This window comes from Citrus clementina, unplaced genomic scaffold (genome assembly GCF_000493195.1).
Source record: "Citrus clementina cultivar Clemenules unplaced genomic scaffold, Citrus_clementina_v1.0 scaffold_7, whole genome shotgun sequence".
Taxonomy (NCBI): Eukaryota; Viridiplantae; Streptophyta; class Magnoliopsida; order Sapindales; family Rutaceae; genus Citrus; species Citrus x clementina.
The window spans coordinates 9,928,133-9,989,080 of record NW_006262075.1 but is presented as its reverse complement, the minus strand read 5'-3'; the positions used below and the strand labels follow the sequence as shown (position 1 = coordinate 9,989,080).

Genomic DNA, 60,948 nt, shown 5'->3' with positions numbered 1-60,948 from the left:
GGCCACAACGGATGAAGGGGAGCAGAGTGATGGAATCTTGAGACGCGAGCCGCCCGCAGCGAGGGTGATAGCTGGGGGCCCAACGTTGGCCGGAGATTCGAACAGATCGAGAAAAAATTATGCCAGATACTCCATGACCAGTAAAGAGATACTCTTCAACACCCCAACAGCCAAACGAGCAAGGGTCAGGCAAGTGCCAATCATGTGGACGGATGAGGATGAGGAAGGGATTCTATACCCCCACGAGGACGCTTTAGTCATCAAGGCTACGATCGCTAGCAAGAAGTTTGACCGGATACTGGTTGATACGGGGAGCTCAGTTGATGTGCTATTTAAATCAACTTTGGAAGAAATGGGAATAGCCGACCGGAAGTTGGAATACACCAACACCTCCTTGAAGGGGTTCGGAGGAGGGAAGCTGGTCCCTCTGGGCGTGGTCGAACTGCCTATCACAATCGGGAGCCCCCCGACAGAAAGAACAATGATACTGGACTTCGTCGTAGTGGACGAGGAAGGTCCTTACTAGATGATCCTAGGTCGGCCATTTTTAAGGATGAGCAAAGCGGTGCTGTCCAACCATTATCTGGCTCTGAAGTACCGGGTGAATGGGGTAGTCGGAGTGGTACGAGGAGACCAGAGGATCGCAAGAAGCTGCTACTCCTCGGCAGCAAGGGAGGCGATGCAGATAACATCCCTCGATACCCGAGTGGAAAACAAGACTGGCAGACAAGAACCCGTAGAGGATCTGGAAACAGTAAGCATGGGACCAGAGAACCCGGGAAAGACGATCAGAATCGGGTCGAGACTTGAGGGAGAGCAAAAGCAGGAGTTGGTGAAATGCTTACAGGCTCATGCCGACGTGTTTGCCTGGACACATGAGGACATGCCAGGGATTGACCCAGAGGTAGCATGTCATAGGCTGGCAATAAAGAAAGGTGCTCGGGCAGTAAGGCAGAAGAGGAGGTGCTTCAACCAGGAGAGGTATGAGGCTGTAAATGATGAGGTGGAGAAGCTTCTGAGAGCAGGGTTCATTCGGGAAGTCAATTACCCAGAGTGGATATCAAATGTGGTGTTGGTAAAGAAGGCAAACGGCAAGTGGAGGTTGTGTGTGGATTTCACAGACCTCAATAAGGCGTGCCCAAAAGACAGCTTCCCTTTACCAAAGATCGATCAGCTAGTAGATTCAACGGCTGGACATGGTCTGCTTAGCTTCATGGACGCATTCTCGGGATACAACCAGATCCCCATGTACGAGCCGGATGAGGAGAGCACGGCTTTCATCACTAACCAAGGTCTGTTCTGTTACAGGGTGATGCCATTCGGTCTCAAGAATGCTGGGGCCACCTATCAAAGGCTGGTGAATAAAGTCTTTAAGCCCTTGATCGGGAAAACCATGGAGGTGTACGTGGACGACATGATCACCAAGTCCAAAATCCCGAAGGAACATGTCAGACATCTCGAGGAGACGTTCGAGCTTTTGAGGAAGTATAAGATGAAGCTCAACCCGGAGAAGTGTGCTTTTGGGGTCGAGTCAGGGAAATTCCTGGGATTCATGGTGAGCCATAGGGGGATTGAAGCAAATCCCGAGAAGATCCAGGCGATTGTGCAAATGACGTCTCCTCGAAACCTGAAGGAGATGCAGAGCCTCACGGGGAGGTTGGCGGCGTTGAGCAGATTCATATCCAAGGCTACAGATAAGTGTCAGCCATTCTTTCAAGTGATAAGGAGGGGAAAGAAAACGGAATGGACCCCAGAATGCGAGGAAGCCTTCCGGAACTTGAAGCATTACTTGCAGCAAGCTCCGCTACTGTCCACACCGAGGGATGGGGACAAGTTGAATCTGTATTTGGCGGTATCTGATCGGGCCGCCAGTTCCGTTATAGTGAGAGAGGAAGAAGGAATTCAGTATCCGATATACTACACCAGCAAGGCCCTGCTCGACGCTGAGACCAGATACCCAACGATGGAGAAATGGGCACTGGCCCTTGTGGTTGCTGCTCGGAAGTTGAGGCCGTACTTTCAAGCATTCCCGGTCTCGGTAATAACCAACCAGCCATTGCGTCAAATTCTGCACAAGCCAGATGCCTCTGGTCGGCTCGTCAAATGGACTGTAGAGCTGAGCGAATTCGACATAGACTATAAACCCCGCGCGGCGATAAAGGCCCAGGCAATGGCCGATTTCGTAGCTGAGTTCGCGGAGCCCGAAGTATGCTTGGATCAGCAAGATGCAGATATAGGCAACGACGAAACTCAAGTATGGCAGATATCTGTGGATGGGTCATCAGGAGAGCGGGGTTCAGGAGCAGGGATTGTCCTGGAAGGCCCAGAGGGGGAGGAGATCTCTTATGCTGTAAAGTTGGAATTTGCAGCCACAAATAACCAGGCAGAATATGAAGCCTTGATAGCAGGGCTGGAATTGGCTAGGGCCGTGAAAGCGGATAGAGTTAAGATCAGAACCGATTCCCAGCTGGTTGCGAATCATGTCAGTGAAAGATTCCAACCAAGAGAGGAGAAGATGGAACAGTACCTAAGGATAGTCAGGCAGATGATGGGGAAGTTCGAAGCAGTGGAGGTGATACAAATCCCCAGGGAGCAGAATAGTCGAGCAGACATTTTGGCTAGGATGGCAGCCGTAGCCGACCCAAAAATGCCAAAGTCGGTCCCCCTAGAAGTGAAGTCTCGCCCGAGTATCGAGCAAAATTTGGGGGTGTTGCGGATAGAACAAAAAAGCTCGTGGAGGGACCCGATAGTTTCATACCTTAGAGACGGGGTCTTACCGCCAGATAAGCTACGGGCTCGGAAGATTAGAGCTCAGGCCTCGAGATACACGATGATCGATGGGGTACTGTATCGGCGAGGATATACATTACCGTTCCTTCGGTGTTTGGACGATGACGACGCGGATTACGTGCTGAGGGAAGTACATGAAGGAATTTGCGGAAATCATTCTGGCGGGAGGTCCCTGGCCCACAAGGTTCTAAGGCAGGGATATTTCTGGCCGACGATGCACCAGGATGCGCAAAGGAAGACCAGGAGCTGTGCAAGCTGCCAGAGTTTTGCAAATTTCTCCAACCAACCACCAGAGAAGCTCACCTCCATGGCCTCCCTTTGGCCATTCGCTCAATGGGGAATTGATCTGATCGGCCCATTGCCAAAGGGACGAGGAGCAGCAACACATGCAATAGTCGCTATAGATTACTTCACGAAGTGGATAGAGGTAGAAGCCCTTAGCAGGATCACAGAGAAGAAAACAACAGACTTCGTGTGGAGAAACCTGGTCTGTCGATACGGGATCCCATATGCCTTGGTAACGAATAATGGCAGGCAGTTCGATAATCACAGCTTCAGGGATTTCTGCCAGAACCTCGGGATAGAGCTGAAGTATTGCTCGCCTGCTCACCCTCAATCGAATGGACAAGTAGAAGCAGCCAACAAGACAGTCAAGAGGCTTCTGAAAACCAGGCTCGGAGCAAAAAAGGGTGCGTGGGTTAACGAGCTGTCAGGTGTGCTATGGGCATACAGAACAACCCACAAAACCGCAACGGGGGAGACACCGTTCGCTTTGGCTTTCGGACATGAAGCGGTCGTGCCGGCTGAGGTAGGAACGACCACACACCGGACAGATCATTTCAATGAACAGGAGAACGACGAGCAGATATGTTTGAATCTTGATCTGCTAATGGAGATGAGGGAACAAGCAGCCGAGCGATCAGTCACTTACCAACAGAGGGTTGCTCGGTATTATAACCAGAAGGTGAACATACGGCAATTCAGGGTCGGAGACTGGGTACTGAGAAGAGTGAATCAGAGCACCAAAGATTCGACTCAAGGAGTGCTGGGACCGAATTGGGAAGGGCCGTATAGAGTCAAGCAGATAGCGGGGCCCGGAGCTTACAAGCTGGTTCGCGCGGACGGCCACGAAGTGAAACGCCCATGGAACGCAGCACACCTCCGAAAATACTTCCAGTAAGACTTGCTCACATTTTAAAGCAATTTCTGCTCATGCTGTTTATCTTTTATTTTTATGTTTTATGTCCGAACAATTTCATATAAGTCAAATCCTGCCATTAATGTAACGTCGACGAATTTTATTCGCTTGAAACCGAAAAAAATCCTAAGGCATGCAAAGGCTCGTCAAGTCTCAGAGCCTGTCTTATGGCGAGACAGAAGCCAAGCATGCCAGGATCTGCTCGGCCACGAGAAGGCAGCAGAATCCAAATCGTTTGAAGAAGATTCCCAAGGCATGCAAAGGCTCGACAAAGTCTCAGAGCCTGTCTTATGGCGAGACAGAAGCCAAGCATGCCAGGATCTGCTCGGCCACGAGAAGGCAGCAGAATCCGAATCGTTTGAAGAAAATCCTAAGGCATGCAAAGGCTCGCCAAGTCTCAGAGCCTGTCTTATGGCGAGACAGAAGCCAAGCATGCCAGGATCTGCTCGGCCACGAGAAGGCAGCAGAATCCAAATCGTTTGAAGAAAATCCTAAGGCATGCAAAGGCTCGCCAAGTCTCAGAGCCTGTCTTATGGCGAGACAGAAGCCAAGCATGCCAGGATCTGCTCGGCCACGAGAAGGCAGCAGAATCCGAATCGTTTGAAGAAAATCCTAAGGCATGCAAAGGCTCGCCAAGTCTCAGAGCCTGTCTTATGGCGAGACAGAAGCCAAGCATGCCAGGATCTGCTCGGCCACGAGGAGGCAGCAGAATCCAAATCGTTCGGAAAGTTTTCTACGGCACGCAAAGGCCTCACCAAGTCTCAAAGCCTGTCTTACGGCGAGACAGAAGCGATCAGCGTTTCAGACGAAAATTAATTCATAAGTACGACACGAGATAGTAATCAACAACATTTTTATTAATGGCTAACAGAGGGGATAAATTTCATAAACGTTGTTCATTACAATACAAGAAGAAATATATCAAAAAGATGGTGGATCAGTGAGCCGAGCAGCATCGGTTGGCTGGACCTCCTCGGGTGCAGGGGGGGTATCACCAGTTGCGTCCGGGGGGGTGCTCGCCTCGCCAACATCAGCAGGGACTGCACGAGGAGGAGAGTTACCCTCCTCAATCACGATCGGCTCTAACCCCTCGGCATCTTCCTTGGCCGCCTCCTCGTCCATATGCTGAGCAACACCAGCTGCAAGGTCATCCATCTTCAGATCAGGGTGTCGCTTCCCGAGGACAGCCATGATGCAACGGTAGGAATGCCGAAGTCCCTGGTCGTACTGGTTGTCGACTCCTCTCTCTAAGTTCTCGACTTCCCTCTCCAAGTTCTCGACCTGGGCTCGGTGGGAGTCGCGGAGAGATTCGAGCTGAGCCGCGTACATAGCCATCTGCCTTTGCAGATCCTCCTTGACCTTGGTAAGCTCCTCCTCGAGGGTAATGGCTTTTACTTGAGCAAGTGATTCTTGCTCTATCAGCTTCAGGTTCTCGAGGTTCAGCTCCCCTGCTTTCTTCTCGGCAACGTCAGCTCTGGTCGTCGCCGATTGAATATCTTCCTTCATCTTCCGGTCGTAGCGGCCCACCTTAGCCTTGTAATAGGTGGTCATGCAGCTGAGGTGGAAGGCGCTATGCTGCATGGCCCCCACCAGCTCACCCAAGGTGCGGCCGTCAAAATCCTCCAGCTCCTTCTTGCTCACGAGTTTGGTTAACTCATTGAGGTAAGGGACCAGATGTTCTGCTCGGCTGTCGGGTAAGCGAGATCGAGGCCCGACAGGAAGAGAAGAGGTAGCAGGACCTGTGGCTGCTCCACTGGCTTCCCCAACTTTTTCAGGGGCTGGAGGTAAAATCTTCAAGGGTGGGGCCTGCTGCACGACGTTGGCCCGCTTTGCAGTAGGGGCATCCTTACTCTGGTCCCCCTTCGTGGTTGGAGGTCGAGAACGTTTTCGGGTCAGGGCCCCAATCACAGCGTCCTCCATCCTATGGCCAGGAAGTATCAAGCGAGACTCGAGCAAGTTGTATGTGCTTAACAGTTCTCGGCTCGAGCAAGAATTGGCCCGTACCGCCTCGACCCGTTTAAGCTGGTCAGGTTTGAGCGGGAAGTGGACACCCCAAGAAACTACAACACAAACAGACACTTGGTTAGAGACAAGCCAATAAAACAAGGACAATTATGGATACAAGACATCTGAAGCGAGCAGGCAACCTGGGACCGTGAAACGGGGCGGGACCCGGTAATCCTTCCCGTCCATTTGTGCGACCTGACCCCAAGGACCCCCAGCAAAAAAGAACTTTCTCTTCCAATTCCCACCACCACCAGTAGGGAGGTCGGTTATGGGTTTCCTGGTCTTGGTGCTAGATTGGAAGTAGTACCAACCGGCATCTTTGGGGCTGCTCTTTAGCTGGTACAGGTGCTTCACCTCATTAATTGTGGGCTCGCTTTGACAACATCTGTCCCACAATATGAACAGACCAGAGAGCACTCTCCAACCATTTGGGTTCAGCTGACCAGGAGATAGATTTAGCCCGCTAAGTACCCGGGCAAAGTAAGGTTGCAAGGGACATCTCAGCCCGTACTTAAAGCTATCCAGGTACAGGGTAACATATCCCCTAGGAGGCCGGCTAGGAGCATCCTTCTTTCCTGGGACCTTGAGAAGTATTTCACCAGGAATGCTATACCTCAGCCGGAGGTCCTCGAGCTCATCAAACGTGGTCGTGCACGTCATGTAATCAATAGCGTAGTCCCGCGATAGGGCTCTACCTCCTATTCTACTCCTCCCTTCTGGTCGCGGCGCTCCTGATGGGGACGCCTCACCAGAATCATCCCCTTGACCCTCACTCAAGGTGTTCTCCGATCCAGAAGATCCTTCTTCATCGCTACTGTCGCTCGAGGAGGTTGTTTGGGGAGACATCCTCCTAGCGCTAGTACCAACACTAGACCTAATGGGCTCTAAGGGGATCCCGGGATCAAAAGCGGGATCAGCGAGCAGACTAGGTGGGAAGTCCAACTCGTCGTCGTCAACCTCAATGACCTTCTCTTTGCCCTTCGACATTCCCTAAACTCTACCACAACGCCACCAACTACTACCCAAACGAAAGAAAAAAGAAGTTATCTATAAACTATCCGAGACCGAGGAGAGAGAAGTAATACCTGAAGTACTGCTCCAATCGGAGAAAGGCAAGGATGGGGGCTTCGTGCCGGAACTTCTTTGCCGGAGAAACAGAGACGTAGACGGAGACAGAGTGAATGGTGAATATGCCGTTCGAGAGGATTTGGCTTTCCAAATGAGGACGGACTCTTGGGTTGCCAGCATATAACTGCGCCGAATCCCGAGGATCTCGTAACCGTCGGTTTGAAATTCAAATGGAGGGGGGGATTTCTGCCACGTCACCTCGTCCGCAATTAAATGCGACATGACTCCTGGCAGCCTTTTCCAAACCCACGCGAGCGAGTACTATCGAGTTTCTACTGCTGGTCCACTACATTACCCAACACCAGAAACTGGGGGACCGGTGTTTGGGAGGGATACTGTTTGGGACAAATGCGTCGAAGGGACCAGGAATGACGAGCAGATATCTGATGGCGGAGTTCTGCGAACCGGTGTGTTCCGTTAAAGCCTGGCGCGTGGAAGAACAGGAGCAGAAACATCCTGCTCGTCCACGATGTTGTCGTCCGCGAGGCCAATTCCTATAAAAGGCATAAGGCCATTCCGGCTAGAGATCGAGAGGCGAGGAGACCCGGTCGACGGCAGTTGGCAAGACGTGCTCTCCAGCACGAGAATCTAGGCACAACAGCCACGCTTTCCCCAGAACCGCGACGTAACACGCAAGATCTCACAGAGCCATGACAGCCACACTTTCCCCAGAACCGTGGCGTAACACGCAAGGTCTCACAGAGCCATGGCAGCCACGCTTTCCCCTGAACCGTGGCGTAACACGCCAGATCCTATGTTTTGCCCATAACGCAGCAGTTGGAGTCCCATACCGTCTCGAAAAGAGCGGAAGACTGAGATTCAGAGGAAGCCTATAAAAAGGTAGCCAACGAAGGTAAAAGGGTTGGCATTCTTGAGAAAAGGGGAGAAAACCACAAGAAACGCCATAAGACCTGTGGCAAGCTTTTCCCGAACCTTCATATCTGACTTGAGCGTCGGAGGGTTTGCGCCGGGAAAACAACCGGCGTACTCTGACTTATCTGTGTACGCAGGGACCTCTGGAGAAGAAGCCTGGCGAGGAGACCTCCTGGTCGTGACGAAGTTGATCGAGCAGAGATCCTGATCGTAGAACGAGGAGAACCGGAATCTCGCATCAACATTTTATATACTAATTGTGTAAAATAAATTAAAAAGGTTGTTTGATTCTAAACTAAAATAACGAATGCTCTCGCCAAGATTTAACTTAAGAATCACATCTCCAATGGATAACGATTGAGCTACGCATAATTATGTCAGAGTTCATCAATTAATTAATTAATTAATTAAGAGATGATTAATTTAATGCTAAATTTGTCAGTCGGTACTTGGAATATCCCTTGTAAGTTAGAATTCAGATTAGATTCTGTACCAGAAACTAAAACAAGTTATTGAGTTCAGTGTTGTCCCACTAATCATGTGCGTTCTTTTTAATTTGTTCTTTTTAAAGAAATTATTAAAAAAAAATCCGGGTTTAAGAATATGGGAACATGGGTTTTGTTCAATGAGTTCTCCACCGTTAATTTGAACTTAAATTTTTAATTAGGTTAAATTATTTATTTTTGTGTCTTGAATTAAGTTGAAAAGTTTTCTAGATTTCATTACAAATGGGCTATCTTGATCCTCCAGAGTAATCTCAAATTTTAAAGGTCTCTTCTAATGTTATAGGGAACAATTAATTATTAATTTGTTAGTATGAAAAAAAATTGAATGTCATTGAAGAAAATTCATCAGATAATTAAATTTGAAAAACAATACATAATTATTGGGAAAAAAAAGTGGTTAAACTAAGCAGAAATATATAAGATCAGGATTCTCTCAAAATCATTCACGATGATCGAAAATATATAACAAACAATTTAATTTTCCTATATATCAAGAGTTTCTATCCCAATTTATATAGTTATCGCTAGAGGTACAATTATAATTTCAGCAAGAATTGTCTGCTTAATTATGATGCAATAAATAATAAACATCATCAAACAGAAACTGTGTAATTGAAATTCTCTCAAATTTCTCCATTTGATCAAATTGAATTTTCAATTCTGATCTTCGTTTGATCACTCGCTAATTCTTTGAGCACCTCTTGGATGGAGTCCAAATCCCTTCGCTTCTGATCTCTTCATGATCCTTAGCCTCTTGCATGTTTCAGCAAACATCCTGTAACCATAACCAGCAATTTTTTTAATCAATCAACACAATTCATAACCTTTCACACAAACTATGAAGTTACTTATACATATTGACGTAGTATCTGTTTAACTTCTATCATTATCTTGTGGTCATATTTGAAATGTAATTAAAACTCTATACTGTTAGCCTTAGCAAAACTTTCTAATCTGATGATGAGGAATTCTAATCATGCTTTATTTTATGGAGCACAGATGATAATTGAATGTGCATGTGATAATTTTATTTATTTGATCTCTCTTACTGAATTTTTTTTCTTCTAAAGTTTGGGTCATAATAATGTTTCAAGATTAATTATTTAGCTAAGTAGGATTAGTCAAGTAAACGGGTCAAGATAAAGTTAAAAGTTAATGCGGAGATGTTTCCGAATGTTTTTTAATTGGAGGGCATGTGGAAATTTAGTCAAAAGTTTAAAAATGCGGGCGAGATTCTTTATTATCATTCACACTAGCTATAATTTCTAGCTTGACCAGGACATGGTCTTTGAGTTGAGGGCAATATGGTCATCTGACTGACACTCATGATTAGGGAATTTGCTTGTGTCGGCAGCAAGAGCCAAGAGGTCCACCGTAAATAAGTAAATAATCAATGCGAAATTGCGAATGAGGTGTAAATTACTATAGAAAGAAGAATTGCGGTGTGAAAAATGAGTGATGATACAATTATAAATTTTTATATAAATTTATTTTGTATAAATTAGTATTAATTTATTGGTTGACTGAAAATATTAAATAATATAAATAAATCATGTAGGTCATGTGATATTTAATTCAACTAATTTTATCATGTCATATCAGTTTGTACAAAATAAGTTTATGTGTTTGTGGCTATATAATTATTGGCATTTTCACAATATTGCGGTGTGAAAAATTGTATAGTTTTATGACACTTATATTTTGAAAAAAAAAAGTAGAAGAACAATTTCAATTCTTTTCTCCCCTCAAAATTTTGAAATTATTAAGACTAATTTTTAGAAATTAAATTTTTTATCTTTTAGATCTCATTTCCCAAAATATAGAAAAATATTTTTTTAAAAAAATTGAGGCTTAATTTTTTTCCCCATCTCTGAAAAGTCGATTTCAAAAAAGCAAATATCTTTCATTAAAGTTGCAAATATTATTTACAGTAGTTGGATCCTACGCATATCAACTCACTATACATAGATACAGTTTGTTGTTCATAAATAAACAAGAGATTTAATTTATTTCAGATCTTTCATCAGTTTAGTTGACAATTTTGATTTTTTATTTTTATAAGAAGATGGGTGGATGAAGCCTAAATTATCTCAGAATTTAAATTCAGGGAACCAATAAAAAAAAAAAAGAATCTAAAAACCACTGGCTAAGTCTTAAGAACAATTTAGTTGACAATTCAACTATGAACTAAATTGTCTAGCTAATTAATCTTTCTGTAATACTTATCATCATAATCATATATAATTAATTAAATGGCTGAAGAAACTTACTCCCATGGAACATCTCCGGCTAACATCCAGTCTCCATCTTTGTCTTCGTAAATGGGAACAAATTCAGAGCTGTCTGCATCCTTCAATGCCTCACCTGCCAGCATATGTCACAAACAATTATTTCCATAATTGTTGCTGTCTATGTTTTCGATTCATGCATTAATTAATCTTGTTTATACATGTCCACTCTCCTTGTTCATTAATTAATTACCAATCTTGACCGCAAATTCCATGACAAGCAAGGGCATCCATACATATAGTTATCCAATCATATATTCAATTTTAATTAATTAATATTCTTTTCAAAGAAAATTCCATAACTAAATCAACTTTAAACTTCTTTCCATATTTGTATTTCCTTTGTGAACTAACACCGAAAAAGCTGTTATTTGTGTAACGCACGTATGTCAAAGAATATGATTATTCCTTTACCTTTTAAAGCACGCAATAAGCTTAAAGCATAAGTTGATCTCCAACTATTCCCTCACAAAAGTTTCTGTATAAGTTTCAAACATACACGACAGAGAGAAATTTCTAATATAATCTTGCATATTAAATATAGTTTTTGCATGGCTAAAGATGTTGAACAACTCCCAAAGTTGAATATATAATCCTAGATATTAAAAAAGAAAAAAGATGAATATCGAGAGTACTTACTTAATCCAAAACAACCAAAGAGCTTCTCCAAAGACATGGCAAGATCAGGGTACCCTTGGTGCATGCCCAAATCAATTTTACGAAGAAAAGGAGCTCCATCCATGCTAACTTTCACGTACATTTTCGATGATTCACCGCCATCTTTCTCGTTAAAACTGTTCTTCCTCCGATAAGAACACACTGGCGGCCACCCCACAACTTGGCTCTTCGTTGGGTTAATTTTCCGCTCGCCATTAGTCTCGTAATTGGCCTCATCACATATATCAGAGAAAGCCCTTTTCTTCTCATTCTTATTGTTGTTCGATGAACTATTTAGACCGCTGTCGCAGCCGTCGCGACCCGGGAGCCCCAGTCTCAGCTCCGTTATCTCAAGTTCCATTGCTATAGCCAGCTGTTGATGAACTAGGGTTAGAACTTTCTTCTTTTTTTTTCTTGCAATTTGATTCAATGTATATAGCTTGTTAGCTAAGGTAATATAAAAAAAGTTGAACACAAAAGTGAGTCTAAAAGAAGTTAAAGAGAAGAGAAAACATAGTGGGGGCAATGACAGGTCAACAAAGGATTGGTGGTCGGTCACATGAGAGGCAAAACGTGGGGACTATTTTTGCTCCCTCTAAACACCGGTTAAAGGCCGGCACTATAAGTTGGAAATATGGGACAGATCGTAGGGCTGTTGGTTTACTTGATGATTTGGTGGGATTTGATCCTGGCCGTTTGTTTTGGTGATCTTTGGGAGCAGGCCATGTGATTTGCCTTATTGAAGGGGTCTTTGCTATTAACTATTTTGTGGATATATATAGATAAATGACTAGCAATGCAAGTAGCACCATCATATCGGGCTAGCATGTTTTGTAAACTTGCATTTTATTGTTGCTCATGATCCTTTATCCAAGCATTCATATATATGTCGAGCATTATGGTTGCACTACTATGCTCCTTATGCTCATTCACTGTAACAATATGTCCATGCCTGATTTTACGAATGTGACATCCATTCATGCGGAATATGATTTCTTGTTTACGTACTCCATTGATTTTTCTTAAACAATAATAATCCTAAAAGATCTTGTGTAAGGTATATTAGAGTATTGTGCTTATGTATGGTTGAGTTGTAATTTGCTAATTGTGTCAATTATATGCTTATGCAAATGTATTTTCACTCGAGAGAAGTTTAGATCATGAAAAATTCTGCTCCTATAATCCAACACAACCACACGCATTTCTATCAATTAGTATATATGTTCATCGAATAAATTCTTATTTAGTTCCTATATTTTACAAGTGTCTATTTAGTTCCTATGTTAAAAAAAATAATCTCAAAACACTTTTATTATTAATTATGTTACAATTTTACCCAGTGATGAAGATAGCATCATTTTTTTGGGTGGGCTAGATTTTAAAAAAAATGAAATTTATTTCTAAAAAAATTTATTTTATACAAATGAAATTAAGCACACTACATAAGTAAAAAATCTAACCATAAAACTATAAAAATACAATGTAAACAAGAAAAATATTATCAAATAATAGATTTATTTTTTATTTTTAATAAATATTAATAAAGTAAATTTGTAAATTATAATTAATTATTTTTTTTCAAAAAGCTAACCCCGACTGAAGCCTGGGTAGCCGACCTTTATCTTCGCCTTTGATTCTACCCTTACTTTTTCTTTCCTTTCACTAAAATACCCTTACAACAGTGTTCTTGCCTTCTTGAGGATATTAATGAAAAAAATGATAATTTATCAAAATAGCCTTAAAAGTAACAGAAATATTTTTCACAATTTTTTCTTATTATTTTTCTTTTAAAATTAATTTGGTAAATTAATTATTTTATAAAATAACTATTATTAAAATTATTGTAAGGATATTAAATATTTCTTTAAGTTGACTGATATTAAGTTTTATTTATAAATAAAGTATTGGCAAGATTGTTGCACAAGTACAAAAAATGCTAGTTTTTTTTATACTAATATTTATTGGTTAATTAGCTAATAAATAATTATTGATTAATTTTCTAATTAAATTCTCATAGATAAATTAATTAGTGTCAATGGTAGTATTGCAAGGGTATTATTGTAAAAGCAAAGCAAAAACAAGAGTGAGAATATAATACATTTACATACAATGATATTTTGAGATATTTTTTAAATTATAAGCGACTGAATAGGTACCTAAGTCAAAATATAAAGATTAAACGAGCATTTACCCTATGTTCATCATGAACATTAGCAACAGATAATGCATGCTTGGATGTCTATGTTATCATGCATGTGTGCCCTTGGTTCTAGCTAAATGAAAAAGGGTAAAACAAATAATGAGAAGTAAACTTTATGGGTGCATCGTGAAGAGTTATAAAAAGCAAATGGGTATTTTGTAATGCTCGCATATGTTCTGTTCATGTATGAGTAGGATCATGTATAGAAGTCGATGCATGGGAACGTACTATGGTACTTACAATATATATAGCAAACAAGAACGGAAGAAATGGTCCTGCGGAAAGTTCCTGCAGCCTAGTCAAGAATTGCAATGTCTCTGTTGGGGGCCCTGTGACTTCGGAACCGCGTTTTTAGTGCTGCTGTCCAAATTACCTCTTTTGAATCAGCATCGCTACCCCAGCTGGGAAAAGTATTTATCGCAGGAGCACTCTCGAGACTGTAACCCTAGCTCTAGCTCTAATTTGATTTTATACAAACGCTTATACAGTAAGAGATTAATTACAAAAATAATATATAATGTTGTTTCCTAATGAAATATAACTTATGGTAGCTAATGTGAGATCATCATGTGAATGATGCGATAAAAAGTGGACATATTGTTACTTCAGTTCTGCCAAAAGCTAATAGAATAGGACTATTAGGAACAATATTAGGATATAAGAGAGTCTTTTATATCGAAATTAATTAATTAGGAGTTGCTAATTAATGAAACAATTTGGTGATGGCATGAGCATGTGTGTTGGTTCTAACTTAAATGCCCCAAAGTAGGATGAATTACTTAAGTGAGAAAAAGTACGGCAAGGACACTAGAAGCACTAATTGCATATTTGCATGTGCTAGCTAGACATGGCCTGAGCAGAAATGAATCGGGGTTTTCAGATGTTTGGTACCTCGACAGCTCAGAATTAATTTTGCAAGCTGTTAGGTTCCAAATAAATTCTTGTGTCGAGCTCATGTGATGTACTGAATCTTGATTAGCATATATAAAAAGCTAACTCTAAAAGGTTCCCATAAAATTCCCAAATATATCACCTTAATGAGAAATTTTAGAATACTTCTGATGTATTACAATCAATTGATGCATGCATGACATATATGATTGAATTTAATATAATCACTACTTGCATGATGATTTTTCAAAATAAATGTATACATGTCATAACATTATTTTCTTGTTGTATGGCTAATATAGTAACTCTGATGTATTCTAGAATTTTTCCACCTTAATTTAAGTGTTTTTGTCAATGTCAAATCTATATGAATAATTAATGCAAGTCATTTAAATGATGTGATATTCATCATGCAAATGGTGAGATGATGTAATCAATTCTCTTAGAATTTAAAAAAAGTTATTAACTACTTGATGAATACCTCAACATTTAGAATAAAATTTTAGAACTTTTATTATGTATTAAAAAAAACCATATCAATAATGATCAAAAAAAAAAAAAAAACCATATCAACTATGATTTTAAAACTTATTTATCTTTTCTTTGGGAATTTCACGTAAACACAAAAACGAAAGTTAATGTAAAAACTATTATTGGGGGCTGTCAACTTATAAGCTACCAAAATGTCATTTCTCCGTTGATAATTTTCTCTAAGCATATGCGCGCACGCCAAAAAAGAAAAAAAAAAAAACCAACCAAATTAGTTCCAATCCAAGGCCATGAACATCGTTCCTGTCTATTCTAATTTAAATTTGGATTCAATGTTGATCTCACATTTTTACGATATTTTAATTTTCAGTTTTGGAATAAATATGTAGTTAAACTATGATAAAACATATTTTACGTAGAGAATATAATATTTTGCTGGAGCCAGCGACTAATACCAATCCAATGGATGGCTGGCTATTAGCTAGTAAAGAAGGTGTTTCTTCTCAACCGAGCATATGTTTCCTTCGGTTTAGACTTTAGACCAGGCAAAGAGATTCAGGTTAGGGTCCTACGTTAGGGCACACGCGTTGGATTTATCACCATCACCAACACCAACAAAACAATTCTGGATCACGTTGTCTTGACCTTGATCTTCATCACCATACACAGAAACCCTCGTCAATTAATCACCAGGGGATTTTGATGATCACACGATCACATGATCGATAACGTTCAAGTGGCCCTTCTCCCCCGCTATTCTCGTTGATCTTGGGCCGTCGATTGAGATATGAAACGGGTGGTTTTAAAGTGTGACACATTGGATGTGTTAATGTTACATGACCTACATGCATGTGATTTACTCGTGAAATCAATCCATTAAGATCAAAATTTCCGTTCAATGTCATGAGGTTTTAAATCATACATCTAAATGATTTGGTGTGATCTTTAAATTTTAATTCTATACATTGAGATTTTGAGAGAGATCCAGAGAGGTCTTCAAGTCATCATCGGCTTCTTATAATGTTGGCAGAAAATTCGTGGATTTGATGGACAAAACTTATAGCTGTTTTGAAATAAAGATCAATGGTGCAACGTTCAAGGTCACTATAATAATTTGATAGCTATATCATATGTAGCTCAATAGTGATTTTTCAATTTTTCTCCAATTTGGCTTATAATTGATGCATGCCCTCACAGTACTAGCTGGTAGCCCAATTATTATTCTCTAGAAATTAAGTTGCAATGCCAGAAAATAGAATTTTTTTTTTTTTGTCGGGGATACATATAGATTCATATTAGGGAAAATTAAGTAAACTTATTGCACTATGTTCTTTTTCATTATGTCCTAACAATGTGAAGAAAAATCGTGATACACAAGGGAAGTTCATACTCCTAGAGAGTTATTAACCAAAGTAAAAATAATAATAGCAATACATTTTCCTTTCTCTTCATTGAAATCTTTAATTACCCGGGCTCTCTCTTAACTGTAAATTCTTTAGAACATGCATACATACTCTCGAAAATGTAATTGAAATGGACAAGAGACATAGTGGTGCCCATTACAGAATATGACCGAGTCGTAGCTTGTGAAAGCTCTTGCATCCACACATCTATAAGGGCTTTGTGTTCCCTTTTGGTGGACAAGATACCCATTAACCCCCCCACGCCCGGGACTGCCATGAATATGGTTCAGATTTTGATGTTGACAAAGATATTTTTCTTGTGGTTGTGGACATAAGTTTTGCAATGTGTTTCAAAAAGTTCCATTGATTTAGAGAGTAAAAATTCATTTAGTCCATGTATTTTAAGATTAGTATTCATTTAGTTTCCGTATTTTTAAAAATACCTCGAAACATTTCTGCCGTTAAAGTTTTGATACCCCTACCGTTACTTTTTATTTCTTTTGGTTTACTTTTACAATATTACCCTTTTATAATAATTTTTTTGTTTGGACATTAATTAAAAGTCTATTTAGTCTATGTATTTTAAAATTAATGTCCATTTAGTTCCCGTATTTTTAAAAATACCTCGAAACATTCCTGCCGTTAAAGTATCGATACCCCTACCGTTACTTTTTATTTCTTTTGGTTTATTTTTACAATATTACCTTTTTATAATAATTTTTTTGGACATTAATAAAAATAAAATAATTAAATTACCAATTTAACCCTAAAAATTAAAAAAAATTATATTAATTTTTTTGCAATCACCATTTGCACACTTGATAGTTTGCATACAATTTTTGACAATTTAATTTTTGACAATTAAAAATTAATATAATTTTTAAGGTTAAATTGGTAATTTAATTATTTTCTTTTAATTAATGTTCAAACAAAAAATTATTATAAAAGGGTAATATTATAAAAGTAAACTAAAAGAAATAAAAAGTAACGGTAGGGGTATCAATACTTTAACGGCATGAATGTTTCGAGGTATTTTAAAAAATACGGAGACTAAATAGACACTAATATTAAAATATAGGGTCTAAATAGGCTTTTACCTTTGATTTAGAAATAACATGAATGAATGACACGTCTAAGTAATCCTTTCAATGGGTTAAAAAAAAAAAAGACGACGACTTAATTATTGTTGTGTACCTCTCCATTTGGAAAATAAAGTTATGTTCGCTAAACTCTTGAATTATGCTATAATATATATGATTTAGAAATTTGATAAATCTTGATTGTAAATAATATCGACGCACGGTGATATAATAGATCCTAACCTTACAAACTTGTCGTTTATTGATCATTTGATTGGTGTTTTTATAATTATCGACTTATTGACGATGGCATAAAAAAATAATTTTTACCTGACACCCGGGCATGACGGTTAATAATTTGTCATTATTAAATTTTTGTAATGGACTCGCAATTTTGGGTAATTTTCTCTGAGCCAAACCAAAATCAAAATTGGGTCACATGACAGCCCACCAAAAGAAACCCCATAATGAGCTCGTTAACAAGGCCCAAATTATAAAGCCCATGACCGCCTTTTCCTTTTTCTGTCCGGACTTAGGTTTAAAGATTGAATTTTTTATTTAAGCAAGAAGCCTGCGTTAGCCGACTGTGTTAGTGCCCGATCGGCTCAACTTTCGCAATTTCGGCTCCGATCTCACATCAAGGTACGTAGTTTTCATCTATCTTCATGCTTGAATTGAATCAGTTACCGAATTCGATTATCTTAAGCCCGCGTTTGGTTTTGCTTATTTGTAATTTTCGCACTCTTGTGATTGTGTTTCACTAGCTTTGCGAATTCGATTTGATTTATAATTCCGTTGGTCCCAATTATTTGAAACTAAATAGAAGCATACAAAACAGAAAGGTTCGCAATTAGGTGTATGAATTCGGTTTTTAAGTTAATTTGTTTCATTAGGCCAGCGTTGAATAGTACGTGTGATATAATCCCTGTAGTTTGACTATTGTTCTGTTTGTGCATTATGGGTCTTAATTTTTTGGCATGCAAAAATTCTGTTTGATGTTCTCGGATATTGGTCTATTTGGAAAGAAGCTGGAAACTTGTTAATTTTGTCTCTCTTTTTTAGTGTGTCAATTAATCTTTTCCAGGTGTAGGTAATGCTAATGCACTCGTTATGAAAATGGTGTTTTGTTTGTCTTTCTGGTAGTTATGACTTGATTCTTAAATGTGCTTTCTTTGCGGTTCTTTGAAAGGTCTCGTGTGACAGTGTTGTGACTAATTTTTGTTGGTTTTGACCCATTGAATCTTTCTGAAGTATAAAAATCATCTGATTTTCTTGTGTATGAGTTTAATGCACTATCTTTATGTTATTTATTGAAATTGATGGCCTGGAATAAGTCGTATCTCTACGCTAATGATATGGTCTTTTTGTTGTCTTTGTGCTGGTTAATCTCTTCACATTATGAACTTATATGTAGAATTAAAGTTAATTGTTTTCGGTTTCAATTACCAACAGAATAGTTCTAATGGGAAAGAAAAAATCGGAGGAGGCTGGTGTAGCCGCAAAGTCTAAAGAAGTTTCAAAAGATGGGAAAAAAGAGAAGCTTTCAGTCTCAGCCATGCTTGCCAGCATGGACCCGAAAGCTGATAAACCTAAGAAGGGGTCAACCTCGAGCAGTACTTCTGGTAAATCCAAGTCAAAGGCAGTAGCAAAACCATCTTATACCGATGGCATTGACCTCCCGCCTTCAGATGACGAGGATGATTATGCACTAGATGAAGAGATTGATGCCAAAAAACAACTCCATAGACAACAGAAAGACGAATCAAAGCAACTAGAAATCTCCGTAACTGACAAGGAATTGAAGAAACGAGAAAAGAAAGACATGCTTGCTGCACATCATGCAGAGCAGGCTAAGAAGGAGGCCCTAAGGGATGATCATGATGCTTTTACTGTTGTTATTGGTAGCAGGACATCAGTACTTGAGGGTCAAGACGATGCAGATGCTAATGTCAAAGACATAACAATTGATAATTTCTCAGTGGCAGCCCGTGGAAAAGAACTCTTGAAGAGCACGTCAGTGAGGATATCGCATGGGAAGAGGTATGGTTTGGTTGGACCCAATGGAATGGGCAAGTCTACACTGTTAAAGCTTCTTGCTTGGAGGAAGATTCCAGTTCCTAAAAATATTGATGTGCTTTTGGTTGAGCAAGAAGTGGTTGGTGATGATAGAAGTGCGATTCAAGCAGTTGTTTCAGCTAATGAGGAGCTGGTTAAACTCCGAGAAGAAGTTGCATCCTTGCAAAATTCAACTTCTGTTGATGGGGAGGAGGATGGTGATGATGCTAATGATGCAGGAGAGAAGCTTGCTGAATTGTATGAAAAATTACAGATCTTGGGTTCAGATGCTGCCGAGGCTCAGGCATCAAAGATTCTTGCTGGATTGGGGTTCACCAAAGAAATGCAGGGCCGTCCTACCAGGTCATTTAGTGGTGGCTGGAGAATGAGAATATCCTTGGCCAGGGCACTTTTTGTACAGCCAACTCTTTTGTTGCTGGATGAACCCACCAATCATCTTGACCTTAGGGCTGTCCTCTGGTTGGAGGAGTACTTGTGCAGGTGGAAGAAAACTTTGGTGGTGGTTTCACATGATCGAGATTTTCTCAACACTGTCTGCACTGAGATCATTCATCTCCATGATCAAAAGCTCCATTTTTACCGTGGGAATTTTGATGATTTTGAGAGTGGGTATGAACAGCGCCGCAAAGAAATGAACAAGAAGTTTGAGATTTATGAGAAGCAAGTGAAAGCTGCCAAGAGGTCAGGGAACCGAGTGCAGCAGGAGAAGGTGAAAGATCGAGCTAAGTCTGCTGCAGCCAAGGAAGCATCAAAGAACAAGGCAAAGGGAAAGGTTGATGAGGATGAACCCCTTCCAGAGGCCCCAAAGAAGTGGCGAGATTATAGTGTGGAATTCCACTTCCCTGAACCTACAGAGTTGACACCACCACTGTTGCAGCTAATAGAAGTCAGCTTCAGTTATCCTAACCGCGAGGATTTCAAGCTGTCTGATGTTGATGTGGGTATTGATATGGGGACTCGTGTTGCTATTGTTGGACCCAACGGTGCTGGAAAATCAACTCTGCTGAATCTTCTTGCTGGTGATTTGTCTCCAACAGAGGGTGAAGTGCGAAGGAGCCAGAAATTGAGAATTGGGAGATATTCACAACACTTTGTGGACTTATTGACAATGGAAGAAACACCAGTCTCGTATCTTCTTCGACTCCATCCTGATCAGGAGGGACTGAGCAAACAAGAGGCTGTTCGCGCAAAACTTGGGAAATTTGGACTCCCTAGCCATAATCATCTTACTCCAATTGCAAAATTATCTGGAGGGCAGAAAGCTAGGGTCGTCTTTACTTCAATCTCCATGTCAAAGCCTCATATATTACTATTAGATGAGCCCACAAATCATTTGGACATGCAGAGTATCGATGCCCTGGCTGATGCACTAGATGAGTTTACCGGTGGAGTTGTTCTGGTCAGTCATGATTCCAGGCTTATATCACGTGTTTGTGATGACGAAGAAAGGAGCGAAATCTGGGTTGTAGAAAATGGAACTGTGTCGAGATTCCCAGGAACATTTGAAGAGTACAAGGAGGATTTACAAAGAGAGATCAAAGCGGAGGTTGATGATTGAGGTGACATTTACGGCATACGTATTATTGGTACTACTAGTCTCAAGCTACAATTTTGCGGCTCCTGTTGCCATTGTATCCTGTCATATCTTAATCAAGACAGATTTTCTTTTTATAAACGTGAGTGTAATCATTTATGTTGCGGATCATTCATTAATTTTGCCCTTGCCTGTATACATGTATTGTTAAATTAATAAATTATGCTTTCAATATGTTGCCGGTTTCATTCTGTTAGATTAATACAGACACACTTTCCATCACAACCAAATAGGGGAAAATGTCCTTTTATTTAACCCAGATTGTTGTTTGCACATTGCCACTTCAATTTTAATGTTTCTTTCCAATTTCTTTTCATGTTTTTAATGCTGCATAGAGCTGGTAAAATTTGACGCAATTATTAAATGAGTCGGGTCAAGATTGACATGATTTGGTTAAAAGATTTTGACTTATTTATTCAATTAATGATATAATTATATTTTTTATTTTAAATAATTTTTTGTTATCAAAACTTAAATAGTGGACATGATATTTTTCTTTTTTTTTAAAAAAAAAGAATGAACATATATATAGTGTTTCATTTGTAAAATTCTATACAGATTTAGAACTTCAGTGTTATACGTGTGTAAAATATTGATAGATATTTATATTTTATAATATCAATGTATAACTTTAATAGTGTTAATGTGTAATATCTTTTTTTTTTTTATTTGGTTGCTTTGGGGGGAGGGGGATGAACACGCACACACACACACACACACATAGTTTCATTTATAAAATTCTATATAAATTTAAAACTTTAATAGTGTATATATGTAAACTATTGGTACATTTGTATATTTTAAGATGTGTGTGTGTGTGTGTGTTTGATGTAAATCAAATATATAAATATTTAGTGGATTACCTATTTATTTCATGTGCTTGGTTAGAGTTTATATATTTTAACATGATTATTAAATGAGTTATATTTAAATCAACCTAAAATTGATATGAAATGAAACTGACACGTCCGGTGACCTATTTTGCCAGCGTTAATATTGTTGCAGCAAGTGAGAATTTTTTTAAGTTTTTCTTTTTTTTTCTTTTTAATGCTCTGCCGTTTGGTAGGGTTTTCTTTTTTTTTTTTTCTTTTCTTTTTAAGTCGCTAAAAGAGTTTTTTTTTTTAAAAAAAATGTCAAATGCTCTTATTCAGAACTAAACAGTTATAAGCTCGATTTGAAACAGTTGCATTCGATAAAAGCATACCAAACTGAGCCTAAGCAACCTGTAGATTATTCGGAACATTATTGAAGGTGAGAGACACCAACCACTCGGCGGTTATTGAATCATAAAGAACGAATAAAAGCTGGCCAAAAATATGTGTACATCAAATATACAAACGTCTCAATTTTTATCTTTTTGGCCAAGCCAACCACTGTAATTCATGGCCACAATTAATAAACGCTCAAGATCTTTCTCAAGAGAGGAAATTAGTTGAGCTGAATCGACACTAAACAAATTAACTTTTCTATCAGTCTATTAAAGAAGAAATTTTAGAATAAATCTGATGTACCATATCAGTTATATAATAAGTAAATAATGTCATGACGTATGTATATTTATTTTGTAAATCATCATATAAGTGGTAGTTGTATTAAATTTAACTATACATGTCATGCATGTATCAATTAATTATAATACATCAGAAGTATTTTAGAATTTCGCCTAACAAAGATGTCATATTTATTGAGCTCATCGGTATCACAAGCAGTACATTTGATAATGAAATGAGAATTAGATTATTTTGTGTTTGTTCCTTGTAATCACTTTCTCGCTCTTACCTTATTGGTAGATTTACAATGAAGGTCCGTCCATTTTTCCTGTAAAACAGAATATTGGTTAAAATTTGATTTTCTTTTTAGCCAAATTTATAACTAGTTTTTTTTATCATGGGCAAAAACATTCTTATCTTATTTTTAGAATAATGAATCTTTATATCTTTCTTTCTTTTTTTTTTTCTCTGCCCCACCGAAAGATCGAATAATGAATCTGAAATTATGATAAACACTAAAGAATTCCAAAGATCCCATTCTTATCATCTTGAGTTTAACCTAGTAAAATATTCTTCTAATGCATTTTTTACAAACACACGTACGAAGCATTTCCTCGAGGATTATTGAGTGAATTAGAAAAAAAAGTTGGTCTCTCGCTGAATCACTTTTGCAAATTGGAGGGGTCCACGAATTTGGATTTGCAGGTAAAATTAATGAATCATCGATAATGAATTAATGATTGATTGAATTAAGAGAAGGGATCCATCATAGCAACTTGCAATCCCCTGAGTCAAAAGGATCTCGACCGTCCAATCCATCAACTTTAAACACCAATGATGATACGAGCCTTCACAATCGAACAGCCCAAACATCTTCTCGGGAAAGTTATTGTGGGCCCCCCTAAGTGATGGCAACTAGGTCAGACCACCTTTTTTTTTTTTTTTCTTTTTTCCCCTCAATTTCTCTTTAATTTCAAAATTGGAAGGATACTTAAAATTGTGTGCACAATTACTTTAAATTGAAATATCAAGTATTTTTTAATCACCATATAAAATTTTCTACGTACATAATAATTATTTCACAAACCATTGCTGTCGGAAATCAAATTATGAAATAAAAATATTTAAGTAACTTAAATTAAATTTTAATTAATATCTCCACAAATACATAATGATGCGTGATAACCTAAAAACGACCCAACTCTCCCTAAAACAAAATTTTCCTGAGTCGTCGGATCAAAAACTTTATGTGGGCCCCGCAGGCTCATCGAAAAAAGTTTTCTTAATCAGACGGTTCAGAACAAAACCTCTTAACAACCAAATCAGTCTCTAAGTTTTGCGTTTAACAAAGGGAGCACAAACACAACACAACCCAAACCCCAATATCCAATGCTGACGCAATATTTTCTCGAGAAAATGAGAGAAAGGAAAAGAAAGTGAGCATTTTTTCAGCTCTGTCACTCTCTCGTCTCTTCTCTTTCCCTTGGTTTGGAATTTGGTAAAGCCTTTGATTTATTCATCAGAATTTGTAAATTTTGTATCATTTTCTCATCTGGGTCCCTTTTTTTTGTCTTTTGTATTGTTAATTTAGCTTGATTTGTGAAAATACAAGTGGGTTTTTGTTTTATGTGGAGTGGATTTGATTTGATTGGATTAGGATACGTGTATTTACAGCCCTGATTTGATTTTTTTTAAATCATAATTCGTGGTTTGAATGTTATGACTTTTGGTGTAATTTGTTGTACTGTGATTGTTTTAATATTGATTCTAGTTTTGGCTTCTGATTTTGTGCTTTTGTTGTGTTTATGGTTCTGTGGTAATTTGATTGTCAAGATTTTGCTTTCGTTGATCAATTTGTTATATCCCGTTTTCCAATTTTCTTTTTCTTGGCTTCATTTGTGAGGAAATTTAGTTCAGCATGAATTTGGCAGTGATGTTATATTTTCTGTAAAAATTCTGCTTCTATTTTGCCTCTGTATTTTACCTGTCTGTCTCATCCGAAATGATGATGTAGCTTATGTTAATTGCTGTGCAATATTGTGATAAAATTTATTGATAAAATGTCAAGTGAGGAAATTAACTCTAGTCCTGGTTTCTTGGCAGCTTGTATAAAAGCGATACGGCAGAGGTTGAATCTTTTAGATTTTTGAGTGCCAGGTGTTGTAAGGTAATAGGAACAGATTGTTGAGAATATAAGACTAGTCAGATGTTTGTTCACTGAGGGGATTCTCAGAAATAAGCGATATTAGTAAGAAAGTTCTTTGCTCTCTTTGCCCCAACCTATGCATTCACACCTTCCAATTTGGTTGGAAGACTTAGATGGACGTTCGCTCGCTGGGACTAATTAGAGACACTGAAACTGACCAATACCCTTTGCTAATGGAGCAGGTGCATCGCCATACTGATCGTGATCACATAATTGACATAACGACAACTGATGATGCTTCATCAAGTTCATCTTATGATGAGCAGCCTCACAGAATGGCTTCACCTCAGCACGAGGATATACCATCGACTAGTACAGGAGTTCCCTCTTACCATAGTTCTTCATCTTCCTCGAATAGATTAAACAATAGGAGTTCATTCATGATGAGAGGTGATGGGTATGGACGTCGTCGTAGAAGCCCATTGAATTCGGGGCTATGGATTTCTGTTGAGTTAATTGTTACCGTGAGTCAGATTATAGCATCCATTGTTGTATTGTCGTTGTCAAGAAATGAAAATCCTCAAGCCCCACTGTTTGCATGGATTGTCGGTTACGCATCTGGTTGTGTTGCAACACTTCCCATTCTTTATTGGAGATTCCGTAACCGTCACCAGGGAATTGACTCAGATTCGACGCAACTGCGTCAAGGCTCTTCCCTACCCACCCCTCCTGAGCCCACTTCATCATACACTGCCATTTCGGCTAATCAAGCTTCAGACGAGGAAAATAATCGATCTACAGAAACAGAAACGGGGAATGGTCAGAATGCACTAAACTTCGGTGGTCGGTATGTTTTGATTATCTGCTCATCTAATGCTCAGTTTTTTGGGAATGTGTTGTTTTATGTTAATAGATATGGCAGTATTAATAGATTTGTTGGCATTTTCCAATCTGCACTCTGAAGTTTCTTTTCTCATTGGTTTGATTCATAAGAATGAAGTGACCTAATGCCATTTTGATTGAGCTGGGTTTGTACTGATGGTTTGAAATTTCATAAGCATTTTATTATCAGTAAGGCCTATACATTTTCAAATATGACAACTTGATTATGTTCTTTTTACTGGCATTTAAGAATATTATCCTTTTGTTTGAGTTTCCCAAGTTCTTAATAATTTCTTGTGACAAACTTGTCAATGCATCTATTTAGTGCTTTATTATTAATTTTTTTCCTTTCTCCTCTCCATCAGTATTAGCAGAAGAAGCAACATCATGCACATGTAAAATCCCTAACATTCAGTAAGATAAAAAGTACCAACAGTTAAATGGTAATTTTTGTAAATTTAAACTATCAAGTGTATCTGTGCTTCTAATTTTGAAGAATCAAGCTTAAAAATAGCTCTCATTGAATGACTACCCACTATTCACAACCGTTACCTATGCATTTATTGTGGATAAGGATACTTATCCGCTAAATTATTGTTATTTAATTTAACAAGCATGCACGTAATTCGTGCTTTTGTGTAGCTTATTTTATTGTAAAAGCATCTATATTCACCAAGTAAGTTGTAATGGTATCTCTGAGTGAAGATGCTTTTTAATATGCAGACTGAATGGATTAGTGGACCATTTCAAGATGGCTTTAGACTGCTTCTTTGCAGTTTGGTTTGTCGTCGGCAATGTGTGGATTTTTGGAGGTCATTCTAGTCCCTCTGATGCTCCCAAATTGTACAGGTACATAGTTATTGTCCTTTGCATTTTTGTTTTTCACTGGGAATTCATCATGGTTGCATCATTTATAAACTGTTGCTTGATGTACTTGTAGGTTATGTATAGTGTTCCTTACCTTTAGTTGTATTGGATACGCCATGCCATTCATATTATGTGCAACAATATGTTGCTGCTTGCCTTGCATAATTTCTGTCCTGGGTATCCGGGAAGATTATTCTCAAACTAGAGGAGCTACTGCTGAAACCATTAATGCTCTGCCAACCTACAAGTTCAAATCAAAGAAAAATGGGAATCTCAATGACCAGGACAACTCAGGAGGAACTGAGGGTGGCGTCCTAGCCGCGGGGACCGAGAAGGAGCGTATGATATCGGGAGAAGATGCAGTAAGTTTGTTAGCAGATTCTGTTGCTGCCGAAGTTCTGTCTTGTTTGTAATTAAGGAACCAGTTAAAAAATTTTGGACAAAAGAATTGAATTCTTTCACTTTTCCAGTTGGAGTTATAACATGGTTTTTTTTTTTTTTTTTCCCTCGCGTCTGTCGATGCAGGTTTGTTGCATTTGCCTGGCAAAGTACGTAGACGACGATGAGCTTAGGGAGTTGATTTGCTCCCATGTCTTTCACGTAGATTGTGTGGACAAATGGTTAAAAATCAATGCATCATGTCCACTCTGTAAAAGTGAGATTGGTGATAGCTCTTCCCCCCTAGTCCAGGACTCCGCCCAGCACTGAATACAGAATGCATGAGGCATTTAACTGAAGCCTGAGGCAGTATACTAGGGAGCAGCCAAGCAGAGTGTTTTCTAAAGCTTTGGAGATCAGCGTTACAGCTTGCAAAACTTGTGTTGACGGTTCCATTCTGTTTTGCAGTGATACGTCTAGCTCAAGCAGGCCCTGGTTTCGAATGATGTACAATTTAAAACTATCGATATTTTGTAATGCTAGGATACAGGAAGATTCAATCATATTACGCTCTTGCATTCATTCTTTCCCGCTTATCAAGAATAGTCATCGAGCAATCCGGGAAAATTTCAACCTTGCAATAGCCCTATGCAGAAGATTACCATTTTGGATAGGTAATAGGTTTATTTAAAAAGGTATCATGTAGCGATGTTAACTTACATTGCTGTAAATTTTCAAATCAATACCGACTTTTATCACCCTTTTCTTGTTTTCTTGTCCCGCAGTTCTTTGTTGCAGTGCAGCCATCAGACAGGCTAAAATTTTAAAACAGGGAGGAGTTACCAATTTTTTCAAACGCAAGCATTTAATAGTTCATAATATCAACAAAATTTTGATTCGAAACTGCACCAGCAAGGCTCAGCTTCTTGTTTCCCATTTAAAACTGAAGGAACTCAATTAACAAGACACAAAAATTTAGTATTCAAAATCTCACTTCCAGTACTGGTAACAACAAAACTGATTATTGTGGCGAGATCTATCAGCTATCTTACGAATTCCATGGCAAAATTTTTCACATGGTTTGTTTATACATAACAAATGATAAAATAAAATGGGGAAAGTACAACATGTTCCGGAAATCTGATGGGAGCTACCAAGTTTTGTTCTAGCTGACTGACTGGGTGAGGGACCATTACTCAAGAGGGAGAAAAATTCTATAATGCCCCTCACAACCTGAAACACACAGCAAGCTTGAGTATCGGTCCAAAACCATGGAACCAACCTTTTCCCTTATCTCACAAAGTAGTGTGTTAATAAAGAAATCAACCCTAAAACACAATGGACTTAAATTATACACATTTGCAGAGGAATGCATTAAACTATTGGGCAAGGGAGAAGCCGTGACGAGAAAATTTGATCCGGGCGCAATAGTGGACAGGATGCCATGACTCAGACACGATCTCAGAATGATCCTCCATCAAGAGCTGCAAATATACACTCGGGGAATAATTTTCTGTGGCAGCTTAGCTATCTAATTGACACTAGAGCATTGCTGAAAATGCAAGTATGTCAAATTATGCAAACATTCAGTATCAGGTTGAGATGGCAAGGTTCTTAAAAGCCTCTAGTTTTCCATTTGAAGCAATGGTATCAGCACTAACTCCAGCTTGGCTGGCACTCCCATTCTCGGGATTTGTTAACATGTGCTTGTATGCTGTGTTGTACATGCCACTGTGTTTGCCTTCAAAGTAGGTTGAATACGGGAAATACTCAGCACAACGAGTTTTCCATCCTGCAACAGTGGGGGGGAAAAAACTTTCTTCAGAACTAAAGAGCTTTACCATTTTTCTTTTCCCAATATATGAAACTCAAAAGTGTATTAATGGAGAAAAATCAGAACAAAGAGTGGACTAGTTGTCCACTAAGCAAGCAAAAAAGATATGCTTTTACTACCATACATAACTATACCCAATCACCCTCATACAATGCTATCCCAACTCTTAAAACCCTTTCCCAATTTAGATGAATGGAGAAAAAAGATGAATCCTGGAACTAGCTGGACATACTCCTTTCCTACTTCCATTTCTAATAATTGGCTCAACCAAGTTTTGAACTGGTCCAGTAGTTCAACTTGAAGGGGTTTGCAGATCAATGGATAAATAGACTCGGAAGGAACTATTATAAGACCTGTCAGAGCCATGTCCACTTTTTCCCTAATCCGAAAGGTCTTTTGAAGGACTTCTTTTAAGTTAGACCAACCATGTTTCACGGTTAGAAGAAAAATATGATCAGAAAGTATGAAAACAACAAATACACACTAGAATCTCAGAACACTGGAATTGATCAAATAAGATCCATCATCTTTTCTTTATTTCTTAAGCAGCATAAACAATGAATAAAAACTAGCGTAGCTATACTCACTCAACGCGGCATCTTGGTCTGCAAGAACTGTTTCAAGAAGTTTGTGAACTGCAATGCTGTCTCTGAGTTTCCATTCCCGAACAGATCCAAGAGCTCCATTTCTGATACAATAAAACATAAAGAGGGTTCAAAAATCCTCCCTGGATAAGACATGCAAGGAAAAGAAACAATGCAAAGACATAAAAGAAAGGATTATGTAATCTCATATTATAGGAAGCATTACGTTGGAGCCAAATTGTTGGTTGAATCTTCAATCAATTGAACAGCCTCAGATTTCTTGTTAGTTTCAAGAACAAATAACATTTCTGCAGCTGCTGCTCTATGCATTAATGAATCTGCAACAAGCAAAAACAAAGCAACCATGACAATGCTACACGAGACAGGTGCCTTAAATATGTCATTAATGTAACGCAAGGTGGATTTTAACCTTCGTGCTTATGAAGGAAAAATTTGTTTGCCTCGATCAGAGATTTCTCCTGCAATTGACTGCATAAAAGAAGAAACAGAGAATATTACTATTGATAAAACAATAATACACACGTCTTCCCAACAAAAAACAAGACCCTTAAAGAAAGAAAACCCCTCCACACAAAAGAGGGGTAGAGAAAGAGATCAAACAACTACAACAAGGAAAGAAAGAAGAAAATTCGAGAGAACCTGATTGCTGGGCGTTCTGCTTCTAAGACACTCCAAATGAGTTTCTCAGTATCAGTCGCAGGAGCAGTCATCAAGTCTACTTTATGGAAAAATCTAATCTGCATAAATGAAGTTTAAATCAGGACAGTTAAGATAAGACACTTTTGTACCCTGGTTGTCAGTGAATGATGTATTAACATTGTGAAACATATCCATACAGAGACACACCTACTATTCACCAAATAGTAAGTTGGTTGATTTGTCTCAGATCAAATATCACATACTAACACAGTAAACTTATTCAGAACAGATACTACATACCAAGCAGCGATGCGATTCGGGATCCTCAGCATTCAACCTTAGCAAATGTTTTACAGCCTACGTGGAAAGAAGTATAAGCAAGACAGGCGTTAGTGTAACATTAGCAAAATGATGATAGTGCATGCATGAAGAAGAACAATTTAGCTAAAAACCGGCAGTTCCCAGTTCAAGTGGCACCCTCATCAAATAATTCATAATGAACAGAAAAATGTAAGGTTCCATTCAAGATAAGTTGCAGCTCTTTTAAGAGGGGAGAGAGGGTTTCAGAGGAGTATGTATCCGCGGACACAAGTGAGGAAGAGCTGGAACTGCCTTTTAGTACTTGTTTATGCATAGATTGTGCAATGAACTTAACTCTGCAAAATCAATAAACCTGACCTCCTCCAAAGAAAAAATTAATATATATATATATAAATAAACCTGATAGCTGAGCATGAAGGGTTCCAATTTCCACAAGGTGGATCATTAGGTTATACTTTCTTATCATATGTAAAAATAACATGTGCAGATCATGAAAAATACCTGAAAGGCTAGCAAAATCTTCTGCTTTCTTATATTTACTTCAAAAGATAGCAAGTGTGTTTCTAGAGAATCGGGTGAGTTCTTCTGAAGCAATTTCAAGTACTTTGTAGCTTCTGACAATGGATCTTCAACCTAAATAGATACATGTATTCATAAGAAACAGCTGTTATATTTTGAAATTAAGGATACACATTTGATGAGTGTTGAGAAGAGATTTTGCAAGTTTATAATGCAAATATCAGGAAAAATAACCTAACAAGTATATAACAATAACCTGCAATAACTTTTCCCCATGTGGATCTGGATCAACAGGTTTGACATGTCTTTTCCCAGACTTGGAGACACCACTAGCACTTGATTCTTCATTTTTCCCCTCGGCCTCCTGAAAGTGCAAATAGTTAGAAGTTACTTTTGAGTATTAATGTAGCTAGAAACAGAAAGTTCTCAGGAAAAAATATCTACTTTTTTGGCTCGGGCTTCAGCCTTTCTCTGTTTTTGCTTCAGTTTCTTTTTCTGCGAAGGAGGCAAGTCTGCCTTATCATCATCCTCTTCAGTCATTGACCTTGGAGGAGAATCAAACAATTTTATATAGCACCTGCACTTCAAAATCCAACTCAACATAAATATGAGAACACGAAACAGATAACTTCACATGGGGCATATAAACCGAATGATGATGGTCTTAAAAAGATCGGGAGCATATTGAAGATGATGCTGAAAACAGCAAACATCAAATAACATTATGACCAAGACCAATTAATGAAGTGATGCAGCAAAAGCAAATTGAAACTCTCTCAATCATTAGATAATCAAAACATAGTTAAATCCAAGTAGTCAGGACCAAGAAACCTTGCACGTCCTCTCCGGGAACGCTCAAATGCATATTATTTGATATCAAATGTTAAGATCAAATTATCATTCATCTAATGCATACAAAAACCCTTTAACCCTTTCTTCTGCTTCCAGCTTATTACATTCTCCAATTGCAAATCCACGCAATTACAATCACATAGAGATGTTAAGCAAAGTATAATCGCTAGCTAAAAACTCCATTTTAATAAATCTTCACCTCGTAAAACCGGTCAGCTACCTTCAGGCTATCAGCTGGCCATGAAGACCAGACATCAAATGAGGCAGTTATCTACAGTGGGTGGTTATAAGCCCACAATTTCAAGGAGTGAAATCCCTATTTGTAAACTTCTTTCCCTCAAATTAGGAACTAGAACTAGAACAGACACATCACATAGTAAGGAAAGAGTATATAGCGCACGGACATCACAGGGTGAAGTGCTAACCATGTCTAGTCATCATAAATCATCAATAAATCTTGTTTACATTCCTACTGCTTCACCTGATAGCTCCAGCTGCTGCTTTGTGAAAATAAGCATGTGAATGGAGTCGATCTTGAAATTTGAGCATCTCCACATAGGCACGCAGCGTCATTTTCCTTAAGCAATAAGAATGGAAGTCAAATTGATCTTCCGTAATATCTGCATAGTGCTTCTCCACAGCTAAAAATTTCTTCAGAGCACGTCCAAGGTCACCTTGGCGGAAGTAGCTTTCGCCAGAAGCAAGTTCATACCTACCCAAAAAGTAATATTTAACAACAATTAGTAAAGTTAACCACATTATTTAGTTTATCCAATAAACTGGTCAGGCAGCAAATAGAAACAGACCACATGCACTGCATGTCATGAAGGTTGTTGTGTTGATCTCCATCTTTTGTGAATAATGCAGCAGTTTTTTCTGCCAAGGAGACCTTCAGGAGAAAAGTTATGTTAAGTACAACCAAACAAGGAAAGCTGCTTATGAGAATGCTTCAAGAATCAGCATAAAATTTGCATATAACAAAAAGAAAATGAAAACACAGCTTCTGAACCTGATCAGCCTGTAACATGCGCTTGACACATTCACTATTTACATATCGATCTGCAAGATCCATACATCTAGCTTCATCTGCCAATGTAGCAGCCGCTGCCAAATCACCTGCATGCTTCAATATGCGGCTCTGTAACAAAAGCATGCCAACATTAGAAGATTCCAATAATTTCTTGCTTAGTTAAAATATTAATCCCATAGAAAAACTTCCACTATGTCTTACAAAATTCATACTTTTCCTGTGCTAAAAATATGGTGTTTATAAATTAAAGGCCAAAAATAATCATAACTCAAATCAAGCAAACCAATAAACAAAAAAGTAAAGTTTAGACCACAGAGCCCAAGCAGACCTTGACAGAGTACAAATCAATGACAGTTGGAGTGTGCTCTATAGCCTCATCTATTTTAGAGATAGCAACATCATATTGGCCCCGCCTGTCATAATGCTGCATCATGAAAAAATTTTCAGAAATTAATTCAGAGGAAAACTCAACAAAGATGAAGATGAAAACAAACTATCCAACTTAGGTCGTCACCTGGGCCAAGAAAAACAAAGTCCATAAAAGTGTCGAAGGGGGCTCTTTTTCTTCCCTGGTTCAAAATGAAAATGTTAAGGAAAAGAAATGACACAATTTGATAAGACTTAAGGGGCATTTCTCTTCCATTTCATGAATTATGCAGATAGCTAAAAAATTATTCAGTAAGACTAACTACAGTATCAAACAAGGGCCCTGACCATATATTACCTCCCAGGATATTTCCCAGTTGTCCCAATTGAATGTTCCAACTCAAGAATAAGTTGCTCCAGAATGTCTGCCTGGTAACAGTTGCCAAAATACAAAACATAAATCCTAATCAAACAATTTTTCCAACCAAACCACTGGAGTTTTACACTCCTGATGAAATTTGTGACAAAATGCTTAAAATCAAATTCTAGGAAGAGAAAAATATTAAACTAACCTTGCCAGGTTGATCATATAAAGGAGAAAGATCCGAGAACAATGAAGGAACTCCCTATAAGCATAAGATGAATTTTCATTATTTTATCCTGGAAATTACAAAGACCAGGCGAAATGCGCAAAATATCATGATCAATACCTTGGTCAAGAGAGGCCTAACATAATTGAATGCAGCTTCACGAAACTTTTCACCTTGTAGAAAATCAAGAGGTATTCTCTAAATGGTAAAACAAAGAAAAATTACATTTTACAACATGAAAAGTCCCATCACATATCATAAGGAATTTAGGCTCATAATAATTTGTTGATAATCAAGACAAGGAAAGGTGATGTTGATTACACCGACATTAAGAAAATGTTGATGAAGTTGAAAACAAGAACACAGTAAAGAAAGGGGAAGAAGCACCGATATCTCTACTCTTGCTAAGCACCATAAAAAATATTTTAAAAAAGAATTAAAAATATTGATGAATAAACATAAACAGTAAATCAAAAAAGATATCTCCATTGCAAGCTCTCAAAATAAAATAATCATATATGAATATGCAAAACTTTCTATCTCTGTGGCAGCTGCTCGGTAGAAGCTTAAAAATTAAAGTTTGAAAGAGGAATGTTCTCAGGGCAATCCAAAAGCCTCTAAAATACCAAAACAACATAAATCTAGCATAGCAATTAAAGGAGAAGAAGCACTGATCGCCTTAGAAACATGAACTGAGGGGATGTGTCACCTTGACAGCTGATGACCATGTGTATTGCTGAGCAAGAGATTTGTATAAGGCATCTAACTCATCAATTTCGCCAGAAGAATAGTTGCCATTATCTCTATACAAGCCGAGACATTTTTGCAGCCCTTCATAATAACTGAAAAAAAATTTATTTGCTCACCAGTTAGAATCAAAATAACCTTTTTAGGCACCTATTTAATCAGTGTTTAGGGAATTCAGCAGGCATAACCATAGATAAATTTAGTTTCTCTCTTTCCTGTGCATATACATAACTATCATAAACATGTATGAGAGACTGAATGATAATCCTATGATAGTTCACATTGATACATCTGTCAGTAATTTACCAACTCCTCCATAAGCGTACTTTATTAAAATTAAATATGCAAACTAAAAGCATAAATCGTACCTGTAATTGTCAGGATTCATGGAAAGTAATGCCCTGTATAATTCAGCAGCTTCTTCTAAGCGACCAATCATCACTAGAAGAGAAACCTCTTGCTCTTTATAAGCCAATTTGTCAACCTAGCAAAACATGAAACAAGACCGACATCTGAATAATCACATGTTCTGGACTTGAAAGCTCAAATATGCGGCCATTTAAGAAAAGTAGGTAACACGCACTCACAATTTTCGACTCTTTCTTGTGCATTTCCCCAAGAGCTCTCTCAAAAGAGCCACATTCCTCTAACAAAGAAATCTGGAGAATGATATCGTACACAAATGAGCACCAAAAAGTCTTTAAAGGCACCAAATATTTCAATATATCCGCATCAGGTAGACACTAATGGCTCAGGCAATCTTGGCAGCAGATGGAAAACAACAACAGAATAAATATGTCTTTCACGGCATCACGGATCTCAATATATACAGCATCATGAGTACACTAATACAGGCAGTCATGCAGTAGATCTACGAACTTGAGAAATTCTGACAGATCCATCATGAAGACAAAAATACATATGTAAAATGAAAAAAAAAAAATGAAGATTTCATACGCATACATATCCACAGAAAATCCACACAAGAAGGTCAAAATAGCGCATCTAAGCTTGAAAATGTTAGCTCGATGATTAAAAGCCAGATGCATGTGACATGAATACTAATACCTTATATAAAAGCATTTCACCGTGCTCGCATCTTTCATTATCCGGAGGATAATCATCTTCAAGTGTCCCTTCATATGCTTCTAAAATTTCAACTGCTTTTGAACCACTAGATAAATAATAAAAGGGAGTTGTTTAGCATAAGCTATAGTTGAAAGGCTAAAATGAAAGGCAAAAGGGAAAAAAAGAGCTAACTGCAGCACAGTACATTGATTCAAAACTCATTTAACCACATGCAATGTAGTAAATCTCAAGCAACTATGCACTAACAACGCTAAAACATAATAAAAAGAAAATTAGCTACATTTGTGGAAATATTGCCTACCAAGAGGGAAATTTGTAAAGCATGACTAAGTAAAGTAGATATCTTATTCAATTTTAGGTGACTCCATTGGGATAACATAGATATAATCCAAAATCCATTACGATGATTTCTGAAAAGGGTCTCAAGCAGCAGCACATCAACCATAAATCAGCAAATCCAACACTTTTACCATCCATGTTAAAACCTTCATTACCAATCTACAACGATAGCCTCAAAACAGATAATAAGTAATTTTTTTTTTAAAAGGCTGAGCATAAAATTTTCAAGGATCAAGACATACTTTGAGTTTAAATGATGGGAGACTGCAAACCCAATCCAGTTCATGCGATGATTCGGTTTTAAAGTCAGAAGTTGTTGCCTAGTCTCAACAAATCCTGTCAAATCCCGCATTTGTGCCTGCATAATGAACATAAAAGCAGCATCAGACAAATGAATAAGAGACACAATTTCATCATTAACATTCAGATGAAATAATTTTTCTCAATCCTTTTTTTTTCCTTTACCTTGTAGCCTTGACACCTCAACTTGTAAACAAAGTCTGTAACTTCTTTTAGCCTAGATGTGGTTTGTTACAGTTTGTATTAGCCTCAAGATCTATATGCTTGTTTAACATAAAAATCTAGGATTTCTTAACATATTAGCTTCATTTTTAACCTTCCTTTGGTCATTGGGATCCTATAGTATACCGAAGACCAACGCCCTGCAGTCATTGGGATCCTATAGTTTACCAAAGATCAACGCCCCGCCCCGCCCGCCCCACAACAAAACACCCAATCTGTCAATTCTAAAATACCTAAAGATATAAGAAGCATTCATTCCAATGGTAGCATTTATTACTAGAAAATTACATGTAACAAGATCTAAATTCACATAAGGAATTATGTTGAAATTAGTTTCAAATTGTAACCTTGAAATCCTACAAAAATGCCAACCGAAGATTCCATACAAACTTATTATTATTATTTCCAAATAGATACCATTAATTAGTGACCAATCCACGTTATCATGGGAAACATAATTGCTATTGCTGTCAACATCTTATAACAGAGTTATCCAAAGTTAGTTCAGAAAATAAGACCCTTGTTACTGTTAATTGCCAGACATCAGCACAAGAGGAGATGACTTTGAGACTAATTAATGCAGCACACAACTCCTACCTGCAACAGTGACAGGTCCCGCAGTATTTCAATGTTGTCTGGATCTATCCTCAGAGCATTACGATAGCATTTGATTGCTTCTCTATATTCTCTGTCGGATCGATACAAGAGACCGTATACATGCCAGCAAACATGACTTTTGATGTCATTCTGCATCAAGAAATAAAATAATGCTATTATATTGTAAGGAAATAACTCAACAGTCCTCAGCATTGCGATACTCAGAGAAAAAAAACAACCTTCACCCCGAGACGGACAAGCTCATATGCTTCAGATTTACGGTCCATGCAATTTAACGTCAAGCCTTTCATCGATAGTGTTTCTGATATGCAGAAGAGAGGAAAGAAGTTCATAAAATATAAACAATACAAGAGCTCATGTCTAGAAAGTAATACAATTTACTATTAATCTACAATTGATACATTACCAAGACCTGGCCTAACCAAACTAATAAGCAAAGACAAAGAGGAAACAGCAAGTTGACTGCCATTGCAACCCTTTATGTTACTGTTCATAATCCAGGTTGAACCATAAAGAATAATTCACAGTGGGTTCTTCAGATCCTCCTAATCTCATATGCTTTTTGTCCACAGATTAGGTTTTGGTCTTTTATTTTTCTACACAATATAAATCAAAAAGGCAACTATCATGCAGAACCTAACTCATTTTCAATTAAACATTACCATCATAAGATAGAAGATCATTTGAGATTTCCCAGAAAAATCAGTGAAATTTATAACCAACTTTTATTTGTTGCCTTCGTGTACTGGCCAGTATCAGAAGAATGCTTGACTTGCATTAGAGAGTAAACTAAACAAGCCTGAAGAATATAAGCACCTCAATGAAACGTAGAATTAGAAAATCTTTTAGGATAAAAAATTCAAATTGCTTAACCCCGAACTGTCTTAAGCATTTTTGGTTTGATTTATACAACATTCATTTTCTTAGCAGCAATCATTAAAGTCACATTATTTGTTCAATACAAGACAGGATTTTCAAAATTTATGCTTCATATAGCAATATGAACTTCTGCAAGCGACCACATGAATATCCAATTGTGAATAATTTGGGAAAGCATGTCAATTTAAATGACAATAAACAATGAAAAAATAAATAGGAAGATGTTCTGACAGCAGAAACTATTTTCAAATTGATAACTTTTTCATTTCCAAAATAAAAAGGAAACTTGAATACTAGTCATGTACAGAACAATTACCTCCATGTTCAGGAAACTTTTTCAATATAGCATCAGCCGCTTTCAGTCCCTTCTTATACTGTTTAGTTTCATATGATTTCTGGAAATCAAAAGTATGACTCAATTAATCATAGCCTTCAAGATAAAATGGCTACAGAGATGATTGCAGAAATTACACATAAAAATACTGAAGATCATGATAGAATCATAACAGCTTAAGAATATTGAGAACAGTTTTCAAAGATAAACTGTATTGATTAAGGTATCACAGAAAATCCAATTAGTGTAAAGAGACCTCTAATATCCAGAAGAAATAAGTAAACCTATGAGAAATCATGAAAAAATAAAACCGGCCAAACATTATCCGAAAGAGAACGGTCATATAGGGATTAAAAGAAATAAATATCCAAATGCCACTTTTGTTTAAATTCAGTAAGGTTCCACTTTGATTCCTGGAACTGGATTCAAGTTTTAAGTTAAAAATATTTAAACAACATACAAAAGGCATATATTTGAATGCTCATGAAACTAATCACAAATTTCAAGGCTCATTAACTTGTGAATCTCAATTATTTTTAGTGGAAAGGTGTTATATCATGTGCACTCATGAGTAATTCAAAACAAGGAAGGTCTCACTCTCCTCTTTTTCGTTTAAGACTCTAAAATTTTTAAATTTTAATGTCTTCATCCACAGAATCAGAACTAAAATTAAAAGCAAATTGATATTTACAAATCCTGCTGTCCAAATGAACTATAGAAGCAATCCAAACCCTAGGGAAGTCAGCATCATTGAACTCAAAAACCAATGCTGATCGCATCTTCTCCCGTGGATATACATTACATTCATTAAACTTCTTACACTCGAAAGCAAGCAATTCCCAGAACACTCGAAGGCAAGCAATTCCCAAGACACTTACTTTCATTCGCAGTCACATCAACGGACAAAAGGATTACCAACGAAGCCTCGAAAACTACAGACCAACTCCTAAATTCATCACTACCACAAAAACCCATCATACAGCCACCAAAAAATCGAAATTTTCTCAATAAAATCAACTCAGTTCACTAAACTAAACAAAACCGACCTGACATAACCAAACTATAAACACCAAAAGCAAAATCAATTAACTAAAAGCAGCCAAAATAAAACAGACCCATCAATCCATTAATTCTCAAAAGCCCCAAAAATAACCAAGCCAACACAAACCCACTTCCCGATTTTTCAACTACCCATCAAAATAATACTAATAAGGGGTTCCTTTGACACAGCAAACGATGATCAATTAGCAAGAAACAATAACCCAGAAACGTGTACAAAGAAAGAGAGCAAGCGAGGGCGTACGACGATGAGTTTAAAGAGATTGGCGTCTTTGGAAGGAAGAGAGGCGCCCATTGTGATGGTGTTTGAGAGAGAAAGAGCGGCGGTGGTGGCGGTGACGGTGGTGGCGTTTATCTGCTGCAACCCTACCCTACTGTGAACAATAAGCTAAAAGAGAGAAAGAGAATGAGCTTAATAAGTAACTTGTGTGTTTATTTATTTAGACTTTGGAGACTTCAGAGCTAATTGCTAAAGTGAGCCCCCTCCCTCTCTCTTGTTTTTGTAATTACTTGGCATTTCCTGGGGTTATTTTCTTTTTCTTTTTCTTTTTATTTATTTTTGGTTGGAAAATTTTAAAAACAATAAATAAATAGTCTAATTAATTAAATTTTATCAAAATAAATTCAAGAATTCAATGTGTGCCCTAAAAGCTGTTAGGTTCTGTAACCCGATGTTAAAAGACTCACTTGCTCGTAACGAATAAAAAAAATGAATTTGAATCATTATAATTTCTCTTTAATAAGAGTGTAGTATTTTATTTTATTTTATTTAAGAATAAATTTCTTCAAGATATAGAAGTAATATTTTGCACCATACCATAATAAAAATAATATCGATTGATCGAATAACTTCGTGATGGTAAAATATCTCTAGTATTGAATTGTGTAATACAAAAAAAAAAAAAAAAATGTCTGCACTAAAGTAGTAATAATAATAAAAATGGAAATAATTTGACGAACTGATTTTAACAGCTGAAGGAAATGGATGCAAATTTGGTTCAATGTGACTTTACGTGCAGGGGTGTTTGTGTAATTGGCTTGACTTGGGTTTCTCAAGCAAACTATTCTATTTTAAGATCTTTTTTTTTTCCGCTTTTCATTTATTTTATCACGTCATTAATTTGAGATGCTAGCTATTGGACACTTTTTTATTATAATTTTTACTATTTTGCAAGTAGAAAAGTAGAAATCGTTGGGTAATTGTTTGCCCTAACATCTAAAGCCCTAGTATTTTTTATTTTTTTATATGTTTAGTATGACAAAAACTAAAGATAAATATTAATTTATAATTGATTTTTTATCTACGATTCCTTTTTCAATGCTGTTGATTTTTTTATCTACAATTTCTTTTTCAATTTTATCCTAGCTAAACAGGAGTTTGAACTCTCATGTTATGCTATGTTAAAATCTTGCTTTTATTGTTTAATAAGTTTTTTTTTTAATTTTTTAAAGCAAAATGGTTAATAACATTTGAATCCAAATTTCTATATTATATGACGTCACTATTCTTCAATTATTTCCATAAAATAACCTCTAGAAATAACAATGACCAAACTAAAGGATTTTCCATTTCTAATCAGTGACTCACTAATCATTGTTCATACGCTTCAGAGTTAATCGTTTGTAATATATATGTTTTTGCACGATTTTTCACCTATTCATATATTAAGAAAAAAAAAGTTATTCAAAATAGTTCCTCAAAAATAATATATTTTCTAATAATAAATTTAATTATGAATTCCTACCTAGTGAAATCTATGGTCATCGTACATTCACTTTAATGCATTGTGTGCATCTCTATCTCAAATAAGGCATAATTTATGGCCTATGCAACCATTAGCATTTATTTCAAATTTAATGTACTTAAATTCAAGTGATCATTATTAATTTTGAAAGTTTTTGCATTTGTTCCAAAGAATCCATTATTATTATTTTGCTTGTTAAAATGGATTCAATACTCGTCACAGTTGTGTATTGATCTTCGTATCAAATTGATTGGTTTGTATTAGATAACAGTACAAACACACAAACACAAAAAATAAAATTTAATCATTTTACCACAATTAATGGTAAAATGCACACATAGATTATTATTATTATTTTTTATCATTAGATTTATTATTATTATTATTTTTGAAGAAAGATCAGCTTAACTTAGATCAGCATGGAATCCAAATTTGAAAACAAAATGGAGTAGGTATGGTTAAAAGGGAATGTAATGGTCTAAGTTGCAATCAAAGTTTATTCCATCTTTGTTTAGTTATACTATTAGTAATTGGTTTACTTTATCTCATAATCCCCTCAAAATTACATAGATAATTTTCAAACCATGTGCTTTGATTGAATAACAAAAGCATCTGATCACTTTTAATTCAAGCAAAGAACCTGTTGTTCCCACGGTAAATCAACCAACTTGTTAGCGAATACAAAGCCCTTTAAGTTTTCTTTCTCCTTCAACCTTAAAAAACAGGAGAAGCAATACGGAAGCCCAAAAATATAGAACACTTGAAACTAAAACTTTTCATTTGCTCCCAAAAATGACCTCGAGTGTAACCTGAACAACCTCTGAAATAGCTGACCGGTGACATTTTTGTATTTTTTTGCAAATCTATTGCAAATGCATGAAAAACATTCACTTACAATGAAGTTAGATCAGCATCAAAGCTCGTGTCGGCTATAAACAGAGATTCGGCCGTTATTAGTAAAAGTTTTAAGAAGTAATACTTTTGTAGGCAAGATCTATTTCTTCCTCTGTCATTTCAATTGTTTCTTCACTGTCATAACCAGCTGCATCACTTGAGGTCGCTTTGTTTCTTCCATCCTTGGCCCTTTGAGTAGTCTTTTCTCGAGTCTCATTGTCCAACTTGCCTAATTCCTCTTCGTATATTTTCTTGCAGGCCTTAGCCCGTTTGCAGAGATCTTTTTTTGAAGGTGAAGCTGGAACCTTTTTAGTGCCCTCAAGCTTAGCAAGCTCCTCGACCACACGAGGGACACATTGCCACTGCTCTGTTATTTGCTGAATATCCTGAGCATCAGATAAAAATAAAAGTAAATTTGATAGAAACAGCATGTCATTTGTAAAAGATATTATCCATTAAGCATTTTTTGCTACCTAAAGCGGTAACTGAAAAATGTTGTCTCTAAAGAAAAGGAGTGGGGATCTAGTTTAACTTCTGGCAAGTCTCATGTATGGGAATCAACATTAGAATCTATATAAAAATGTATTACACGGTGGTTTCAATGAGTCTATCACAACCAGACTTACTTTAGGTCAAGATGATCAACTAGTGAGCCGGTTGAACTCTAAGAAACTTAGCTATGTTATATGGGTAAGCATGATTACAGACTAAAATCAGTACTTCAGCACCAAACATTACAGAAAATAAGTTTCAAAAGACTACAGGCCTGCTAGCAGATAGTGTAAGCAACTCCTTGTGCATCTATTTTGAAAATAATATGTTGTCTCATGATAATGGAAAACACTACACTAATAATGGACAGAATAGCAATACAAGCACTAGGTAAACATTATGCACGCCGTACAAAAACTGTGAACATATTAGGTGCATCATATGTGAGGAACATCCTGCTCAGATGTCCATTGAAACAATGCTAATATAGTTATTAAATCACAGTAAAAAGGATCAATGATGTTGAAAGCTGATTGCATATTTCTTGCCAATTGTCAATAAGCAACAACTAACCGCTTTGGTTTAAATTGGATTGTGAAGAGGGAAAATATCCATGTTCACAGAAAGCATTCAATCTAAAAGGGGATAAATTACAGAGAACTTCCTGCACATTCAAAAGAGCATAACTCATTTATTAAAAAACTATACCTGATTCTGTTCAAGAGAATCTATGGCATCTTGCAAACAAGTTAGGATTCCTTCAGCAGCTATTTGTTTTATTTCACTTTGCTCCGGCTGTGAAGAAAGAAATAAATCAGATTGATGAAAAAGAAGAATTAGTCTCATACACTTATTAGGTATGCAAGATATCTCATGCAATTTAACACAATTCGACCAAAACAATGCTAAAAATAAATGAGAAAATCATTCTTCATATCCTATCTCATAGAAGTTTAAAAATGCTTTGTTCAAATGTCGATTTTCTTATAACAGACAGAAACGTACTATCAATATGACCAGAGCATGTTATAATTTTTTGGGAAAAGTTAAGAAATGCCAATCACCCTCTTGACTCTAGCCATGATATGGTCATGTTCAAAATTTAAAAATCATGGATACGAAAAAATTACGATGAACCAACTTCAACAAATTTGGACAAGCTCTCATTCAAACGATAGTTACATTTCTAAACTATCGTAAAATTTATGATAAAATATCAGAAAGAGACCGTACAAGAATCAAAAGATGAGCAAAAGAAATAGATTCTGTGAATGGATCAATTTCTCAGTAAATAAAAGTACCAGCAAGTGCTAATCACCTTTTCCTCTTGACTCTCTAGCCATGATATGGTCTTTTTCAAATCATCGGCAGCCCATTTCTTAAGTTCAGAGGGAGAAAATTTCTCTTTAGATGGATTAGAAGCCTTACTCTGCTCAACATATGACACATGAAATAGATCAAAATTGGTAAATAATGAGCAACTGCAAACACATTTGCGGCATGAATCCTTATAACTATGATAGATTCTTAAACTCAGGGAAGAGATTACTAATTTCATGCCACTATGATTAAAAGAAAGAGCTAAACAGATCTTCCCAAGCAAACATGTAAAATGAAATATTAACCTTGGAGGATGTGAAGGAAGCTGGCCTGGATGGCGATTGTTTTTCAACCTTCGGACATTTTCTAGGTGGGGATCCTTCTGCAAGCACTCTTTGAATTCAGAACATTGAGTTCAATGCAGACCAAAATGCTAAAAGGAAAATATATCAAAGCAAGACACATTGTCTGCAGTAATTGAACTTCAAGACGGGCTTTCAGCGTCTTGTGTAAAGGAACCAGGGTTGTTAAGTATATGGTTTTACGGGTTTTGATGGCAGTGTATAAAATTCAGCCTACAAAAAGTCAAGTAACCATTTTCATATAACACTGATTGAAAAAAAAAAAAATCGTACAAGGCTATATCATCAAGGTTATAGTCTCCACTCTGGATTTTATTTGTAATGTATGCCATACTTAGATTACCTTGGCTAGTTTTATGGGAAATATAGCCTTTCCGCCATGGCTTCCCCGCATGCATGAGGTAACTATCAATATCAACAAGCTTCTTCTGGTTATAACATTCTAATATCCATTCCTGAGGAATGCAAACAAGATTTAGGCATTTAAAGAATGCCAACAGACAAAAAGAAAGTAACCAAGACACAAAATGCCGCTGTTGATGATCTGTGACTTCCTTTCAAGAATTGATCAAAAACTGATATCTCACAAGTAATAAATTTCAAGTTTGCATAGACACCTACATCAAATTAAATAACAGAACACAGACCTTTGAAACAATTGTACCACAATCTGCCTCAACCTGCCGAAACTTTGGGGTATTTGGAAAAGCGCAAACCAAGAGTGTGCAATTTGAGTTCCAATCAGCTTGATAATTTGCTCCCATTTCAATAGCCCGAGACCTCAATGTACTTCTCTCCGGATTAACAAACCCAGATAATACAAAGACGACTCCTTCCTGTCCAAATAAAGATTACAATACCAGTTCCAATTTATAAAACTTCCACAGAAGAGCACACAAATTAGCAAATCTAACAATACCAGAAGTTTGGAAAAGTTGTTGGCACGCAAACTGGAAGCAAGGCTACTGCCATTATGTGCTTTATCACGCCCTTTAGCTTGCTTGGTTTTCTCATCTTTTTGGTACTCTTCATTTTCATCAGTATCAGTTGGTTTCTTTCCATGAGAGTTACTCTCATTCTCACTTGAAGTCATCCATGAAGGAAGATTTCGCTTTTGGGTCTTATTATTACCATTACCTGAACTTGTATTTGAATCAGACATATCAAACTCAGAGTTCAGTACACTTGTTCCTAAAAAGTACACCAAAGATGGTTATTGGACTAAGCTATGAATCAGAAATCTCCATCCCAATTTAACATTAACACAAAAACTCTATCTCAAAGGTACTTTAATTAAATTTCTGATGCAATAAACATACCATAAAGATCAGCATGGGTATTCCACCTATAATAAACTGAAAACATGCATGGTATGAACTAGAGTTAGTGCAATTTAACATGAAGCTTGCTCGTGCAAAATTATTAACTATAGCATTTGCAGTTTCAATTTCCAATTCCAAGATTCTGATTCCATGCTCCCAACACAGCAATAAATATAAATCCAATTACACATCTTCATTTCACTACTTTTTTTGAAATAAGTGCCAATTTTTTTTTTTTTAGAATATTCATTCTGAAAACACATTAGACACGGAATTAGAAAGCAGTTTAACTGCTTTCCAGAAACAATATTTGCTCTGCCAAAAGAGAAAAAAAAAAAAAAAACTACTTCACATTGACTCACCAATCCACTCCTGCACTTTCAATTATAAATTCCACAATAATCAATAATCATCAGCACTAGCAGGAAAATTACATTACGCGTTCAAATTATCAACGTAATAACACTAACAAATCATCAAAAGAACGAGTGAAAAAAAAAATTAAAATTCGAATCGCATGCATGTTTATCATTGACCTAATATCTGAAAAATAAGATTAATCTCCTCAGCTAAATTACTTACACCGTTAAACAACGAAATTTTTTTTTAAAAAAATTTGCCTGCCTTTCTTTTTTTTTTTTTTTCCCCTCCCCCTCTCTCTTAAGATTCGAATTTCGACGCAATTGTTTTAGAATTTGGGTTTTACGCTGATCACACTAAAGGAAGTCAGTGATATAAGATAAATTAATTTAGTAGGAACTTCCAAATCAGCCTCGTGGACGTGCCGGAGTGGTTATCGGGCATGACTAGAAATCATGTGGGCTCTGCCCGCGCAGGTTCGAATCCTGCCGTTCACGCTTTTCTTTCCGTTTAGTTTTAAGAAAGTAAGCCCTATTCAAACGATGCCGTTTTGTTCAGCCGTATTAAACGAAAGTTAAACTCTCGCTAAAACGAAACCCTTTCAGTTCTAAGAAAATAACTGTCCGGACGATGCCCTTTTTCCGGCTATTTTAAACTAAAATTAACTCTCGCTAAACGATGTCGTTTTAGCTGTTTTAAACGATTCGCACGACCAGTCTCCCAACCAGGGGGGAAAAAGTTACCACTCTTCTCATCGTCTCCCGCTCGCTCCCTCTTTTCGAATTCCACCGTTCTTCTCTCTCTCTCTCTCAAGAATTTTCTCAAACATTTGAAACTCTAAACTCTCAATTCGCCGAACCAAAAACTAAATGCCGACCCGGACCTCCAACCTGGATGATCCGCTGGAGGGCTTCTCGGGTCTAATGCTGTTTCCGCGAACCCTCGCGACGGTTGGTATCGCTCCTCGGCCGCTTGATCCCAACGATCTTCAAAGCGCCAGTAATTTGCTCAAATCAGTGGTACTTCTTTTTCATTTTTTTTTGTTTTTCTAATTTGATTTTGAAATTAATTTTAGCTCGACTTGTTAGGGTTGTGTTTAGTTGCTGTTAGTAGTAATTTTTACTTTAAGCTGAAAAAGGTACATTAGTCCGAGCGAAATCAATTTTAGTCAAGTTACAAGAAAGTGATTGTAGTTCAATTTTTCTGCATTTCAGCCCCTACAAAGTCCAAATGAGCTTTTAGAGCAGGGGAGAGCTATTGTACATAGTAGTTCAGGAATTTCTAGATGTGAAATTCCGAGCTCTGTAACTTTGAAGGACCAAAATAATGTTGCTGCTGCAAAGGTTACTGATAACCCCCAAGAACGAAGGCCTGGCTTAGGTCGTAAGCGGGCTCGGTTTTCTTTGAAGCCTAAGTCGAGGTATAAGCTTGTAGTTGGTGTCAAGTTTGTTTAGAAATAATTTGGATACTGAATATTAGTTGAATGATGATATGTCGCCATTTGACAGTCAGCCAACTGTGAAATTGGAACCTAGTTTCAACATTGATAAACTGAAAGACCCGGAAGAGTTCTTCATGGCTTATGAAAAATTTGAGAGTAAGTTTGCCTTTGTTTATACCTCCTAAAATTTCGCACTACCATAATTTTGTGGACTTAGTTTTCACCAGGTTTTAACTTTGGTGCAGATGCAAAAAGAGAAATAGAGAAACAGACTGGTGGTGTTACGGACTGGAGTAAGCTAAATCCATCCATGGCTCCACGACCTCGACGACAAGGAATATTGGGGTATTTTCAGCTTGTTTAATTTAGGAACTCTTTTTGGTTATAGAACATAGTGTAATAAAATCATTTCTCAGGAGGAGGTCAGTGACATACAAGCATCGCTATTCAAATGATATTTCCTCTCAAGAAATCTTTGAAAATGTTAAACACGAAAGAACCAAAGCAATTGTTGCATCGCAAGGAACCTTCGAAGAGAACATTCTTAGTGATTCTAATTATAATGTGCAAGAAGAAACAGCCCATGCAAGTGTTGGATCTCAAGAAATGGAGTTAGGTGATGCTGAATTACAAGAATCAGAATTAGTGGGTGAGTGAAAGAATTTAATGAATTTATTTATAGAAAAAAAGGTTGATCTGCTCACCTGAAACTGCTGTTCTCTCTCTCTCTGTCTGTCTCTTCCTTCTCGATGTTCTCCTATCACTCCTTCAACAGTTTAGCCTAATGTGCTATTTGATTTACTTATTTTGCCTGTTTGGACCTGATTATTTGATCCTTATGGCATGAGTAATGATAATATGTGTAGGTTCAGAAACAAAGAAAGAAAAGCGGGTTAGTGAACTTCTGGATGAATTGGTTACAGGCGAGGATGAGGAACTTGATGAGGATGGGGCAGTCGCTCTTTTACAGGAGCAATTGCAGATCAAACCCATTGTTCTGGGGAAATTATGCCTCCCTGACTTGCATGTTGCCCGAAGGATTGATTTGAAAGCCTCACGAGCAGATGTGCCAAAGCATAGAAATCCATTATCAGACATACAAAATCTGGTAAAAGGAATGAGCAGCAGAACACCAAAGAAGCGTAAGTCTGCTGAAAGTTCTGTTCATTGTCTTTCTTCTCCAACTCCACCGAGGAGTCCTCTAGGTTCCATAATAGCTTTGAAGAAGCACATCTTGCAGTCAAATTTGTCGCTTGATGCATTTTCTGCTCATGATATTGATCAGTCACCAGCAAGAAATGCTTCTCCTTTTGCAAATCCTGGAAAACAAATTGATGAGGTTAATATGGAAAAGGAGTTGACCATTTCTCCCAAGTTGAAGTCTCCAATGATAGAAGGAAATGGCATTGCAGATGTCGCTGCAAGTTTACCTGTGGTGGATATGGGAAATGCTACTTGTTCATCTGAAAAAACTGTAAATGATAATCTGAGTAGACTTGATTCTGGTGTTGATGTTGCCTCAAATGGATTTCTAGCTGATGTTGTGGATAGTGTTGGAGTCAGTTGTTTGCATAACAAGGTTGTAAGTGAGACTTCAGGTAGGCCTGTTGCTAATACAGGTGTTCAGACAAATGAACAGACAGAACTCAACGACAAGGTGATTTTTTCTTTTGAATTGGTTAATATTTTTCTTTTTTTTTTTAACTGTTTTGATTAAGTTGTGATACTGAATGTTATCCTGTGAGATGTCATGACAAGATACAGGTGAAAGATGTGCTGGAAGCTGTAGATCCTATACTAGAAGATCTCAACCTGGGGGACTCTACTGCCAAAAAATTGAAGAGCACTCAAAATGAATTGGGTAGGATTACTCTTCTTTGATTGAGCTTTATGAGAAACTCCTTTAGGTTTGGGGTGCAATTATTGAATACTCGAAAACGTATGTTAAAACCCTTAATTTTCCTTGACCCAATTCTTAGGAATATAGGGATTCCTTATGGCTCCATGGTAATTGCTTTCCCTGTGCTCATTTTTTTTTTTCCATTTGTGCTTTTCCTCCACAGATCCAGCAAGCCGAGATGTGGTTGAAGATTACACAATTGATGGGCCCTCTAAAACTGCAGATGCTGGTTCAGAAGGACTACAACAGCATAATGAGGTTAATTCTGTACAACCCGATCTCAGCATGGAGGACTCTACCGCAGAAAAATTGAACAGCACTCAAACTGAATTCGGTAGGACCATTCTTCTTAACCTTTATGAAATACTCCTGAGGGTTTGGGATGCAATTATTCAATAGTTTATAGCAAGCATTACAAGCCTTGATTTTACCTGTCGTGTGTACAGGGGATTCCTCATGGCTCCCAGGGAATTGCTTTCCCTGTGCTCTTTTTTTTTTTTAAATTCTTACTTTTCCTCTACAGATAAAACAAGCCATGATGTGGTTGAAGACCATGAAATTGATGGGCCCTCTAAGCCTGCAGTCACAGGTCCAGAAGGACTACAACAGCATAATGAGGTAAATTTTGTACAACCCGAGCTCAACATGGAGGACACTACCGCACAAAAATTGAACAGCACTCGAACTGAATTGGGTAGGATTATTCTTCTTTGCTTAACCTTTATGAGGTACTCTTGTGGGTTTGGAATGGAATTATTGAATAGTTTATAACATGCATTCCAACCCTTGATTTTACCCTCCACCCAATTCTCTGGGGTATAGGGCATTCCTTTCGGTTCCCTAGGGAATAACTTCTCCTGTTCTCAATTTCCTTCCATTCTTACTTTTCCCCAACAGATCAAACAAGCAGTGATGTGGCTGAAGACATTGCAACTGATGGGCCTGCAAAAACTGCAGACACTGGTCCTCAAGGACCTCATCATAATGAAGTTAATTCTGTACAACACGATCTCAACATGGAGGACTCTCCTGCCAAAACATTGAACAGCGCTCAAACTGTATTAGGTAAGATTATTCTTCTTTGCCTGAGGTTTATGAGATACTCTTGTGGGTTGGGATGCAATTATTCAATAATCAATAACCTGGATTACAACTCTTGATTTTACCCCCCACCCAATTCTGAGGAATCGAGGGGATTCTTTTTGGCTTCTAGGGATTCGCTTTTCCTGTTATCAATTTCGTTTTCATTCTTACTTTCCTCGACAGATCAAACAAGCCGAGATGTGGTTGACGACTGTACAATTGATGTACCTGCCAAAACTGCAGATGCTGGTCCACAACAGTATAATGAGGTAATTCCAATTGCTTGTAACTCTATGCTAACTGAAATAAAAGGGAAAGAAAAGCATAATCTAGCGTATAATTTGCCATCTTTTTGCATTTGACTATATTTTCCATTTTTCTGGTGTTTGGAATCTATCATTTGAGAGTTATACTATATTACAATTTCTGCAGTATTGACATGATATTTGGGTATTCAGGAATAAGAGCTTTGTAGCAGAGCTATGAATCTACAACCTTTTCTATTATTTATTTATTCCCAGTTTCACATATATGCTGCATAACATTATTAATTTATTGAGATAATATTGTTAATATTGCTTTAAAATTGACAAAACATATATATGAACAATTTTTAAATTAGTGAGTTGAAAAGCCAAAAAAAAAGAAAAAAGGTTCAATACTGCCTACTCTCCACTTTCTAGGATACATTTGCACTTGAACATTTCTAATTGTGGCTATAAAGACGACTACTGGGTAATGGATTGGGCAAAGTATAAATGAGTGAGGTGTGTATGTTTGCCATTTCATTCAGCATGTAGTCAGATTCTTGACCGCTGTTGGTTGTCATGATTTCAGGTTATAACTGGCAATAAGAAATCACTGATACTCTTGGGTAGTTTAACTAACGAATTTTTAATATATTGGTCATGGCTTGATCTAGAATGATATTCATGCACTAGCTAAAAGGTAATTACTGTCTGGACTGTCAGGTTGGTCAAGCAAATGGCTTGCTATGTAAACTGAATGAAGTAACTAAAACATTTAGAAAAAATACTGTATCTGGTTAATGGGTTTAATGTGACAAACGCCTACAATGCTGTTAAATGACTTGGAAGAGTATTTGACCAGTTGAGCATGATTGATTCAGTTGATTTTCTTAATAGCCATTGAGTATCTGGGCTAGTGTTTGAAAATAAATATGCTGTAAATTCTTATAGGAAATAGAAAGTTCAGTATGCTTTTAATGTTAATTTTTTTGGATATGTAGGTGCTGTCATTTGTGGTTTACAAACTTTAGAAGTGAAATAAAAATAAGTGAAAATTTCTTTTCATTTTGCTGCAGGAAGTTGAAAGATCAACCAGGGAGCCATCAGACAAGCGAAGTAAAATAATATCACATGCACGCATAAAAGGCAAACGTGAAGTTGCCACTCGTAGGCAAAGCCTTGCAGGTCTTTACTCACACTAGGTTTTAGAATGCATCACCAAAATTTGCAGTAGTATTTGAATAATTATTTATATTTTGTTTTTCTAGCTTCTGGTACATCATGGGAATCTGGAGTTAGAAGAAGCACCAGGATAAGGTCAAGACCCCTAGAATATTGGAAAGGAGAAAGATTTTTATATGGACGCGTACATGAGAGTAAGTATTTTCTCATGTGGAATTTGTTATAAAGTGACTGTATCTAGTATCAAAGGAGATACTTTTAGAAATTTGTTCCCTGAAATTAATAGATGACTCATGGTTAGAATGTTTTTGGTTTTCCTAAATGAAAATTTTATAGCAGTTTAGATGTCTCAAAGTCTTTATCATTTAAGGTTCCCATACTAAAGAACTCTGAGCTGGAAGCATTACGCTTTCCTAAGGAGTAGAGCTTATAACGCCCTTTTTAAACTCTTTGAGAAACCCCACTTGTCATCTTTATGTATCATTCTTTTTGAAATTGCAAAAAAGGACATAAAATTGCAATAGAATTTTAATTAAATTTCTCTATCATTTAGAATAAATTTTGTAAACATACTTTTTCATACTAAAATTATTGTTATCAGATAATTTATTTCTTCATTGTTTCAAAATTATTTTGATTTTATCAAAAAAAATAGTTATATCATATATTAGGATTGAAAATAATTCCGATACATGAGTTGTAAAGACATTTTAGTTTAAGTAAATTCATATTGGCCTTTTATGTAATCTTTACTAACAATAGAACTATGATTACAAAAATGGTGTGATACCAGGATGTTAAAGGGTTGTGAAAAGCATTACGCTTTCCTAAATCATAGTGACCAAACTGGTATTGACTAACCTAAAGCCATAAAGATATTTATTTGATTTTAAATTTCCATGCCATAAAGTTTTGTAGAAATTGGAAGTCATGCTTGCTTGTGGTACTCCGGAGAAACAAATCTTCGGGAGCTCCTTTAAGTGTTCTGTTTGCGGAGTCATGTCATATACTGATATATTTTTTGTTAAAAATGGAAGTGCATTCATCTTGTGTCTATAGAGTGTAGAATTTAATCATTTGTCAGCCATCTGTTCTGATGAATTGATGCTTGATCCAATTTTAAGGCCACGGGATCATTTTTGCTTGAAAGAATAAAGCTTATTATATTATCTTCAGAAGAAAATTGTAAACTAAAGTGCTTGCACACACATATAGATAGCAGACATTGGTGCTTTTATGAGTAAGTTTGTATAATTGCTGTGACCTAAATAACAGTTCATATTTATAACAAATAAGTTGTACCAGATAGATTTGCCATATTGCAAATGAATTTGTCAATGTTTGTAAAACAATTTTGTTTACCATGCACTTTACTTGGACTTGTCCATTGAAATATATTGATTGATTAGTAAGAGTTGGTTGGGCTGAAAAGTTGCTAAAGTGCTGAAAAGGTGTTTAAAATTTTAAAGAAGTGTAGTAAGTTTCTGGATGAGTTGCAAAAATTTTTGCAACATTTTTCTTTAGAGCCTCTTTTGTAAAAATCAATTACTATAGGAAGAAATACCACCAAGGAAGATGTCTTGATTTGATGTTCTGTCGTGAAGCAGATTGATCAGTGGCTTGTATTTTGTTACAGGTTTGACGACAGTAATAGGGATAAAGTATGAATCTCCAGGAAATGCAGATGGAAAACCTGGCATCAAAGTGAAGTCTTTCGTCTCTGATGAATACAAAGATTTAGTTGAACTAGCTGCTAGGTTTTGAGATAGTGATTCTGTGTCCGCGGCCGAGTGGAATACTTTAATGTACGAATTTGTGTAGTATCCTTTGCATGATCTCCATGCAACACTAGTTGTCTGATTCGGCATATTTAGTCAGCAACAAAGGGTTTACAAAGTAGGGAAATTTAAGGGTTATGGTTTGAGTTCTAAATTGAAAACATAGGCTTGTAATACCAACAACTTTTTATTTTTATGCACATAGATCGTTTTTACTTGCCTTGTGTCCCCATTTTATTCGGCTTTTGCTAAAATAATACAAAACAAATTCAAGCAAACTCTGTATTTCTTTTTCCTTTTCCCAATGCTTTGTGATGAGCTCGTCATTATTTTTAAGGCAGAGAGAATTCATCGCCTTATCCTTGAAAGTCTATAGAGGTCAAAGCCCCTCACATTTTCTTTTTGAAACTCTTCTCATTTTAAAAGATGTAAGAATTGAATTTTCACTTCATACACCTTTTAGATTTCCCAATCTTATCCTGATTATCTTTCTGCACCTGTTAACCTCTTTCATCTTTCATCTTTCATCTTCTTCATTTTTCTTAATGATGTCATTTCATGACCCTAAAGGCTAAAACTGAAAAATTAAAAAGTTACAACCTACACCATATAGTATTCACCAAGATGTTACTGCACAAACTTATTTTATTTGAGCAGCTTGAGACATACGCAATTGACTTTAAGGAACAGAGAATAAGTATAAAGCAATTCCTTAAAATGACTGCATGTAATTCTGGAGTGGAGTATTTGTCTTACGATCTCAATACAACATAAATTACACAGGTGAACGAATTAAATTGGGGATGACTAACAGCTGGTTTTATGAAATTTGATACCAAAAGACAAAACGATCACTTCATTTTTACAATTGAGAACTAATTAAATGGGAGAAGCGGGAATTCTCTGTAAGGTACAAATGGAATGATAATCATCGTTAAAATAAAAAACAGTCCAGCGATTAAGACGTTAATGAAACTATCTTTAAGACCAATTAACTAATACATAAACGTGGAAAATCTTGACTGAAGTCCTTGTTTAATTTTCTTCTTCTATTCTTTTGCTCACATATTTTCATTTTGCAGCTTCTTAGAAATTATGGGTTTCATTATTTATATATACTTATAGGCTTCAGCACCCTTGTGTCCTTGTGTAAATCTATACTCTCTCTCTCTGTCTCTCATGGAGCGAAGTGCCATTTTCTATTTCCATTATCTGCATATTTCCTTGGTTATAGCAGCAGCAAACAACATTAATACCACAGACCAACAAGCTCTTCTTGCTCTGAAAGCTCGTATAACTAGTGATCCTAGCAATCTTTTGGCCAAAAACTGGACCTCAATTACTTCTGTTTGCAGCTGGATAGGCATCACTTGCGATGTTAGTACCCACAGGGTCACAGCCTTAAATATTTCTTATTTTGGCCTCACAGGCACCATCTCTTCTCAAGTTGGAAATTTATCTTCACTTCAAACACTTGATCTCAGTCATAACCAGTTTTCGGGTACCATACCTTCTTCCATCTTCAGCATTTCTACACTGAAAATACTGATCTTGGGTGACAACCAGCTCTCCGGTTCTTTCCCGTCTTTCATTATTTCCAACATGTCTTCAATACGAGCTATTGATTGTAATTACAACAGTCTATCTGGTGAACTGCCTGCAAATATTTTCAGTTATCTTCCTTTCCTAAAATCCCTTGCCTTGTCCGCAAACAATTTTCATGGCCAAATACCATCAACTTTATCAAACTGCAAACAGCTGCAAATGTTATCTTTGTCGATCAATGATTTCACAGGAGCCATACCAAAAGAAATTGGCAACTTGACCAAGCTTACGGAGTTATATCTTGGCTATAACAAACTTCAAGGTAGGTGTATAAATGTCCACTATAATTCTAGCTGAATAGTGAAATCACTTACACATAAATTGCTTAATTAATACGCAGGAGAAATTCCTCAAGACCTGGGGAATCTTGCAGAATTAGAGTGGCTATCACTACCACAAAGCTTTTTAACAGGCACTATTCCATCATCCATCTTCAATCTTACTTCTTTATTGGAATTGGATTTTTCAAACAATAGCCTGACGGGTAGCTTCCGTGATGACTTGTGCCAACGTATTCCTCTTCTTCAAAGATTCTACATGACTAATAATCACTTCACTGGTTCAATACCACACAATTTGTGGCAATGTAAAGATCTTTCAGTTGTTTCATTGTCATTAAATCAACTCACCGGAAGCATACCCAGAGATATTGGGAACTTGACCTCTCTCAAGAAACTGTATCTTAGCTTTAACAACTTGATAGGTACGTACTTAGAAACCACTCTCCAATAGTTTAACCAAAATAAAGAGCGTGATATGATTTCGTAAGTGTTGCTTGTTGCTGACATGTTTACAGGCGAGATACCACATGAAATTGGTAATCTTCCTAATGTAGAGATTTTGGGGATTGATGAGAACCACCTTGTTGGTGATGTCCCAAATACAATCTTCAACATGTCAACTTTGAAAGCACTCAGCCTTTTGAATAATACTCTCTCAGGAAGCCTTCCATCATCAAGCAAAAACCTGATCGGACTTCCAAATATCGAGAGACTCAACTTGGGGCTCAATAACTTAAGCGGGAGAATTCCAGGTTTCATCTTCAATGCCTCTAAGCTCTTTCTTCTAGAGTTGACAGGTAACTCCTTCTCAGGGTTTATTCCCGACACACTTGTCAATTTAAGAAACCTAGAGCATCTTGGCTTAGGTTATAACTACTTGACATCTTCAACTCCCGAATTGAGCTTTCTCTCCTCTTTGGCAAATTCCAGCAGTTTAAAATACATAGTTTTGGCAGAAAATCCACTTAACGGCGTTCTTCCAAGTTCCATAGGTAGTCTTCCAATTACTCTGGAAGAAATCTACTTGCAGAACTGCAAAATCCGCGGTAACATTCCAAAAGAGATTGGCAATCTGGTCAACTTGATAACCTTACATTTAGGAAACAATCAATTGAGCGGATCAATTCCAATTACAGTCGGCCGACTAAATACACTCCAAGGTTTAGGCCTTGAAAATAATAAATTAGAAGGACCAATCCCAGATGATCTTTGTCAGTTGGTTAGGCTATCTGAGCTTCACGTGGACCACAACAAGCTTTCTGGACCAATCCCTGCATGCTTTGGTAATTTGAATTCTTTGAGGAATCTCTCTCTGGGTTCCAATGAGTTATCTTCTTTCATACCCTCTACTTTCTGGAACCTTAACAACATCTTGAGCTTTGACTTTTCATCAAATTCTTTGAATGGGTCTCTTCCATTAGACATTGGAAATATGAAAGTTGTGGTAGAAATAAATTTGTCAAGGAATTATTTAACCGGTGACATTCCAACCACAATCGGAGGCCTAACAAACCTGCAACTTCTTTCCTTAGAAAACAATAGATTACACGGCCCCATCCCTGAATCATTTGGTGCGTTGACAAGTTTGGAATCCTTGGATTTATCTGTTAATAACCTCTCCGGTGTTATTCCTATATCCTTAGAAAAACTCGTGTACCTCAAAGATCTAAATCTCTCTTTCAATAGATTAGAAGGAGAGATTCCTAGTGGAGGATCTTTTGCAAATTTCTCAGCACAATCATTTATGGGGAATGATTTGTTGTGCGGTTCACCTCATCTGCAAGTCCCATTGTGCAAAAGTAGCCCTCATCAAAAATCAAGCAAAAATGTTATTCTCCTAGGTGTGGTTTTACCTTTGAGTGTGTTCATAATAGCGATCTTACTAGCTCTTGGAATTGGGTTGATCACCAGATATCGTAAAGGAAACACAGAGCTATCAAATATTGAAGTAAATATGTCACCTCAAGCAATGTGGAGAAGATTCTCATACCGAGAACTTTTACTAGCAACAGATCACTTCAGTGAAAAAAGCCTGATTGGAATTGGAAGTTTTGGTACGGTTTACAAAGGCAGATTTCTAGATGGGATGGAGGTTGCAATAAAGGTGTTTCACTTGCAATTTGATGGAGCATTGAAAAGTTTTGATGCTGAATGTGAAGTGCTGAAAAGTGTACGTCATCGAAATCTCGTGAAAATCATCAGTAGTTGTTCAAATGGTAATTTTAAAGCACTGGTGTTAGAATATATGGCTAATGGATCCTTGGAGAAGTGTTTGTATTCAAGTAACCGCAGCTTGGATATTTTTCAGAGATTGAGCATAATGATTGATGTTGCATTAGCTCTGGAATATCTCCACTTTGGTTATTCAAATCCTGTGGTTCATTGTGACATAAAGCCTAGCAATATATTATTAGATGATGACATGGTTGCACATTTGAGTGATTTTGGCATTGCAAAGCTCTTGAATGGAGAGGAATCCATGAGAACACAAACACTCGGCACAATAGGTTATATGGCACCAGGTTTGTGGGTTGTTCTAAATTAATTTCTTTTTTTTTTCATTTAAAATTATATTATTGGTTTTGCCTAATCTTCTTATCAAAATATTATAATACTAATGATTCGTCTGTTAACAAAACTGATGTGTGATCTGTAGAGTATGGAAGAGAAGGACAAGTATCACCAAAAAGTGATGTGTACAGCTATGGCATTACTTTAATAGATATATTTACAAAGAAGAAACCCACATGCGAAATATTTTGTGAAGAGATGAGCTTAAAAAATTGGGTTAATGACTTGTTACCCATATCAGTGATGAATGTTGTTGACACAAATCTACTAACAAGAGAAGACAAATATTTTGCTGCAAAAGAACAATGTGTCTCATTTGTCTTGAGTTTGGCTATGAACTGTACAAGCGAAGCACCTGAAATGAGGATCAACACAAAAGAAATTGTAACCAGGCTCAAAAAGATTAGAGACGCATTGTTTGAGAATATTAAAATGGAGGGAGAATAAGTCTCTGTGTACATCAGTTGTAATTTTACTTATTTTAATCCTTATGTAATGAAAACTCCTTTCATTTGAGATGTAGTTTCTTCTCTGCTTATGGTAAATAGACTTATTTCAATACCTCACTTATTTTATTATAATCAAACCTGTATCATTTTTGTTTAGTTAATTAGCTTGTTATATGAGTGTTTTTTTCCCCTTTTTTACCTTGTGAGAGATATAAGTTAGGGTTAGGGTTGAAGTTTTTACTTCAACGCACTATAAGTTAAATTCAAAAACTGACCCTGATCACCCTCACCTGTCAACGACTTTTACCTTTTCATGCATCTTCTTCATTTTTCTTATTTATAATTATATACTTTCAATTTCATGACTCTAAACCCAAAATTAAGAAGATCAAACTACAGTACTAATGAGTGTTACCAAGATGTTACGACAAAAACATTTTTTTTTTCCTTCAAAAGATGACGCAAACGATTATGTCAGAAGCTTGTAGCATTCGTAATTGGGGTCCTTTTATGAAACTTTTATGAAATTACAATATTAGTAGTTGCATAAATATGTATTCTTAGATTTAATTAATAGTGGCATAAATTACAAATTCTACAAATTTGGTTTAAGCCTCTAAACGAGATTCGGACCACGACATTAAAATAAGAACAAGTTGTAGAGTTTATAATTCTATTGAGCCGGCAATCAACCATTGGGATGAGCATCCTTTCAAAAAGAGTACAAAAATCAAAATTATGCCATTCTCGTAGAGTTTATAATTCTATTGAGCCGGCAATCAACCATTGGGACGAGCATCCTTTCAAAAAGAGTACAAAAATCAAAATTATGCCATTCTCAAAAGTCAAAATTAATTTTAAAGCCGATCTTACTGAATTTAACTAGAGAAATGACATCTCCAAAGGCATAGCTTTGCATTCTGAATTTTTCTTCCTGTGATTTCCCGAAATTTACAATGAACAGTGTAATGGGCCAATCGTGGACAATACTGCAACTTCAATGTGTAGTTTGATCGCAAAACATTGGGTTTACACCCTTTAATATTATAGATAATCTCAGGATTTTAAGGACGCAGAGCATGAACTTGAAAACATCAGAACAGACGTGCAAGTGAGGGCCTACATACGAAGTGTGCAAATAAATGACTTAAAAAATTAGAATTTGGAAAGAAAAAGACAAGGATTGTTGAGTTGTATTTCACATTGGCTAATAAATGGAAGATACTTGGAGATAGGTCATTCCATCCAATAGATTAGTCTTTTGGGTTGGATACTTAAAAATCCTAGGTATTGAAAGTTTGAAAGAGCACATGGAATCTTGAAAGTTTGAAACTGTTTTCTAGCTGAAGGAGAATACATTATTGAAAGTTTGATACTTGCATGTCTACTAGAAAGGGTTGAATATTCTGAAGATTTTGTTAAGATACATAGCTTCTTGATTCATGATGTGGCTCTGGAGTTAGCCTCTGAAAACAGTAACAAGACTTGTGCAAAATCACGTTGGGTCATAAATTTTCCTAGTGCACTGGGTGTAAAAAATGTTCATGCACTGTACCACGATAAAGAGAATATGTAAAACCTTGATAAAGCTCAGTTGGTGTTCTGTCTTGTGATTGGATTGTTCCTTTGTACATTGACATGTATTTTGTTTTATATTCAGTAAACTTGAATCTCTATGGTGCTTTGCATATATCTTCAACATCTATCTTTGTTTTCAATTACAGAAGTTGCTAAATAAATTCATATTTGATTCTCTACTCAATTCCATGCGTATTTAGAAAATTAAGGTTCTTAGTCGCAAGAGGTATTTGTAATCTTAATGTTGATTTTTTTTTTCTGGAACCACTTTCTAGATAATCACTAATAAATGCGCTAATGAGCAAAATCTTTATTTGGTACTAATAAGATAACTACCAAAAAAAGAGAGAGAGTCTATTTAGTGTTATTGTTGGGGAGCTATAACTTAAAAATTATAATAATAGAAAGGTGTTTGTTAAACATTTGTTGTTATGGCTTTTAAACTAAGGAGATTTTATCAGAAGGTTGTGTTTTATAAAAACCTTATATTACCTTTACTAGTCTTGTAAAAGAATTATTTAAAATTCACATTTATGGTATAGAGTAGACTTTTATTTTACTATTACAGCATGTTTTCAAACTCCAACATCTCAATGCTAAACAAACCATATATAAAAAAGTGGGTAGAAATTATTATATATCCTTCAACTGAATAGTAAATCACCACACATTAATTACTTAATACACAGGAGAATTTCGACTGGAGTTAGGCGGTCTAGCAGCCCAGGATTGGACCGTATTTCAAGCAATTAATTTCTTGAAAACAGCCATGCTTTCATCATCATCAATTTTTTTCTTTACTTGTTGAGATGGTATTTTAAAGAATAATACTATGTTTATTAAGTTTGAATATTTAATTAGAATATTTATTGATGTGTCATCAATTATTTAGTATTATGTATATACTGTTAATTAATTTTATTATTAATTATTAACTATTATTTTTATAATCTACTTAATAAATAAAATATAAGATATCCCATCAATGAATATCCCAATTAAGTATCAAAGTAAATAAGCAATACATTAATTTTTTTTAAAGTGTTATTTTT

General features: G+C 36.8%; 8 protein-coding genes and 1 non-coding gene across 11 annotated transcripts; 6 read left to right on the top strand and 3 right to left on the bottom strand.

Annotated features, from left to right (window-relative positions):
• The first annotated feature begins 679 nt into the window (after nt 1-679).
• On the top strand, nt 680-3,970 carry LOC112096894. The gene is made up of 4 exons (XM_024181105.1): nt 680-935; nt 1,026-1,882; nt 2,054-2,958; nt 3,523-3,970. The coding sequence occupies exons 1-4, from the start codon at nt 680-682 to the stop codon at nt 3,968-3,970; spliced, it is 2,466 nt and encodes an 821-aa protein (XP_024036873.1).
• Nucleotides 3,971-9,024: 5,054 nt separating this feature from the next.
• Nucleotides 9,025-11,914, bottom strand: LOC18036412 (auxin-induced protein AUX22). The gene is made up of 3 exons (XM_024180758.1): nt 11,430-11,914; nt 10,773-10,866; nt 9,025-9,277 (listed from the first exon to the last, which is right to left on the bottom strand). The coding sequence occupies exons 1-3, from the start codon at nt 11,806-11,808 to the stop codon at nt 9,178-9,180; spliced, it is 573 nt and encodes a 190-aa protein (XP_024036526.1). The 5' UTR covers nt 11,809-11,914; the 3' UTR covers nt 9,025-9,177.
• Nucleotides 11,915-18,081: 6,167 nt separating this feature from the next.
• LOC18036980 (ABC transporter F family member 4) lies at nt 18,082-21,340 on the top strand. The gene is made up of 2 exons (XM_006427041.2): nt 18,082-18,151; nt 18,962-21,340. Exon 2 carries the CDS (start codon nt 18,972-18,974, stop codon nt 21,141-21,143), a length of 2,172 nt encoding a protein of 723 aa, XP_006427104.1. The 5' UTR covers nt 18,082-18,151; nt 18,962-18,971; the 3' UTR covers nt 21,144-21,340.
• Nucleotides 21,341-24,004: 2,664 nt separating this feature from the next.
• On the top strand, nt 24,005-27,583 carry LOC18036969 (E3 ubiquitin-protein ligase At1g63170). The gene is made up of 5 exons (XM_006427039.2): nt 24,005-24,167; nt 24,773-25,662; nt 26,421-26,546; nt 26,638-26,926; nt 27,090-27,583. Exons 2-5 carry the CDS (start codon nt 24,989-24,991, stop codon nt 27,270-27,272), a joined length of 1,272 nt encoding a protein of 423 aa, XP_006427102.1. The 5' UTR covers nt 24,005-24,167; nt 24,773-24,988; the 3' UTR covers nt 27,273-27,583.
• Nucleotides 27,584-27,905: 322 nt separating this feature from the next.
• Nucleotides 27,906-39,724, bottom strand: LOC18036777 (N-terminal acetyltransferase A complex auxiliary subunit NAA15). Its single transcript, XM_006427034.2, has 26 exons — nt 39,530-39,724; nt 38,209-38,287; nt 37,232-37,314; nt 36,993-37,142; nt 36,116-36,231; nt 35,514-35,619; nt 35,033-35,104; nt 34,814-34,929; nt 34,408-34,540; nt 33,819-33,896; nt 33,681-33,734; nt 33,467-33,537; nt 33,257-33,311; nt 33,071-33,166; nt 32,722-32,850; nt 32,519-32,601; nt 32,194-32,424; nt 31,305-31,437; nt 31,117-31,224; nt 30,843-30,974; nt 30,321-30,377; nt 30,021-30,118; nt 29,791-29,849; nt 29,587-29,698; nt 29,364-29,464; nt 27,906-28,734 (listed from the first exon to the last, which is right to left on the bottom strand). Exons 1-26 carry the CDS (start codon nt 39,578-39,580, stop codon nt 28,535-28,537), a joined length of 2,703 nt encoding a protein of 900 aa, XP_006427097.1. The 5' UTR covers nt 39,581-39,724; the 3' UTR covers nt 27,906-28,534.
• Nucleotides 39,725-41,823: 2,099 nt separating this feature from the next.
• LOC18037041 (DNA-repair protein XRCC1) lies at nt 41,824-46,020 on the bottom strand. 2 transcript variants are annotated; one of them, XM_024180988.1, is made up of 8 exons: nt 46,003-46,020; nt 45,018-45,289; nt 44,746-44,934; nt 44,442-44,553; nt 44,042-44,118; nt 43,735-43,845; nt 43,125-43,211; nt 41,824-42,310 (listed from the first exon to the last, which is right to left on the bottom strand). In XM_024180988.1, the coding sequence occupies exons 2-8, from the start codon at nt 45,258-45,260 to the stop codon at nt 41,996-41,998; spliced, it is 1,134 nt and encodes a 377-aa protein (XP_024036756.1). In that variant the 5' UTR covers nt 45,261-45,289; nt 46,003-46,020; the 3' UTR covers nt 41,824-41,995. The 2 variants fall into 2 exon arrangements, with proteins under 2 accessions (XP_024036756.1, XP_006427094.1); XM_006427031.2 differs by lacking the exon at nt 46,003-46,020 and adding an exon at nt 45,418-45,988.
• Nucleotides 46,021-46,195: 175 nt separating this feature from the next.
• TRNAS-AGA lies at nt 46,196-46,277 on the top strand. The gene has a single exon. It is a non-coding gene; the product is annotated as a tRNA-Ser (tRNA).
• Nucleotides 46,278-46,407: 130 nt separating this feature from the next.
• On the top strand, nt 46,408-53,612 carry LOC18037113 (centromere protein C). 2 transcript variants are annotated; one of them, XM_024180830.1, is made up of 14 exons: nt 46,408-46,799; nt 46,995-47,200; nt 47,289-47,377; nt 47,467-47,566; nt 47,638-47,870; nt 48,088-48,878; nt 48,980-49,082; nt 49,285-49,455; nt 49,645-49,815; nt 50,019-50,186; nt 50,388-50,473; nt 51,529-51,637; nt 51,721-51,828; nt 53,271-53,612. In XM_024180830.1, exons 1-14 carry the CDS (start codon nt 46,650-46,652, stop codon nt 53,396-53,398), a joined length of 2,613 nt encoding a protein of 870 aa, XP_024036598.1. In that variant the 5' UTR covers nt 46,408-46,649; the 3' UTR covers nt 53,399-53,612. The 2 variants fall into 2 exon arrangements, with proteins under 2 accessions (XP_024036598.1, XP_006427091.1); XM_006427028.2 differs by having other exon boundaries at nt 46,409-46,799; nt 48,986-49,082.
• A 979-nt stretch (nt 53,613-54,591) lies between these two features.
• LOC18036536 (receptor kinase-like protein Xa21) lies at nt 54,592-58,316 on the top strand. The gene is made up of 4 exons (XM_006427027.1): nt 54,592-55,279; nt 55,358-55,720; nt 55,814-57,820; nt 57,955-58,316. The coding sequence occupies exons 1-4, from the start codon at nt 54,592-54,594 to the stop codon at nt 58,314-58,316; spliced, it is 3,420 nt and encodes a 1,139-aa protein (XP_006427090.1).
• Nucleotides 58,317-60,948: the final 2,632 nt, after the last annotated feature.

What these genes read in the sequence shown, in the direction of transcription:
- LOC18037041 (XM_006427031.2), bottom strand. Translation starts at nt 45,463, where the DNA reads ATGTTTTCAGTTTATTATAGGTGGAATACCCATGCTGATCTTTATG. An exon ending in TACCCATGCTGATCTTTATG is followed by an intron (nt 45,290 to 45,417) that starts GTATGTTTATTG and finishes TGTACTTTTTAG; the next exon opens with GAACAAGTGTACTGAACTCT. An exon ending in ACAACTTTTCCAAACTTCTG is followed by an intron (nt 44,935 to 45,017) that starts GTATTGTTAGAT and finishes TTATTTGGACAG; the next exon opens with GAAGGAGTCGTCTTTGTATT.
- LOC112096894 (XM_024181105.1), top strand. Translation starts at nt 680, where the DNA reads ATGCAGATAACATCCCTCGATACCCGAGTGGAAAACAAGACTGGCAGA. An exon ending in TAGGCTGGCAATAAAGAAAG is followed by an intron (nt 936 to 1,025) that starts GTGCTCGGGCAG and finishes TTCTGAGAGCAG; the next exon opens with GGTTCATTCGGGAAGTCAAT. An exon ending in GGGCCGCCAGTTCCGTTATA is followed by an intron (nt 1,883 to 2,053) that starts GTGAGAGAGGAA and finishes ATAACCAACCAG; the next exon opens with CCATTGCGTCAAATTCTGCA.
- LOC18036412 (XM_024180758.1), bottom strand. Translation starts at nt 11,808, where the DNA reads ATGGAACTTGAGATAACGGAGCTGAGACTGGGGCTCCCGGGTCGCGAC. An exon ending in CTTTGGTTGTTTTGGATTAA is followed by an intron (nt 10,867 to 11,429) that starts GTAAGTACTCTC and finishes ATATGCTGGCAG; the next exon opens with GTGAGGCATTGAAGGATGCA. An exon ending in GCCGGAGATGTTCCATGGGA is followed by an intron (nt 9,278 to 10,772) that starts GTAAGTTTCTTC and finishes TTATGGTTACAG; the next exon opens with GATGTTTGCTGAAACATGCA.
- LOC18037113 (XM_024180830.1), top strand. Translation starts at nt 46,650, where the DNA reads ATGCCGACCCGGACCTCCAACCTGGATGATCCGCTGGAGGGCTTCTCG. An exon ending in CAGCGCTCAAACTGTATTAG is followed by an intron (nt 50,187 to 50,387) that starts GTAAGATTATTC and finishes TTTCCTCGACAG; the next exon opens with ATCAAACAAGCCGAGATGTG. An exon ending in TCGTAGGCAAAGCCTTGCAG is followed by an intron (nt 51,638 to 51,720) that starts GTCTTTACTCAC and finishes TTGTTTTTCTAG; the next exon opens with CTTCTGGTACATCATGGGAA.
- LOC18036980 (XM_006427041.2), top strand. Translation starts at nt 18,972, where the DNA reads ATGGGAAAGAAAAAATCGGAGGAGGCTGGTGTAGCCGCAAAGTCTAAA.
- LOC18036536 (XM_006427027.1), top strand. Translation starts at nt 54,592, where the DNA reads ATGGAGCGAAGTGCCATTTTCTATTTCCATTATCTGCATATTTCCTTG. An exon ending in TAGCTTTAACAACTTGATAG is followed by an intron (nt 55,721 to 55,813) that starts GTACGTACTTAG and finishes ACATGTTTACAG; the next exon opens with GCGAGATACCACATGAAATT. An exon ending in AATAGGTTATATGGCACCAG is followed by an intron (nt 57,821 to 57,954) that starts GTTTGTGGGTTG and finishes TGTGATCTGTAG; the next exon opens with AGTATGGAAGAGAAGGACAA.
- LOC18036777 (XM_006427034.2), bottom strand. Translation starts at nt 39,580, where the DNA reads ATGGGCGCCTCTCTTCCTTCCAAAGACGCCAATCTCTTTAAACTCATC. An exon ending in ATCTCTTTAAACTCATCGTC is followed by an intron (nt 38,288 to 39,529) that starts GTACGCCCTCGC and finishes TTTGATTTCCAG; the next exon opens with AAATCATATGAAACTAAACA. An exon ending in TATATGATCAACCTGGCAAG is followed by an intron (nt 33,538 to 33,680) that starts GTTAGTTTAATA and finishes AACTGTTACCAG; the next exon opens with GCAGACATTCTGGAGCAACT.
- LOC18036969 (XM_006427039.2), top strand. Translation starts at nt 24,989, where the DNA reads ATGGACGTTCGCTCGCTGGGACTAATTAGAGACACTGAAACTGACCAA. An exon ending in GATGCTCCCAAATTGTACAG is followed by an intron (nt 26,547 to 26,637) that starts GTACATAGTTAT and finishes ATGTACTTGTAG; the next exon opens with GTTATGTATAGTGTTCCTTA. An exon ending in TGATATCGGGAGAAGATGCA is followed by an intron (nt 26,927 to 27,089) that starts GTAAGTTTGTTA and finishes CTGTCGATGCAG; the next exon opens with GTTTGTTGCATTTGCCTGGC.